Below are 71,573 nucleotides of genomic sequence, written 5' to 3'. Positions count from 1 at the left end.
CATGACATAATAACTAACATACATCGGGCTTGCCCCGGCATCGGGCTTACCCCGGAACACATAACACATAACATGTAAACTAACATACATCGGGCTTGCCCCGGCATCAGACCGAAGTCCGAAACACATAGCACATATCATATAACTTGCATGAATCACAAAGACATCACACATACTTAACTACTTCTCGGGACCGCCCCGACATTGGACCGAAGTCCGGAAACATATAAACTGTGTAACGCCCGGGTTTCGGGGCTAAGCATTTTTAGACGATGTTATAGTCTAGGTCAACTATTGTAACTCTTTTGATGTAATAAAAATGAAATATTTGAGTATTTTGTTAATTATGTGAATTTATGTGCTTATTATTTAATTATAAATGTATAATTAATAAAGAATAAAAATAAGCGTCAAAATGAAATGTTAGATAAACCAGATAACTATGAAGGATGTGGTAGTGGTCGTGACGAGGTTTCCGAATATATAAAGAATGCCCAAATCTAACTTCATATGAGGAAGTTATGATTTTTCTAAGTTTCAGCTTAGCGGTATACAGCCCAAATACTCGATTTGAGATCGAGCGGTTTTTAGCCGACACAACCTAAACGAGAATTGAAGATCTCGTTAATAGTAATGCAACGGTAAAAAGACAGACGAAAACGGACGTCGGATGAAGAAGTTATGAATTTTTAACGGACTAATCATGTCCCGGCCTGTAAAAAATATAACTGTTAAAATAAATTCAAAATTAGCCGACGGAGTCTAAACGAAAGTTGTAGATTACGTTCCCGCCTACGCGTGGATATAAAGAACGTCGAAAACGGAGTTCATATGAAGAAGATATGAATTTCCAAAGTTTTTAAAATAATTAATATTTATTTTTAATTATCTATTTATTTATTATTCGTTCTTTACAACCGACCGGAGGAATCTACTTTACACCGGAGAAAAGGAAAAGGAGCCGGCAACTATTCGAGTATTGCGCGCTTACGCCCAGCGTAATTCTCGAGTACGCCCCGCGTACGGACTACGCCCAGCGTAGTCATGGAGTACGCCCCGCGTAAACCGAGGTTCCAGCGACTATAAATAGAAACTGAAGTTCAGCCATTTTCCTTACCAATATTCATTCCTCTCTCTAAATTTTGCCTTGGTTTGCGTGCCAATAATATCCCGAAGCCCCGATATTATTCCCGAGCCCCGAAGCAAGTTTTGAAGCCCCGAAGATCCCGAGAAGTGCACCTCTCGAGCCGAAGCTCTGCTCGCGAGAAGCTCGTTTTTTTGTGAAGATCTTCCAGGACTACCGAGGAATACTACTTCTACAAGTCGTAGTGCTGTCCGGTTATCTTCTGAACAAGTGAGTGTGTAGTTACTTTCTTCTAACGCATATTATGAAGTATTTATTATAAAATATGTGTGATGTGTATATTTGGTTGTTATATGTGTGAATGTATATTCACTTTCTTCTATCTCATATATATGATATATTATCTATGAAATATGTGTTATATGTGTGTGCCTTATCTGTTATGTGGAATATATATTAAATGAACATGCTTTACAGGTTTTAAAACTATGCATAAAAATATATATTTTTATCTACTAATATGTTGGGTAGAACATGGGTAGATAGTTGATGTGTGATAAACAGATGAGAGGCCTCGATGTTGTTGTTGATCTAGTTATCTAGCGGAGTATGGATGACGACCACGGACTCTTCTAGGCAGTCCAGTGGAACACTAGCAGGCTCATAACCTGTAGGTGTTGTGAACGACGTGTTCACCGGTGTACTCTACTCCCCCACATGGTTGCCTTTAGGACATCTATTGTTGAGGAAACCCCTTAGCAGTAATGTCCGTCCCGATGAACTTTCCTAGATTAGGTCCCTTTAGATAGATGTTATTTTAGGGACGTAAAGTGAGGATAACGGGAATGGGTAATCGGGTTATTGTTGGTCGGTAAAAATTAAATATAATTATTTATTGCGGGTTGAAAACCCTATATGCTCACCAGGCTCCCAAGCCTGACCCACTCAGTTTATTTGTATTACAGGAAGTGGCGCAAGGGCATAAGATGGATGAATCATCAAGTTGTTTTGTTTATGAGCCTTTATATGAATTCAACTGTTGTATTGCTTGTAATATTTGTTTATGCTTTTGGTCTGTTTATCGGAACATGACATCCCGAATATTGTTATAAAATGATTATGCATCTTTGATAAAATGTTTTGATAAACTTTATTTTATCATATTTTGTTTTGGGACAAATTCTGCAACTCTTTTGAATAAAAGAAAAAGATTTACTCTGAAAATATTTTTAAAAGCATAAATAAAACCGGTCTTTTCTGGCCGAGATTTTGGGGATGTCACAGTTGGTATCAAAGCATTAGTTTAAGCGAACTAGGAATTTGTAGGATTTCTAGACTTAAACGTAGAATGCTAAGCGATGATTGTGAGGTGTGAGCACTAGCTTATTTTAGGAATTGTGCCTAAAATGCTTTTATGTGCTAAATGATTTATGCCTTATATGCTGTTATTTGTTCGGATCTATGGTCTGTTGCCGACCGGATCTGGAAACCTTATGTGTTTAGGATTCTAAACGTACGACTACGATATTAGAACTAACATGTAAACGTTTCGGAGAGATAAGGATGATTTAAACGTCTATCCTGAATAAAGATCTAAATTCACCTTATTCGGGGTATAGATCAAAATGGCAAGAACCCGCAGTGGAGCTGGAAACGCAAACGAAAACAGGAATCGACCACCTGTAATTGAGCAAATACGTGTTGTAGCTGCAGCACCTGAGCCAGTAACGATGGCTGGTGTACAATTGGTGATTCAGGCGATGTTGGATAATCAGATGGAAGAAACTAGACGTCTGCTTCGACAAAATCGTGAAGAACTTTCAATCCAAGTTGAAGAGCCCGAAGTGAATGGAGGGCCATCGGAAGGTGGAAACTTTAGTGGTATCGTTGGTCAAGACAACCCACAAATTGTTAGACAAGGCAATCGTAATGGAGGAAATGATGGAAGAGGATGTAAATACAAGGATTTTATGGCGTCTAAGCCACCGTGTCTATCCGGAAGCCCGACGCCGGTGCAAATTATGGATTGGATCTCCGAAATGGAGACAATGTTTGAAAGTTGCGAATGCAGCAACAGGCAGAAGACCGCTCTTGCTATCCCGTTGTTGAAATCTGGCGTGTTGAGTTGGTGTAAGCTGTTAGCTGACTCTATGCCCAAGGGAGAAGCGAGTAAAATGTCTTGGGAAGATTTTGTGGAACAACTGAAACTGCAATACTGCTCAGAGCAGGACCTACTGGAAATCAATAACGAGTTTCAGAATTTGAAGAAGGGAAAGATGAGCGTTGCTGAATACGCTGCAAGTTTCACGGAGAAAATGAAGCTTATCCCATACCTAGTTCCAACAGAACTCTCAAAGGTCAATAAGTTTGCCTTTGGACTACCAGCGGACTATGGTCCAATGGTTAAGCAAGCAACCACGTTGAAAGCCGCCATCTGGGCTGCCAGAAATGTTGAGACCCAGATCAGGGAGAAAGGTCTGGAAAGGTCAGAGGTTGGTGAGAAGAGGAAGTTTGACGGACCCTCGGGGTCCAGCAAAAAGGGTAAATTCTCAAAGTCTAGTTCGAAAGGAGGTGGAGGAGGCGAAGTGAAGTGGTGTGACAAGTGTAAGAAGAAGCACTCTGGGAAGTGCGACGGAGGGGTCACTTGTTTCAAATGTGGGAAGCCTGGGCACTATGCCAATGAATGCACATTCACTAAGAAGGTCTGTTATGAGTGCAACGAGGAGGGACACATTTTGAGGGACTGCCCAAAGAAGAAGGAAGCAGGAAGACCCAACATTCCACCAAAGCCGAAGGCTAGAGCCTTCCAGATGACACTGGAAGCTGCTAAGGAAGAAGCTGATGTCGCTTCAGGTACCTTTATCGTAAACAAATTGCCTGCCCAAATTTTATTTGATTCTGGAGCCAACTACTCCTTTATTTCGCATGAATTTGGTAGAAAGCTAGCTTTGCCTGTCGATAGACTAGATAATGCCTTATTAGTCAAAGTTGCTAGTGGCAAGTTTGTACCTGTTAACCATCATATGAAAAACATCTTAATTGATTTGAACGGGAATAAGTTTCACGAGGAATTATTGCCTATCGAACTTAACGGTTTCGACATCGTGTTGGGAATGGATTGGCTTAGCACCAATGATGCGGAAATACTGTGCAAAAAAAAGATTGTAAAAGTAAACCCGCCTGGGAAAGAGTCGTTTATGGTGTATGGGGACAAACGCAAGGTAAATTCTGGAATCATTTCTCTAATGAAAGCCAGAAAATGTTTGACCAAGGGATGTACATCATATTTAGCATTCGTGATCGATGCTAAGAAGGAAAAGAAGGTGATACAGAGCATTCCTGTCGTGTGTGATTATCCGGAAGTATTTCCCGAAGATCTTCCCGGATTACCGCCTGATCGACAAGTAGAATTCCGTATTGACTTGTTACCAGGAACTACACCAATAGCAAAAGCACCTTACCGATTAGCACCGACGGAGATGAAGGAACTGATGATGCAACTTCAAGAGTTATTGGACAAAGGTTTCATTAGACCTAGTTCATCACCCTGGGGAGCTCCGGTGTTATTCGTGAAAAAGAAAGATGGAAGTATGAGAATGTGTATTGATTACAGAGAGCTGAACAAGGCAACAATAAAGAATAGATATCCGTTGCCAAGGATTGATGACCTGTTCGATCAACTGCAAGGTTCAAGTTATTTCTCAAAGATCGATCTTAGGTCAGGATATCATCAACTGAAGGTGAGAGATCAGGATATTGAGAAGACTGCATTCAGAACGAGATATGGACACTACGAGTTCTTGGTTATGTCGTTTGGACTAACTAATGCTCCAGCAGCATTCATGGATCTGATGAACAGGGTTTGTAAACCATTCCTCGATAAATCCGTGATAGTGTTCATAGATGACATTCTCATCTACTCGAAAAGCCAAGAAGAGCATGGTAGACACTTGCGGGAAGTGTTAGAAGTCTTGAAGAAGGAGAAGTTGTATGCTAAATTCTCCAAATGTGATTTTTGGATTCGAGAAGTCCAATTCTTGGGTCACGTGGTCAACCAAGAAGGGATAATGGTCGATCCAGCAAAGATTGAAGCGGTAATGAAGTGGGAACAACCAAAAAGTCCCACGGAGATCCGAAGCTTTTTGGGATTAGCCGTATATTACCGAAGGTTTATCCAAGGATTTTCTTCAATCGCTAGTCCATTAACAGCGTTAACCCACAAAGGAGCTACCTATGCTTGGAGTGATAAGCATAAAGAAGCATTCGAGAAGCTAAAGAAGAAACTATGCGAGGCACCGATACTTTCTCTACCCAATGGAGTTGAAGACTTCGCTGTTTATAGTGATGCGTCTGGTGTTGGGTTGGGTTGTGTTTTGACCCAAAGAGAAAAGGTGATCGCATATGCGTCTCGACAGTTGAAGGAACATGAAAAGAACTACCCGACTCATGACTTGGAGTTGGCGGCGGTAGTTTTCGCTCTAAAAATATGGAGGCATTACCTCTATGGCACGAAGTGCAAACTTTTCACCGATCATAAGAGTCTCCAATATCTCTTTAATCAGAAAGAATTGAACATGAGGCAACGACGATGGCTAGAATTACTCAAGGACTATGACTGTGAGATACTTTACCACCCCGGTAAAGCAAACGTTGTCGCTGATGCTCTCAGTCGAAAAGTCAACCTTGAAAGAAAAAGGCCAAGAGCGTTGAGAATAGAAGTTGTCTCGACCATTGTGGAAAGTATCAGGGAAGCTCAAGAAGAAGCCTCAGAGAAGAGTGACCGAAAAGAAGAACGTTTGGGAAAAACATTACTGTTTGGTACAAACAGTCAAGGACTAAAGGTATTCCAAGATCGGATTTGGGTACCTAAGACTGGAGGAATAAGAGATCTTCTGATGGAAGAAGCTCACAAGACCATGTACTCGATTCATCCTGGTAGCACTAAAATGTATAGGGACCTAAAACCCTACTACTGGTGGCCGACGATGAAGCTCGACGTTGCGAAATATGTGGCCGAGTGTGTAACTTGTGCAAGAGTTAAAGCACAACATCAGAAACCATATGGGAGTTTAGAACCCTTACCTGTACCCATGGGTAAATGGGAAGACATCACCATGGATTTTGTGACTAAACTACCCAGGAAGAAGAACGGTCACGACATGATTTGGGTGGTCGTGGATCGTTTCACAAAGAGTGCACACTTCATAGCTGCCAATGAAAGGTGGTCTATGGATAAGCTTGCAAATGCTTACGTGAAGGAAATTGTGAGACTTCACGGTGTTCCTCTAACAATTGTATCGGATCGTGATAGTCGTTTCACGTCAAGGTTTTGGAGAAGTCTACAAGAGGAATTGGGTACGAAGTTATGTCTGAGTACAGCTTACCATCCGCAGACTGATGGTCAGAGTGAAAGAACGATTCAAACGCTTGAAGATATGTTGAGAGCATGTACCCTCGAGTTCCAAGGTAACTGGGATGAGCACTTACCTTTGGTAGAATTTTCCTACAACAACAGTTTCCACTCGAGCATCAAGATGGCACCTTATCAAGCTTTGTATGGACAAAAGTGTCGTACGCCTTCTTGTTGGCTTGAGGCTGGCGAAAAGCAGTTTATGGGCCCCGAGATAGTCCATGAGACTGCTGAGAAGCTGAAGGTGATCAGGGAAAGGATGTTAGCAGCTCAGGATCGTCAGAAGAGCTATGCTGACAAGAAAAGACGACCGATGACCTTCGAAGTTGGGGATTCCGTTTTGCTTAAAGTCTCACCGTGGAAAGGACTTATACGATTCGGGAAACGAGGAAAGCTGAGTCCAAGGTTTATTGGACCGTTCAAAGTTCTTCAGAAGATTGGGAACCAAGCTTACAAGCTGGAATTGCCCGAAGAACTCGATGGTATTCATAACACCTTCCATGTATGTTATCTGAGGAAATTCACAGGAGAAGTTCCCGACATAATTCCGATCTCGGAGTTAAGAATGGATGAGAATAAGAGGCTAATCGAAGAGCCCGAGGCAATTGTTGACCGTAAGATTAAGAAGTTACGACGCAAGATGGTCGACTTAGTGCTAGTCCGATGGAAACATTCGAATGGGTCGAATCTCACTTGGGAAACAGAGGATGACATGATGAGTCGCTATCCGCATCTGTTTGCTGACGCATGATTCCGGGACGGAATCATCCTAAGGGGGAGAGAATTGTAACGCCCGGGTTTCGGGGCTAAGCATTTTTAGACGATGTAATAGTCTAGGTCAACTATTGTAACTCTTTTGATGTAATAAAAATGAAATATTTGAGTATTTTGTGAATTATGTGAATTTATGTGCTTATTATTTAATTATAAATGTATAATTAATAAATAATAAAAATAAGCGTCAAAATGAAATGTTAGATAAACCCGATATCTATGAAGGATGTGGTAGTGGTCGTGACGAGGTTTCCGAATATATAAAGAATGCCCAAATCTGACTTCATATGAGGAAGTTATGATTTTTCTAAGTTTCAGCTTAGCGGTATACAGCCCAAATACTCGATTTGAGATCGAGCGGTTTTTAGCCGACACAACCTAAACGAGAATTGAAGATCTCGTTAATAGTAATGCAACGGTAAAAAGACAGACGAAAACGGACGTCGGATGAAGAAGTTATGAATTTTTAACGGACTAATCCTGTCCCGGCCTGTAAAAAATATAACTGTTAAAATAAATTCAAAATTAGCCGATGGAGTCTAAACGAAAGTTGTAGATTACGTTCCCGCCTACGCGTGGATATAAAGAACGTCGAAAACGGAGTTCATATGAAGAAGATATGAATTTCCAAAGTTTTTAAAATAATTAATATTTATTTTTAATTATCTATTTATTTATTATTCGTTCTTTACAACCGACCGCAGGAATCTACTTTACACCGGAGAAAAGGAAAAGGAGCCGGCAACTATTCGAGTACTGCGCGCTTACGCCCAGCGTAATTCTCGAGTACGCCCCGCGTACGGACTACGCCCAGCGTAGTCATGGAGTACGCCCCGCGTAAACCGAGGTTCCAGCGACTATAAATAGAAACCGAAGTTCAGCCATTTTCCTTACCAATATTCATTCCTCTCTCTAAATTTTGCCTTGGTTTGCGTGCCAATAATATCCCGAAGCCCCGATATTATTCCCAAGCCCCGAAGCAAGTTTTGAAGCCCCGAAGATCCCGAGAAGTGCAACTCTCGAGCCGAAGCTCTGCTCGCGAGAAGCTCGTTTTTTTGTGAAGATCTTCCAGGACTACCGAGGAATACTACTTCTACAAGTCGTAGTGCTGTCCGGTTATCTTCTGAACAAGTGAGTGTGTAGTTACTTTCTTCTAACGCATATTATGAAGTATTTATTATAAAATATGTGTGATGTGTATATTTGGTTGTTATATGTGTGAATGTATATTCACTTTCTTCTATCTCATATATATGATATATTATCTATGAAATATGTGTTATATGTGTGTGCCTTATCTGTTATGTGGAATATATATTAAATGAACATGCTTTACAGGTTTTAAAACTATGCATAAAAATATATATTTTTATCTACTAATATGTTGGGTAGAACATGGGTAGATAGTTGATGTGTGATAAACAGATGAGAGGCCTCGATGTTGTTGTTGATCTAGTCATCTAGCGGAGTATGGATGACGACCACGGACTCTTCTACGCAGTCCAGTGGAACACTAGCAGGCTCATAACCTGTAGGTGTTGTGAACGACGTGTTCACCGGTGTACTCTACTCCCCCACATGGTTGCCTTTAGGACATCTATTGTTGAGGAAACCCCTTAGCAGTAATGTCCGTCCCGATGAACTTTCCTAGATTAGGTCCCTTTAGATAGATGTTATTTTAGGGACGTAAAGTGAGGATAACGGGAATGGGTAATCGGGTTATTGTTGGTCGGTAAAAATTAAATATAATTATTTATTGCGGGTTGAAAACCCTATATGCTCACCAGGCTCCCAAGCCTGACCCACTCAGTTTATTTGTATTACAGGAAGTGGCGCAAGGGCATAAGATGGATGAATCATCAAGTTGTTTTGTTTATGAGCCTTTATATGAATTCAACTGTTGTATTGCTTGTAATATTTGTTTATGCTTTTGGTTTGTTTATCAGAACATGACATCCCGAATATTGTTATAAAATGATTATGCATCTTTGATAAAATGCTTTGATAAACTTTATTTTATCATATTTTGTTTTGGGACAAATTCCGCAACTCTTTTGAATAAAAGAAAAAGATTTACTCTGAAAATATTTTTAAAAGCATAAATAAAACCGGTCTTTTCTGGCCGAGATTTTAGGGATGTCACAAACTGCATCGGTCTTACCCCGGCATACTAATACTACTTAAACGGACCGACATTGTGGCCTTATACCCGTTCCTACTGGAAAGCGACTCACCTCACACTACTGAAGTTCCGCTGATAAAACCCTAGCTGCTGGATGACAGATTCTCGAATCTGTCAACATCAAAATAACACCCAATTAATAATTGGGTTCTAACACATAACCGTAAGTCCATGCTTGGGGTAAAAGACTGCTTTACCCCTATCTTAGTTTGACTCAAGCCCAGGGCCCAAACCAAGGCCGAAAAGTCTAATAACGAACCAAGGCCCAATTATGGCCTTTCTATGGCCCAATTTTCCAAATTGGGCCCAAAATCCTTACGTGGGCCTTACCCTAAGTCCATTAGATTATTCTAGTTCATTTGCTTGCTCTTGGATGGTCCATTATAATCCCAATCACCAAGGCCCAATAGGAAGGCCCAACTCAAAGTCCAAGTGAAATTAGGGTTTCATATAAAATGACAATTAGGGTTTTCTCACTTAACCCATTAAGGACTTAATCCCTTAAGTCCATCACTCTTCTAAATAAATCATATGGCGTGATTGGGCTTAATACACAATTCCAATCCCAATGGCCCAAAAGTGGGCCCGAAAGAGTCTAAGGCCCAAATACTCACAATTAGGGTTTTCACCCAAACATGGCCCAATAGGCCCAAAATTAATCTTTAATCCCATTAGGGTTTTGCTAGTGGGGCACCACCTACTACCACCTCGGGTAGTGGTGGTCAATGGCGGCACACAGCGATGGCCACCACCTTACGGTGGTGGTTTGAGTTTCTTTTCATTAATCTTTTCGCTAATTACAATTACAAGGCTTTTAATCCAAAGATAAACACACACAAACTAACTACTCTAACACACACACACAGCCACCCTAGTGGTGGCCGGTGGTGGCACGTGGCGGCAACCACCACCTCACGGTGGTGGTGGCGGCGGATCTCTGATTTTCTGACCATACGCAGTGCAAACAACTTCACAAACACACCCAATCGGAAGATTTATTCGCATAGCCACCACCTCACGGTGGCTTGTGGTGGCAGGAACTGTTTCAGGGCAATAACCACCATGGTCAGCTGCCATGGTGGGTTTTTCTCTCGATCTCCGGCTAAACTATCCCTCACACGTCACAAACATAATCACAACCCACCTGGTGGCGTGCAATGGTGAAGGCAGCAAGGTTTTTGGCGATGACAGCCACGACGGTCGGGAGATATGGCGGCGGCGCGATATGACGGTGGTTGCAGTGGCTGGAGCAACGACCTGAGTAGTCGAACCGAGCCAAACATCGGTGATGGTCGTGACTGAGAAGAAACCACCGCGAAACGAGGCAGCGCCGACATCAAGAAAGAGAGAGGAAGGTGGCGATCATAACTGTCCGGCGGACGGCAGCGGCGGTCCAAGGCATCAATTTACAACGTAGAAGGGTTGGACTCCGGCGACTTGGCTTCAGTGGTGGCAAGGAGGAAAGGCAGGCGACAAAAGCTCACACGGCGGCCACAACTGACCGGAAAAACACGCATGGTGGTCAACTTCGGCGGTTTCTGGATTCACAGTGGCTAGGAGGTTGCGACGACTGGAAGGGAGGTGAGGTGAAGGTGGCTGCTGGAGGGCTTTCGATGATGGCAGCTGCCTCCATGAGCTAGGGTTAGGTTACCGGGTGACGAGTCTTATATACCCCGATTCCATAAGAAAGTTTCCCATATTGACAGATTCTACCCCTCAATCCCCATTTTCTTTCAACTTAAGCCCAACACTTACACTTTAGCCCCTGGCCCCATTAAATCTTTCCAACTTCAATCCAAAATTTACCGTTCAGTCCCTGACTTTGAAAATCCCTTTCATAGTATGTCCTAATAATTACCAAACAAACCTCAACCTTCAAACTTCTATACAATTTAATCCGAAAATCACATTTTAACCCCAACTTCTATAATTATGACTTTTAACTCCTCGAAACTAACGCATTGCTCAAATATTATTGATTTTAGGGCTTCTATACATTATTTAATTATTTTATAAACGGGGTGGTACACAACAATTTATGTTTTATATAATCATATAGTACAACCATCTAATGCATAGATTGTTATGTATGGCTAAAAAAATATTATGTACAAATCATTACCCTATTTCAATCTAGAACACGAGGTAATTAATTATAAGTATGATAATTCCAATTATGCATGCAAACTTTTAATGATTTAGGCGGGGCTTTGCTTTTTCATTAAAAATCAATTTTTATTTTTGTTTAATTTCGAAAAAAAGCAATTGATATGAAGCAAACGAAATAGTCATTTTGCACACAATATAACCATATAGGGCGTGTTCGACAAAACTAGCTGGTAGCGGGTAACTTATAGCGGGTAGCTTGTAGCTTGTAGCGTTTTGTTAAACGTTACATGAAGTAGCATTTGAATTTCCAGTATTTTGTTTAAACTAAACGTTAAAAGTTTTGTAGTGCCGAACAGAGTGTTTTTTCAAACGCTAAAAACTCTCAAACGCTCCATGTCAAATACGCTCTAGGCCGATCATGACACATGATCAAAATTTATGCTTTGATAGAAAAAAAAAGATGGGGTATATTTTTGTCATTTTAGTATTTTTCACGGAAGTAAATATGAAAGTATATGTATAATTATACAAAACCAATGTTTTAAAACCCGGGTCGACCCGGCCGGTTCAACCGGTTGGACCGTGACCCGGGGTAGAAGGCGGATCAATTGAGAACGGTTTTTTGTAAAAATACGAACCGGATCGAACCGACCGGGTTTCTCCTAAACCGTGGTCGAACCGTTATATCGAACCGGTTAAAACCGGATTGACCCGTTTTAATAGGGTTTGGATAGTTGGATACACGTAGCGAACGCCAAAACAACGAGCCATTTGTGGCTTCTTCAATGTTTAAACTTTGTGGACATCAAATTATTGGTTTTATATGTTTATACGTTATGAGGGAAAGTAAAAATATATGAAAATAGAAAAAGACCATAAATCGGGTTGACCCGACGGTTGAACCGGTTGACCCGTGAACCGGTCATCACACCGGGTCCACTAAAAACCCGGGTTTTAAAACATTTTACAAAACTAGAATTAGAGCTATACTTACGATTATACAACCAAACTAACAAGAAAGAATAACTAACATTAAACTACACTACCAGAGATTTGCATTAAAAAAAGGACATTATCTCTCATCTTCTACCTCAGCTTATCTAGTTCACCGGCCGTTCAGATTTGCATATTGTTCAAACATGGCAGTCCCGGAATGATCCTCAATCACCTGAACTTCCGCCGGATTCTGACTCGCCTGAGCAGGTGTCATAACCGGCCTATTATCAACCGCCGGAGCAAGCGGTGCAGCATTCGCTAACGCCGATCCACCACCACTACTTCCGCCGCCTTCCTCCGCTTTCCCCTGGTCCTGTAATTGCAACGCGTACTCCAAGTTCCACAAAACATCTCCCATGGTCGGCCGGTCAACACCGTATTCCGCCAAACACTTTTCCGCTGCCTCTGCAAACTTGTTCATCGACTCTGGGTTGATTTTTCCGACCAAATTAGGGTCGATTATTTTGTCCAGTAAACCCTTTCGTTTCCATTGCATCGCCCATTCTGCTAAGTTGACTTGTTCTCTGGGTAAAGACGGGTCGATGGCGGATCGGGCACATAAAACTTCCAGCAACACCACCCCAAACGAATACACATCGGATTTATCTGTTAATTGTTGTTTACGAAAGTATTCCGGATCTAAATACCCGAAGCTTCCTTTCACAGCAGTGCTCACATGGGCTTCGCCCATTCCGACGTCTTTCGAAAGCCCAAAATCCGCCATTTTTGCAGTGAAGTTTTCGTCTAGAAGAATGTTGGTGGTTTTCACATCACGGTGGATGATGGCGGTGGCCGACCCTGTGTGGAGGTAGTGCAACCCACGTGCCGCCCCGATGCAAATCTCCAATCTTTGCTTCCATGAAACCACCGGCAACCCTTTCCCGTATAAATGGTCTCTGAGAGGGCCGTGTTCCATGAACTCGTAGACTAGAATCATCTCGGCGTTCTCGTCACAGTACCCGATCAACGATACCAGGTGGCGGTGGCGGAGTTTGGATAGCATCTGGAGCTCAGTTTGGAACTCGTTGATGCCTTGTTCTGATTGTGGGTTTCCACGTTTCACGGCGACTTTTGTTCCATCTTCGAGTATTCCAAGGTAGACGTTTCCAAAACCTCCGATTCCGATCACTGATTTGGAATCCCAATTCTTTGTAGCGTCTTGTAATTCTGCAAACGAAAGGTATCGGCCTAGCCCCTGTGTTGATGAATAGAACGCGCTTTTCTTCGAGCCCAATGAGTTTTTGCTCGACGACAGAAAACTGGCGTCGCCGGCGTGAACGGGAAGCAACCACGACGAGAAACTATTCTTCTTCTGCCAATCTTGAGGTCTCTTTTGCCATTTCACAGCCATAGCACCTAACCCGGCGAACGCTCCAAACATCATCGCGAAACCAACCGCCGCCACCGTACCCCGCCCTGGTCCGGTAGCCGACCTCCCGTCAGCGCCAAACTCCCCGTCTAAACTGTTCACCGAATTGTTGATTCGCAAGATTTCGAGACCGTTTAGGATCGCGTTTTTGGTACCCATTGGTTCGTTCAACGGACCAACTTGAATGAAGAACGGATTTGAAATCATAGGCGGCTCCACAAACACGTCATGGTAGTAAGCTACCGCTAAGCCGTTGGTTATCGACGACAGATCGAGGGCTGAGACTGCGATTTTCCCGCCAACATACACATTGAAGTACAATTCGTTTAGCGTTTTGCTGACAATATCAGCAAAATGCAGACGAATGAGATACGGATAGGATTTATCGAGATCAAATTGCCAAGTGACATTGAAATTAGGGGCGATTGTGTTCGAAGTCCCCATTTCCATGGCGGATGCGTACACTGTAGGCGGTGCAATCAACGGCGAACCGCCTTCAAGATAGGTAATAACGTTCGGTGCTAACGATATGTTTTTCGCCGCTGACGGAGGTTTAAGGAACTTTTCATCGGAATTCCAAGTTCGCCCTAGGGTATCATTTCCCGGAGTGATGGTAGGCCCACCGACATTGAGCCGATAGATTTTCCGATATGAGTATCTCGTCATTCCGTGGATTTTTTTCCCGACAGGGAAGAGAGCGTCACTGGTGTCGGTAATCACCATATCCGGGGTGGAAACCACCTCTATCGCGTTAACAAACGCCGGAGATTCCTTTTTCCCACAGAATCTAAGATCGAGGCGCTCTGATGTCACATTCATGAGGTATTCATGCATTTCCAATTCTTTCGGAGTATATCTATGGAGGAGAACCAAAGCGTCCGCCGCGACCACCGTAAACTTCGTTTCCTGCAATTTAAATTCGTTATTCGTCCCGATTATCGGGAAGAAATGCAGTCTCACCCAATGCCAACCGGTTTTCGTGACACGAAATGAATACGTGGCTTCGGCATCGAAAACCTTGGCGGATTTGTAAATCGGGAGAGGCACATTGGCGGATTGATCGGCCACGGAGATTTCACGGCCTTTGTATTGCAAATATTGCGATGAAGTTGAATCGGAGGAGAATATGCGTCTGTCGGGGAGGGTGGTTTGGGAGGAGGAACCGCAGTCTATGAGGTAGTTATCGGGAGGTGTAAATGAATCGGATTTAGCCGGAGCAGTTGCAATGAAGGCGGAGACGGTGGTGATTGTGCCAGAGAAGAGAAGAAAGAGAAGGATCGACATGAATGTTCATCTTTCCATTTGTGGGGAAGATGGTGGAAAGAGAAAAATATTATGTTCCGCAAATTCTGTACGAAGCAAAAGGATTGAAAACGTGTGGGTTGTTTTTAAATTTACCAACTGCTTTCCAAATATACAAATGAATTACATTTTACGTTGATGACTTGATTTAAATTTACAGAAATAGTCACTGTAGTTTGTTAAATTTATATTTTTGGTCCCTGATTAAAAACAGTTTATAGTTTATACCCCTTTTGCTTTTGAAAATTACAACAATGGTCCATGGTAAAAGACCTTGGTCTATATAAAAATTTATAGTTTTGGTTCTTGGTTGAAAGCAATTGACAATAAAAATTTATAGTTTTGGTTCTTGGTTGAAAGCAATTGACAATTTATATGAGGCTTTTGAAAATTACACCAATGGTCCCATGGTAAAGACCTTGGTTCATATAATGTGGTGTTTGGCTAAGCTTTTTAAAACAACTTGTTATGGTTCCATATTACTATAAGTTAAAAAAGTGTTTGGATGATCAAAGTAACTTATCCGGTGGGAAACCTCTAATAAGTCATTTTTTTATAAGTAACCATTCACTAGCTTATTAACTTATAAGCTAATAAGTTATAAGTTATAAGCTAATAAGTAATCCCAAACACCCCTTAAATTACACTTTTTATTATTTTCATTTTCTTTTACCAATTTATAACTTTTAAGAATATAAAATAAATTACGGGCCACCTCCCGTAACCCCCATTAGGATGTTTAAAACCGGATATCCGAATTTTGGATAGTGAATTTTCAATAACTAAATTCGAATCCAAAATTTCGGATATTGGAAATGGATATCCGAAAATTTCACTTCATATAATTTTAAAATAATAACTAGTAATCTACAACAAATTAAAATCAAACTTAATTTACAATTTAACATAAAAATAAAACTAGTAATACAATATCCAAAGCCATTTAACATAATCAATTATAACATCCAAACGAAGGATTGTTGATTTTGAATTCATTCCATTTTGAATTCATTTCATCCGTGCATAAACATTTTTGAAATGAAAAGGTTTTAAAAGTTGTGTAGAAGGTAGGTTGTGTGTCAAAAATGAAATAAAAGGATTGTACTTATAGTGTTTTTTGAAAAAAATAAAATAAAATTTAAAAATACCAAATTCTAACCGTTGGCAACGGCTAGAAACAACTCCTTCCCCATTTTCACGTGTGGTAAACCTATACCCGAACAAAGCTATACCACATTTTTTTGGCACCTCGTTACGGTGTTTACCGTATACCGTATTTTACCACGGTATGCGATACACGGTGCACCGTATAGCCTCATATATGCAGTTTAATTTGTATCATATCTGCAATGTATGTCTTTTCACGATGTTACACGAATGTCCTATGGTGATTATTAAATGAAACGTAGGATATAAGACAAATGTTTGAGAAAGTTACAAATAAAAAATCTCCTTACAAATAAAAAATCTCATTATCATGCAACATGTCAACTTATTAATTCTCCATTTTAAAATTTAAATTTTACATTTTCAACTCTAATTACATTAAATTAATAATTGATTTATTCTCATATTGACAAGTGTCATAATATTAGAAAATTTCATTAATATTATGTCACTTATCATGCAACATGTCAACTTATTAATTCTCCATTTTAAAATTTAAATTTTACATTTTCAACTTTAACTACATTAAATTAATAATTGATTTATTCATTTTAAATTTCAAATTTTAAATTTCACATTTACATTCTAGTTACACTAAATTAATAACATTATAATATTTTTTTAATTAATATATATTATAAGGCGATATAATTTCATGTATTTATTTAGATTAACGATTATAATTTTATATAACTAAAAAATATCTTTTAATTAATAATATATTTAAAAAATTTATTTGAAATAATTGATTAATAGTTTTAAGTTTTTACTATGAAATTTTAATTAATTTTATAACCGTAATTCTCACGAGTTATAAACTAGTGTAAAAATAAATGGTCGAGATTGATTTTTTATTTTTATTTTGTTTTTGAACGGCAAATACAATATAATCCTAAACTACTCCTAAATCCACTTATTTCTCCGATGAGACTTGAACCCTCAACCTCAAGGAGGGAGGACAACATCTGATACCGCTGGGCTAGAAGCCCTTTGGTCGAGATTGATGACTACTAATTATGCACTCTATTATATCTTTCAAGCAATTGCATTTAAATGCCATGTTTTTATAAATTTTTAGTTTTGTTTTGCTCGACCGCCATTCAGTTATTGGACAATTGCGAATCTTTAAAAACCTTCATATGTGTCAATAATAGAATAACAAACGTTGTGAAATGAAATCATCGATTGCTGCTTAGTCCGGAATATACATCACTGTTGTCCGAAATGTGATGTTATTTTACTAATTCTAAAAAAAAAAAAAAGTTGGTTGTGCCCCATGATCATTTTTGTCTATATTCTTTAATTGAATTCAAACATGAAAATATATAGTCTAAGTTAGTAGTTTCCCAAACTTGAAGGGGTCTAAGTATAACAATAGCCAAATCTTCATCTTTGCCCAAGAGATACGGCGGCGCATAAAATCATGAACAACAGTTATTTATCCTAATAATAATCATTTCAAGTATCAATTGTTCAATTCACATTAGTATTACAGTACACACTGTGCTTATGCTTTTTAGAACTATAGGGGCAATTTGGTAATTTTCATGCGACGGTTTGTCTTTCTGCTTCATTTAACTTGGGTTCATACGTGCTGCAGGCATGTACCTTTCCGCCTCCAGCTTTCTCTATCCATCACAGTCTCACTTATTGTAGCTATTAACAATGGCGGAAATTGCAGGCATCTATAAACAGCAAATGAAGAGGAAACGAAGCAATGAAGTCGTGAAAGAGAAGTGGGCGAAGCATTACTCGTCGAATCACCATATATTGTTGGTTGGTGAAGGAGATTTCTCGTTTTCTGTGAGTCTGGCTATTATGGCTTTTGGCTCCGCTTCCAATATTGTAGCTTCTTCCATCGATTCTTATGGTAAATCATCCTTGCTACATTAAATCGCCATTTCTGACCTGTTATCATGTCTATGGTTTCCATGATCAAGTGTTTTTCTGGTAGAATTAACACGAAAAAAGAGTTTAATTGCTCAGAATATTTTAAGTTGTTTCTTAAGAATACTTGAATAATAGTATCATTTTTTAAATGCAAAAAGATGGAGATCTTATTTGGTCTTGTGATTTGGGATAATTTCATTTTTACTAGATTATCTTATCGAGAATTACAAGCATGCAAAAGCAAACTTGGATATCTTGCGTAAATTTGGAGCTCAACTGTTGCATGTAGTTAATGCAGTCAAAATGAAGAATCATACTGACCTTCGAATGCAGAAGTTTGATCGCATTGTATATAATTTCCCACATTCTGGTGATCGAGGGAAAGAAAGTGACGAAGAAATCATTGTGTAAGATTCTTTTCTTGTTTAATTAACCATATAAAAGAGACATCTAACTTATTTATCCTTTGTACTCCTTTCTTTTGTTTTCATTTCCCATTTGGTGTTTCCCATTTGGTGTTGCTTGTAGGAACCACCAAAATTTGGTTCAAAGTTTCTTGTGGAATGCGAGGGCCTTGTTGCGTCCAAAAGGTGAAATACATGTAAACTCAAACCTTAATTGGAATATTGAAGAATATGCAAGTGAATGTGGTCAGTGGCGGAGCCAGACTCAAAGCAAAGGGGTATCCTAATTTTTTTTCCGGGTATCAACGCAACGGTTGAGCATGGGGCAGGTCGGGTCAGTTTTACCTAAAATCGAACCCAAAACCGATAGCCTCGGTTTTGAAACTTTTAAAACCAAACCAAACCCAAACCCAAACTCATCGGTTCAGTGTTTTGGTTTTCAGTTTGTACATTGGTTTTCAGTTTGTACATGAGTTTTCCGGTTTGGTTTTGGTTTTAAACTCAAACCTTAATTGAATCATTAGCTAACTTTAAGACTTGTTATATAAACATGAAGATGAAGTATCTTTTGATACTTGAATCAATGTGAGACTCAAAGTTGATATAAAATGAATCATGATGTGGAAAAGTTGTCTCCAAAATTAGCAAGTGGCAAATAGTTCAGGGGTTATTTCCGTAACTTATCATTTACTATTCATAGTTTGACTATGAATAATAATATATATGTGAATTGAATGAAGAATTGGACGGTGTATATATGTGGTCAAAGTAAGGCGCCTAAAACAATTGTCCGCCTACAATTTGGACGGCTTTTCTTCTTTCCTTTCATATGATATTGCTTTTGGCTATAAATAGCCTGAGCCATGAGCCAGAAAGATAAGAAAATAATTATCCAAGTATATATAGAAAAGCATTACATATATATATACTGATACACCACCGTGTATTTTATCTCTCCCACTCTATTTGTAATCTCTTTCATAATCACTGTAAACACTGCAAATTATAGTGAATTGTTTCTCGGCTTCCTCCGCCCATGGTTTTTTTCCCGATTTGGGTTTCCACGTAAATTCCTGTGTCTCTATACTATTTATTTTATTCGTATTACGTTGTGATTAATACGCTTTGATAATTTTTGATCCCATTCCGCATTAAGCTAATATTATTTAAGTCAATTTGGATCCGTCGTATTTTACAACAATTGGTATCAGAGCATCCGGGTTGTGATATTAGCTCGTTGGGATCATTTTATCAAGTAATTAATCATGACTTCGGTAAAATACGATATTCCACTACTGGATCGTAACACCCGATTTCCGTTGTGGCAAGTAAAGATGAGAGACATTCTCATTCAGATGGATTTACACAAGGCGCTATTGGGTTTCAATAAGATGCCCGATACATGGACCGAAGAAGAAAAGGAGATGAAAGATCTGAAGGCTTTATCCCAGATTCGTTTGCACTTGTCAAACGATGTTTTGCAAGATGTTCTAAAAGAAACGTCAGCGGCTTCTTTATGGCTAAAGTTGGAGCAACTGTTGATGACCAAGAGCTTACCAAACAAGTTGCATTTGAAGCAACGATTGTTCAATCTCAAGATGATTGAAGGAGGCTCTTTAACTGAACATATATCCACATTTAAAGAGTTAGTAAATAACTTAGAGAATATGGATGTTCAGTATGAAGATGAAGACTTGGCTCTATTCTTACTATCGTCGTTGCCAGAATCCTATAGCCATTTTCGTGATACTATTATCTATAGCCGTGACACTCTAGTTTTAGATGAAGTCTATACAGCTTTGGATTCCAAAGAGAAGATGAAGCATATTACTGGTGGTGGTTCAAGTGATGCTAAAGCCGAAGGTTTGAATGCCAGAGGAAGAACAACAGAGAGAAGTAGAACTTCTCAATCTTCCAACAGAACCAGATCCAAGTCAAAGGGCAAACGAAAGTTTTGCAACTATTGTCACAAGAAGGGACATGTGCTTGAAGAATGCTTCAAGTTGAAGAACAAAGAAAAAGAGAAGACGGCAGCAAATGGTAAACAAGCTAGCACTTCGGGTGAAGCCGATCTAGCTGAGGTCGAAGGTATTGGAGAACTTTTGACAGTTTATTCAGATAAACTGGATTCCACTGGTGATTGGATACTCGACTCTGGTTGTACTTTTCATATGTGTCACAACAAAAGTTGGTTTTACACATTTGAAAAGGTTAACCAGGGCTATGTGTTGATGGGTAACAATACTACATGTCCAGTTCTTGGACATGGTTCAGTCAGGATCCGTATGTTTGACGGAGTTATTCGAACCATGGGGGATGTTAGATATGTTCCTGACCTCAGAAGAAACTTGTTATCTCTCAGTTCCTTTGACAAAAAGGGATACGAGTTTGCTGGTAAAGGTGGAGTTCTCAGGGTATTCAAAGACGGTTCCGACAAACTGAGAGCCGAACGAAAAACCTCAGCTCTTTACTTTCTTGACGGGCAAACAATTTCGAGTGATGCTGCTGTTGTGTCAAAGTCTTTTTCTGATCCAGATCAGTCCCGTCTTTGGCACCTTCGACTCGGCCATATGAGTTTTCAAGGCATTTCAGAATTGAGTCGAAGAGGTTTACTTGGTCAACAAAAGATTGTTGATTTAACTGAGAGCCGAACGAAAAACCTCAGATCTTTACTTTCTTGACGGGCAAACAATTTCGAGTGATGCTGCTGTTGTGTCAAAGTCTTTTTCTGATCCAGATCAGTCCCGTCTTTGGCACCTTCGACTCGGCCATATGAGTTTTCAAGGCATTTCAGAATTGAGTCGAAGAGGTTTACTTGGTCAACAAAAGATTGTTGATTTGGATTTCTGTGAAGACTGTGTATATGGCAAGGCAAAACGAGTGAGGTTTGCAAGTGGTATCCATACAACGAAAGGACCACTTGATTATGTTCACTCGGATTTGTGGGGACCGGCTCGAGTTGCTTCAAAAGGTGGAGCTATTTATATGCTCACTATTATTGATGATTTCTCCAGGAAGGTGTGGTCTTTCTTCTTAAAAAATAAAGGAGACGTTTTCTCTACCTTCAGAAATTGGAAAGTTCAGGTTGAAAAGCAATCAGGTCTGGTGGTAAAGTATCTTTGTACGGATAATGGACTTGAGTTTTGCTCAGAAGAGTTTAATGTCTATTGTCAAAAGGAAGGCATTACTCGACATCGCACAGTAGTCCATTCACCTCAACAAAATGGTGTAGCTGAAAGGATGAATCGCACCATTATGGAGAAGGTCCGGTGTATGCTTTCTAATTCCAAATTGCCAAAGTCTTTTTGGGCGGAGGCTGCTTCGACTGCTTGCTATGTTATCAACCGATCACCGTCACGAGCAATCGAGAAGAAAACTCCGTTTGAATTATGGTCCGGTAAACCTGCAAATTATTCAGATTTAAAACCATTCGGATGTCCAGCGTATGCACGAGTTGACAATGGGAAGCTAGAACCAAGAGCAATCAAATGCGTTTTTCTTGGGTACAATCAAGGTGTAAAGGGTTACAAGTTATGGAGCTTTGATTTGAAGAAAATTATCATCTCAAGAGATGTTACTTTTGATGAGTCTGCTATATTTCAACCAATTGCTGACTCTTCTAAAAGAACAGACTCTTCTAAAAGAACAGATGCATCAGATGTATCATCCGAAGCAAATAAAGAGAATGCTCAAATGGAGGTGGAGCTTCCTACTTCACCTACCACTAATCAGAGTACAAATCAGCATCAAGATTCTTCTTCGTCGGATGAGCATGTTGTTGGTGAAGATTCAACACCTTCACAACCACAAGCTACTACTCCAAGCATTGCAAGAGATAGACCGAGAAGACAGATTATTCCTCCGAAGAGGTATGATGAATCTGATTTGGTTGCCTATGCTTTTATTGTTGCTGATAATATTGAGTCTGCAACGGAGCCTGCAAATTATGACGAGGCTATCAAATCTGAAGACTCAAATGATTGGATGCTCGCTATGCAAAATGAGATGGAATCCTTGCAGCGAAACAGTACTTGGAATTTAGTTCCTATTCCGAAAGGGAAGAGACCAGTTAAAATGCAAGTGGGTCTACAAGCTCAAGGAACCTGTCAACCCAAATGATAAACCAAGATACAAAGCTCGGTTAGTAGCTAAAGGCTACAGTCAGATTCCTGGTATTGATTACACTGACATTTATTCCCCAGTTGTCAAACATACTTCCATTCGTGTATTGTTGGGGTTGGTTGCTTCTAACGATTTTGAGTTAGAACAACTTGATGTCACTACAACTTTCCTAAATGGTGAGCTTGAGGAAGAGATTTTTATGCAACAACCTGAAGGTTTTGTAGTTCCTGGAAAGGAGAACTACGTATGCAAGTTGAACAAATCTCTTTATGGCCTCAAGCAGTCTCCTAGACAATGGTACAAGAGGTTCGATTCTTTCATGACCAGTCATAAATTCAGCAGGTGCACCTATGATAGCTGCGTTTATTTTAAGAAAGGTGACAATGGTTCAAAGATCTACTTACTCTTGTACGTGGATGACATGTTGATTGCAGCAAAAGATATGAAGGAGATTCAAAAGTTAAAAGACCAGTTGAAAGCTGAATTTGAAATGAAGGACTTAGGAGCTGCCAAAAAGATTTTAGGTATGAAAATTATTCGTGACAGGAAGTCTAGGATCTTGCATCTTTCTCAGAAAAGTTATATTGAGAAAGTCCTAAGACGCTTCAGTATGCACGAAGCAAAGTCCGTCAACACACCTTTTGCAGCTCATTTCAAGCTATCATCCGCTTTGAGTCCTACTAATGAGACTGATATGGCTTACATGACACGTGTTCCATACTCTAGTGCTGTTGGATCTTTGATGTATGCTATGATCTGCACGCGCCCTGATTTGGCTTATGCTGTTAGCATGGTTAGTAGATACATGGCGAACCCGGGGAAAGAACACTGGAAAGCAGTACAGTGGATTTTTCATTATTTACGCGGTACGTCTTCTATGTGTTTACGTTTTGGTAAATCTAACACTGGGGTGTTCGGATATGTTGATTCAGATTATAGCAAAGATTTGGATAAACGAAGATCAATTACAGGGTATGTGTTTACTCTAAATGGTTGTGCTGTTAGTTGGAAAGCCCAGTTACAGTCTACAGTTGCCCTGTCTTCTACCGAGGCAGAGTACATGGCGATTACAGAAGCAGTTAAGGAAGATATCTGGTTGAAGGGGTTATTTGGAGAACTCGATGATAGAATAAAGGTGACCACAGTTTTCTGTGACAACCAGAGTGCTATCTTCTTGAGTAAAGATCAAATGTTTCATGACCGAACAAAGCATATTGATATTCGTTATCATTTTGTGCGGGATATCATTGAAAAAGGCGATTGTGTTGTGGACAAGATTCATACAGATTATAATCCCGCTGATATGTTCACTAAAAGTCTTCCTATAGCCAAGTTCAAATTATGTTTGGACATGGTGGGTGTTTCTGATCGCAGTTGAGCCTGAAGGCTCGTAGATGGAGGAAGTATTATTTATTTTTTCGGAAACAATTTTTTCTCTATATAAAATTGCAGGTTCTTATGGAAGTTTTAGAGTTTGATGAGCTATAGGTTTTGACTAATCGTAAAGCATGACTTGCTTAATTTTGATGTCAAGGTGGAGATTGTGGAAAAGTTGCCTCCAAAATTAGCAAGTGGCAAATAGTTCAGGGGTTATTTCCGTAACATATCATTTACTATTCATAGTTTGACTATGAATAATAATATATATGTGAATTGAATGAAGAATTGGACGGTGTATATATGTGGTCAAAGTAAGGCGCCTAAAACAATTGTCCGCCTACAATTTGGACGGCTTTTCTTCTTTCCTTTCATATGATATTGCTTTTGGCTATAAATAGCCTGAGCCATGAGCCAGAAAGATAAGAAAATAATTATCCAAGTATATATAGAAAAGCATTACATATATATATACTGATACACCACCGTGTATTTTATCTCTCCCACTCTATTTGTAATCTCTTTCATAATCACTGTAAACACTGCAAATTATAGTGAATTGTTTCTCGGCTTCCTCCGCCCATGGTTTTTTTCCCGATTTGGGTTTCCACGTAAATTCACGTGTCTCTATACTATTTATTTTATTCGTATTACGTTGTGATTAATACGCTTTGATAATTTTTGATCCCATTCCGCATTGAGCTAATATTATTTAAGTCAATTTGGATCCGTCGTATTTTACAACACATGAGGATAACAAGATTATATAATATATGAAAGTAACTGAGTATACATGTGTTTGGCGATGTGGGATATAATAGCTTGGAAATTAAAAGAGAATAGAATAGCTGGAAAAATAAATAAAAGAAATGTAAACAAAGGATTTGTAATGAGCAAGAATTGATCCTGAGACATTTGTTTCAATAAGTCAGCACCTTAACCAGTTGACTAGCCATTTGTTTGTGCTTATAAGTGAAGGTGTGCTTAACCAGTTGACTAGCCATTTGTTTGTGCTTATAAGTGAAGGGATGCTTATATATACATTAAAAAAAACGGAAATTTTCTAAAAAAACTACACTACCGAAATTTTTTTGAGGGGTATCCCGGGATACCCCTTGGATCCGCCTATGAATGTGGTTTAACATTGGTTGAATGTGTCAAGTTCAAGATTGAAGATTATCCTGGTTACAACAACAAAAGATGAGATAGGAGGAATCCTGACCGGTCCTTTCCTCTAGGGAAATGCAGTACTTTCAAGTTCATGGTTTCTTCAAATGCCAAGAAATCACCTCCAGAATTTCCATATCAAAAACGACTGAAAAAAACACTTGCAGAAATGAATCCTATTGCGGAGTATTTGATTGATGCCGGTGGGTTAACTTATTTGACTAAATGTTTAATTCCTGATCTGTTTGATTTGCAAGATGATTTGGAGACATCTTCATCGGATGTGGGTACGAGTCAGCCTCCTCATATTTAAAGGGGGATCTTGTAAAACTGGTTTTTGTCTTTTTGCTGAAACTTTTGTGGTTTTCTTAATCAGGCCAGGTGTGTCTGTGTCCCTTTTTTTAATTGTTGAATGTTACAAACTGTTGCATATGATATGAATGAGAATTGTTTTCTTATTTTTATTTTTATTTTTATAATGATACATATTTTTAGAAAGGTACATATTTTTAGAACGACTAATACATATTCATTAAATTCTATTCTTAAACTATATATTTTGTCATTAGCAACATTTGAACCCTCAAACCCTTTAGGAAGGGGAGAGACATTTTTTCAAACACTTTGGTTATGCTAGGCTAATGACCATCTAATCAACAATACATGAAATTAGAGTTTTAAATGGTCCTTGTGATTTCTTAGATTTGCATGTTTGATTCCATGCTTTTTTTCATTACTAGAATGTTTCCGTGTTGTATGGTTGGTCCCTCACCCATGCAAAATTACATCCATATCCTTTTAATTTTATTTATCTTTTTCCTTTATCTAGTTCTGAAACGATGACTTCTAAATAAAACAAACGTGATGTGGATCGACATAGATCAATATTCTTGAGGTGAGTGAAGCGTGCAACCATCTTATGCCTTCACGAGCACAAAGTTTCTTACTCTCTGCTCCAGAGATAAAGCCAATATTTCTTGCATACAAGACCATAAACTTATTTGTCTTTGTCGGTTTCAAGTTTACCCAAAAATGCTCGGAGCTCGTGACACCTTAATAGCTCGTTAATGCATGTCTTGTCCCCTTTTGTTACTTCTCCCGCTATGCCTTTTTCGATGAGCTCATCCATTTGGTATGATCGATCGATGAATCGTGTGATTTTCAATTGGTCCAAAAGAAGTGTGATTGATCGATGAATCATTTGTAAATTGAGTTATCATGTCGCCTTCTTCTAAACCAATAATTCACTACGATGACAAAATGGTTGATATTTAGATCGTTGGATTATAAGTAGGAGCATTTGAGGGTTTAGGGGTGGGTAGGTGATGGGAATGAAGGGATGGGCCGAATCAACTGTTAAGAGGCATACATGGAAGTGAGATGGAGTGAGTGTAGGGCTTAACAAGTCTTTATGATAGTTTATTAACTAGATTTGATTTTGGAGATTAAAAACTAATAATAAATTAAATGAAGGGTGAAATAGTAATTTCAGGTTAAATTTGTAACAAAATGAAAACATAAGACTAATCATGCAAAAAGTTGAAACAAAATGGTACCATTCTTGTAATGAAAAAAAAAAGTTAAGAAAGTCATGTGCACCCTTCTACGTAGGACATGGTGGAAAGATCGGTCAAATGATTATGGTCATGGCAATAGAGATGCAAACAAAAATCGGTTTCACTATTCAAAACCGGATGCAATACGAAACCGGACCGGGTCAAAACCGGTTTTGACCAAACCGGATCGGATCGGTTTTAAAACCAGATTTCCAGTCAGATCGTAATCCTATATTCCTAATCGGATTTGATAGCGGATCGTAAACCGGATTTGCTAAAAACCGGATCCAAATCCGCCCCAAAATCCGCTTAAAACCCACTAAAATCGGTTTAAACCGGTTTCAAATCGGATTAGAATCAAATTCGGATTTCGGTTGGAACCGGATCGGATTTTTGATGACGTAAGCGAAACCGGGTTGGATTCAGATACGGATCGGATCGGATTCGGGTTTTGTGCATCTCTACATGCCAATGTCGATCTCTTCATGAGAGTAACAGTCGGTGGATCAACAGGAGAAGGGAAGGCGGCGACAGAGGATAAAGAAATAACCTCCCAAAAAAACATCGTTATCCATTGCTTCTTCGGAAGCATTCTCTTAGTCAGTGGTGCAACGAGACGAGGATATGGTTTTGTTATCAATATGTGACATATATTCAACATCGCATATGAGAGAAGAAAGTCATCTTATATGGGGTTTCTCGGGTGAAAGAAGGGTGTCAGATGACAAGTAGATGATTGATGACATGGCAATGACAAAGGTGTCAATGAGATTAAACAAGGCGACATATATCTTCTTTGAAAAATGAGTAGATTCTAGAAAAAAATAAATAGAAAAATGACTATCTTTGTTTTAATTTTACTAAATACAATTATCTTGTAAATAAATTTGAAAAGACATGTATTTAGTAAATATTTATTCAAAAGACAATATATTTGTAGAAAAAACTCCATTAATTTGTCATCTCACAAAGGTCGGTTTGGTAATTTGTTTTACATTTCTCACAAATTGAGTGATTATTTATACAAGGAGGACATCAATTCCACAAATAATATGTCAATCTCTAAATCTTTCAATTATCTTCACGTGTCTCTAAATCATTTAGAGGTTGTCAAATAGCCTCTTATTGTATTTGCCCTTGTTAGAATTGTTAGAACTGCAAGTGCTTCATGTCTCTTTGAATTTACCCCTTGCAATACCCACAAAATTTAATTTCTTAATCTTATCGCTGATGTAATTAGTAAAGATGGAGTTGATACAATGTTTAAAGTCACAAGGTTACTAAAAAAACGATGAAAGTTTGTTGTAATACCAACCAATGACCACCCTATTTCTAAACATGTTTCTTAATTATAAAAATGAGATTACTATATAAGTAATAATGATCTGATAATTTTGTTAATGTGTTATCTATTAAAAACATCTTATAACGAAAAACAAAAAATCATTTTCTTTAGTAATCTAGAAATAGTGGTTGTCCATAACATACACAATACACTCAAAATATACTAACTGGACCCAATTTGAAGTGGCCCAAATTTTGAACTAACAAACCCAAAATTGGGCTTAGAATCGGACCACAGTTAAAACTTTTAAAGGAAGACATTTTCAATTTCAGCTAATGCTAGAGTTCCCTTGAACGACAAGCGAATAGATCGATCAATTCATAGTTCCACCGGCCTAGCATTTCCGATGACGAGCGAGGGCGAAGATGCGGTGGTTCGTCGCCGTGGTGCGGTAACTGAGTACCGGAAAAAGATGCTTCAACATAAAGAGCTCGATTCTAGAGTTCGAGGAGGTTAGAGTCTCCCACATTAATCTAATTTCATCTGTTGATTTAGGTTTACGTGATTTATTTGTTTCAATTTGCTTTGGAATACTTAATCCGAGAATATGTTATGGTCCGATGAATTGTTTGTGTGTTTATCTTATCCAGGGTTTGAACTTTTTGTATTATGCTAATTTACATCTATCATGCTGTTACTTTCTGAGGTTTTATGTTACTTTTATGTAAAATTGGACATTTCGATAAATTCTTCCTTTCGTGGAAGTTGAGTTAGCGTAAACGTTGCTATTTCTTCTTTTCGTTCTTGTTTACTATTGAACCTTTTGTGTGCTGTGGCAAGCTGGGGAAATGTGATGAAGAAAATCAGCGAAATTATGAAATTTTGATGCATAGAAGTTACGATCTTTTCATGAGTGTATTTAATTTTTTGTGCATTTGTATCTAGGACATAGCTAATTCAGCTTCTCCATTGGCATAGTGGATTACACATCCGAGAAAAGAATATTAACTTCAAGTTATTAATTCTTTTGCTGCTGTGTTTCTGATTCTGTTAACCATATAATATTTGTAATTTAACCTTGCTTTTGTTCGGAAAGGATTGCTTGTTTATGAGATCCCTCATCTTTGCATAACATTCTACTTTTCACTTAAAAGATGATTTGTCTTCAAGCTACTACTTTATGCCCTCTCAAAATTGTAGACTTCAAAGGAAATCATGTTCTTGACTATGTGCCATAACCACTTCCATAGTGTTTCTACTAACGAGTAAATTATGTGTTTCGTTTGTAAAAGTTTTCTTTCTTTTGCTTATGATAACAATAATATGAATTCATATGCAGTGAGAGAGAGTTTGCGAAGTACAAAGAAGGATTATGCAAAAACAGAAGATGATTTGAAATCCCTTCAAAGTGTTGGACAGATAATAGGCGAAGTCTTAAGACCTCTTGACAACGAACGATGTAACTAACTTCTTTCTTTATTATTCCAACATTAAAAAAATCTCTCCTTTCTCCTTTTTTCTTTTTTTAATATATCTTTTTATAAATTTATCACAGTGATTGTTAAAGCAAGTAGTGGCCCAAGGTATGTGGTTGGGTGCAGGAGTAAAGTAGACAAAGAAAAACTCACTGCTGGAACTCGTGTGGTTCTTGACATGACTACTTTGACCATTATGCGGGCCCTCCCTCGTGAAGTTAGTAGATTTTTAGAAAAAAAAAACTCTTTCTTTTTTGTATATCTTAATTAATTGATGGTTTAACTTTGACTTTGACCAATGTTTTTAAGGTTGACCCGGTTGTTTACAACATGCTTCATGAAGACCCTGGGAACATCAGCTACTCTGCAGTTGGTGGGCTTTCAGATCAAATTCGTGAACTTAGGGAATCCATAGAGTTGCCTTTAATGAACCCTGAACTCTTCATAAGGGTTGGAATCAAGCCCCCCAAGGTACATTTTTTTTTTTTTTATAATTTTATTGTCATGATCATGTAAAATTACTAATATACCCTTTAATCTGTTTAGGGTGTTCTTCTGTATGGACCTCCTGGTACTGGCAAGACATTACTAGCAAGAGCAATTGCCAGCAATATAGATGCTAATTTCTTGAAGGTATTTCTTTTTTTCTTTTTGTGTAATTTACAAAAATGGTACCTGTCTTTTCTGGTTTTTATCTTGTTAGTCCGGTATTGAAATCTTTTTCAGGTTTGGTCCTTATTTCAAGGCCCAAGTATCAAAATTGATATAGAGTCTTCAAATAAGGACCAAAATTGAAGAAAAAAAAAGTTTCAGTTTTGGTCTAAACATGGTACAAATCAGAAAGTACAGGGACCTTTTTTGTAGTTTATTCCTTTTTCTAATATGTGTGTTGAAAAATGTTTACAGGTTGTTTCAAGTGCGATTATTGATAAGTATATTGGTGAGAGTGCAAGGTTGATTAGGGAAATGTTTAATTATGCTCGTGATCACCAAGTAATACTGCTTAAACCCTTAATTCTTAAATATTATTTGGGTATTTATAATCAGGCTAATCACAAAAATAAACAAAAATGGGAAGGTAATATTAATAGCACAAATCACCCTTTAACTTTTTTTTTTTCCCACGAAAATGCTTTATCAGTGGTCTCCACTAGAAAAATCTTTGAAAAAAAGTTCACAAATCTATATTTATTTCGTGTAAATAACATCATTTTTTGCTAAATAAATATATTTTTCTTAAAAAATGTAGTAGGAAATGGGAACCACTGAAAAATAAATTTATGAAATTACTTTATAAGTGGTTCCCACTAAAAAAATCTTTAAAAAGAAGTCACTATTTTTTCTTTATTTTGTTAAAATGATGTCATTTTCGTGAAATAACTGTTCTTTTTCTTGAAAAATGTCACTGAGAAATCAATTTCTCGAAATAACTGTTCTTTTTCTTGAAATATTTTATAAAAAAATTTCACCTTTTTTTTCACGAAAAATGAAATAAAATTTCTTTTTCTTGAAAATGTTGTGGGGACACAAATAAAAGATATTTTGTGAAATAGGTGGTTTTATTTTGTGATATCACCTTCCCATTTCTGATTATTTTCGTGATTATCCCCATTTATAATTCTACAATATTTCCTTAATTACATTATTAACGATTTAAAAAAAATATATTATTGAAGCCTTGCATCATATTCATGGATGAAATTGATGCGATTGGTGGACGTAGATTCAGCGAGGGAACAAGTGCGGATCGTGAAATCCAAAGAACACTCATGGAGTTGTTAAATCAACTCGATGGATTTGATCAACTTGGAAAGGTTTAAATCAATTTTTTTTTGTTCGTAATTTCTTAAAAAAATAAAAATTTCTTATTCTCTTGATTTATAAATGGATGTTTTTTTTTTGTTTTTGTAGGTTAAAATGATAATGGCGACAAACAGACCAGATGTGTTGGACCCGGCTCTTCTCCGACCCGGTCGACTCGATAGAAAAATAGAGATTCCATTGCCCAATGAGCAGTCAAGAATGGAAATTCTTAAAATCCACGCTGCTGGGATTGCTAAACATGGTGAAATTGATTATGAGGCAGTTGTCAAGCTTGCTGAGGTAAAAATAAATATAGTTTGATTGTCAGATTTTATTTATGCTTCTTTTTTTTTTTTTTTTTTTTTTAATTTTAATCGAGTTTTATTTATTTATGGGTTTTAGGGGTTTAATGGAGCGGATTTGAGGAATGTGTGTACGGAGGCTGGTATGAGTGCGATTCGTGCAGAACGTGATTATGTCATCCATGAAGATTTCATGAAGGTAATTATACTTCTTTTTTTTAAAATTTTTTATGATTAAGGATGTTTTTGGTTGAATGGAATGGAATGTAGAAGATTAGTTGTTTTTGTATTAAATTAAAAAGAAATAATGCTACATCCAGCAAATTTGGAGGTTTGTACTTTGTAAGATTTTGAGTGTTGTTTTGTTTGGAAAATGTGTTTTCAGGCTGTGAGGAAACTGAATGAGGCCAAGAAGCTGGAATCAAGTGCTCATTACAATGCTGATTTTGGAAAAGACTAGAAAGATTAGTTTCCAAACGCTAACTTATTTTGGAGTTTGTTTCTACCTGGTTGACTACTTCATCTGATCTTGGTTGTAACAAGACTTGGAATTATCTCCTCCTTCCTTGTTTATCATTTGCTAATGTTCATTGTTTCAAATTTCAAATTATATCATTCTACTATATAATTGTGCAATCACATAAACCAACAAAACAAATTAATTATAAAACACAAACAAAATATATTAGTTATTAAATTTTTTTAATTACGACTGTTTGATAGTTGTTGATTGAGTCCAAGAGTCCGGAGAGAGTCAACGGTTTCCAAGTGTTGTATCAAACAATTTGAGACTCAGTCTTTTACTAGACCTGATAAGAGGCATGTCAAACAACCCTTAGGATAACAAACTTTAGTTTTGTGCACATACTTTACGGACAAACATTTTTTTTAACATAACTTACCTTATTATCTTTATATTTTGTTCAAAAAAGTCTTACCGTTAAACTTTTTGTGAATACATTTTTTTGGAAAGAGAAGAATATACACCTCCCTTTGAGGTTTCTAGAAAATAAAAGGGATAATAACTTTCAAGTAAAATATGTAGAAAATAAAAGGGATAATAACTTAAAGTATTTTATCTTTTAGTCACATTTGGTCATTAATTTTTTTTTTGTGACTTATTAACCCTTCAACTTGTTGAAACCGACAAATGTTTACCCTTATGACCGTTTTTAGCCAGTTTCATATCTTTTTAACTTAAATACGTATGTATAAATGAAGTATTGGGTGGCGGTTTTATCTGATGTGGCAAATAATGTGGTATGTCGGTCAGTTGTTATTAAAAGAGGGATGAAGGTGGTTCTTTTTGTGCTCTAATCGTCGATGACTTCCTCCTCCAGTATTTCCTCATCCTTCCATCGATCAAGCATGAAATCAAATGTGAATAACCAAAAAGCTTGTGATTGTGGGTTCCCTGCACGTATTCTAACCTCAACAACACCAAAGAACCCAGGAAGACATTTCATGGTGTGCAATGAGGTAAGTCCATGTTTGTTTCAGGCTTTCCCGTTTTGATACATTGTTTCATTTGATTCCTCCCTCTTTTTTGATTCGTCATTCCTGATTTGATTCCTCATTTGTTTTGAAGAATAAATGCAAATTTTGGAAGTGGATGAATGTAGAACCCGTATAGGTGACTCTAAGGGATGTGGTGGACGAAATGAAAGTTGAATTTGTAGCATTGAAGAGGAAAATGGAGGAGATGAACGAAAACCTGGAAGAAATGAAGATAAATGTTGTTAATTTGTTGGCACTGAAGACAAAATTAGAGAAGGTGAAGGAAGACATGGAACAAATGAAGAATGAAAAGTAGGTTGATGCTACGACAGTAAAGGAAAAATTGTATAAGTTTAGTGTAAGATTTCTTATTTTGATCATGATGAAATGATGTATCTTAACTTGTTGGAATGGAATGAAATGTAATATAGAGTGAAAGAATGGAATGGAATCAGTGAATCTTGTTTGAATGACATGGAAACAACAATACATTACAAGTAACAAAGATTGGAACTAATTTAAAGTGGTGGTTGGGTTCATTTAATATTCCAAATCAACAAGTACTTGTCTAGGTAATACAAAAGATTCGTCCATACTCAAAAGAAAGGACACCATGTGCCCACACACCCACTTGACAGACCAATACAAAAGCATAAAACTACTAGTATGTCTTTACATAACAACTAAAGCATAAAAGATTCCCACCCACATACTACTTACCCACCAACTTAATCAATCATTAAAGGGTCTGCACTGCTCCCAACCCCATGCATCTTCCTCCTCAATACAAGTTTGGTGATCCTTTCAGACTGTTACCTTCATCCACTTCTACCAACCGGAGGCCTTCTTAGCATAAGAATTACAACTTGTGGTGAGGTGGTGGTGGTGGAGGTGGCTGGGCTGCAGGTGCTGCTTGTGGAGGTGGTCTCCCGTCGATAGATGAACTTGGGCCTGCACCACTCCCCCTTGTTGATGTTGGTACTGCAAAAATAATAATAATAATAATAATAATAATAATAATAATAATAATAATAATAATAAGTGTCAATTCCTTGTGAAAATGATGTATCATCTTATAAAAATTTACCTGATGCATTGGTTTGCTGCTTAGATGGACACTTTTTCTTGTTGTAGCCTGGTTCCATGCAAATACCACATCTTATCAGGGTTCCCCTTCTTGTAACAAAATGTCTAATTGGGTTACTCATTTCTCTTTCCACTGCATCTATCTTCCTTTTCACTGATGGCCTACCAGGTAATCTTCTTCTTTTGGGAGGCAAAGGCTTACGATAAGGAACATCTGGCCTCATATTACTACCAGAGGGTTAATGCTATAATTGTAGCATTTGAGGTAAGCCTCTTTATTATATGATTTGGATACATATGTTTCAACATCTTGATTTAGGTAAGAGATTGCAGCCACTCGATGTAAGCATGGTATCTCTGTAAGTTGTCATATTCTGCAAGCATACTTCTTTGCAATAAGATCCACCCCATATGCAGAATCATTGAATCTAACTTCATACTTTTGATAACCACAAGGAGTAACTCCCCAGAATCTGTATAATGCAAGAAAAACTACAAATTACTAACATATTCCAATCATTAAGTAGGACAAATACCATATGCATATTAAACATGAAAAATTACCTCTGTGACACCTTTAAGTCTTCTATTATCTTCCTAATAGTTGGACATATATTCAAATCCCATGTCATTTCATCAACTCTTTGACTGTATAGCATTTCCATCACAAATATCCTAATCTCTTCTAGCATAGTGATGATGAGAGGTTTCCTTCTAGCATGCCTAATAGTAGAGTTGAAAGTTTCACTAGCCCCATTCTCAACTGCATCACAATCTCTTCCCTCTTGAAAGAATGCCTTAGACCATGTAGTATGGTGCCTTGTTCTTTTTGCAGCACTTAACTAACAGTCTTTGTGAGTCATTTTTTTCAAACCAAAGATCATACCCATTAGCAACTGCATAGTTGCTTAACATATCTTTAAGCTCTGTAGGGTTAGAAAATCGTATACCTACCATTGGGTTTATGTGATCTCATGGTTGTCTCTCATCATGCATAGGGTATTGGGGTAGCACATATTCATCATCTTCATCTCCATTCACTGTATCTTGACAAAGATTGTTTAAAAACCTGTCATTTACAGTTTTGTTGGCTGGAAATGGATAAAAAGCATCATCTTCTTCATGGTCAACATAATATGCATCTGACAAGACTGAATCTTCATCTTCTTGGCAGTTGTCATCTTCATCTTCACTTACCTCATCCTCAATCCACTAGAAGATAGGTTCATTCTGGTGGTCCACATACACATTCATTCTCTTGTCATTAGCATACGCCATATCCAAAAGTTCTTTGTAGTCGCCATCATTGACCAATGTATGAATGCCCTCACTTTACGATTCTTTTGGAAGGTAAAAGTATACATCTTTGTTTTTGATCTTGTGAGCTTCTAAAGGAAATCCATGAACTCTTCAAATTGATACCCACTAAAGTCAACGTCTCGAATGGATGCTCTGTCGGGATCAAAATAGACTAATGGATTTGGTGCAAACGTCCCATTGTAGTGGAAATCCACTACAATGAAGTTCCGATCACTGGGAGGCGATGATGCCATTCTTCAAAGCGATTGAAGGACAAGAAGAATTCATGCCCTAATTGAGTTTAGTGACAAATGCGACTTAGACTTCAGTTTTAATGAGGGGGCATACCATGTCATTTCCACCTAATACTTCATTTATACATATTTAAGTTAAAAAGATATGAAACCTGCTAAAAACAGTCATAAGGGTAACATTTACTGGTTTCATTAGTCACGAAAAAAAGTTTAGTGACCAAATGTGACTAAAAGGTAAATTATCCCCAAAAAAAAAAAGTTAAGTGGCATTTTTTGAACAAAATTATAAGATCATTGGAAAAACGTGTAAGATGGTATAAGGTCATTATCCCTAGATTTTATTTATATAGCCTAAGAGGAAATATAAGTCGATATTGTTTCATTTAGATGAAAAAAAAGTATAAAAAAAACTAGGTAACTACTAACTACATTAAATAAAAGTTTGTTTAAGAAGGAAACAATTCCAATTCTTGCAGTTATTATTATGGAAAAAGGAGCAATACAAATTTCATACCAAAACACAAACTGTTAAATACAAACATCAAAACAGTCATCTACTGCCACTCTAAACAATCCACAGCTTGTTTGTGCAATTGTTTGTTCCCAGCAGCCACTACATTAAAACCTGCCAACACATACACCACAACTATGAAACCAAACAACCCAAAAACATCCATATTTGATAAGTTTAAGGTTACAATAAAAAAAAAAAAAAAAAAAAAAAAACATATTACTTGTTGGTTGTGAAGTGGAAGAAGCCTCCCAGCTAAGCTCATTCCCTTTCCAATCAGTTATAACCCCACCAGCCCCTTCTATCACCGGTATCAGGGAAAGGAAATCATATGGCTGCAATTTAAACATACAAAAACAATGACATCACTGTGCTTGACATATACTGGATTAAATTGCCCTTGTTTATTTGTAAACATTATTTATCCAAATGATGGAATAATATATAAAGAAGCAAAAACTCACCTTGAGACCAGACTCTACTACAAGATCCACGTGTCCAGAAGCCAAAAGAGCATATGCATAACAATCACATCCATATAAGGGAACTTTCACCTATAAATATTAAATCTCAAGTGTCATTACAACTAGCTATCAAACACTGCAGGGGTATTCAGGTCTTTTAGTAAAAAAAAGGTTCAATGAAAACCTTATCTCTCACTCTAGCAAAAGCCACTGCTGCATCTCCGCTAAACAGATGTGGACTAGTTGTGTACCTAAGTAGTTTATTACAAATAATCGAACAGGATGTTAAATTTTATGCATATAATGAAACAATTTCATTGTTCAAAACTTTAAATAAAAAGAAACAGGGAATCATGATTCATACAAATAAGCTTGTGAAAGCTTTGGACAATTGCGAGTGGATATTTCTTCTCCATTCAGTCTAGTAGTTCTTCCAGTTATACCAACCCATCTTTCTCTTAAAATAGGCTGATCAATTACTCCAAGAATCTAATATCAAACAAGAAAATATCAATAAAAAAACACCAGTAAATTCTGAACATGCAATCTGAGGGATGATACTGATTCATACCGGTTTACCTCTGTGAAGTAAAGCAATGAGGGTGCCAAACAATGGTTTACCTGAGCACATCAAAAGTAGAAGCTTTAAATTTGTCCTAATAATAAGAGTTTCATATACAATCTAGCAGAAAGGTATACCTGTAATGAAGCTCTTTGTCCCATCTATCGGATCCAAAACCCACACATAATCTGCAGATTTCTCTGTACATTGCCAACCATTCTCCTCGCCGTAACTGCAATTGTGTGAGTAGTTCCTTTAAATATATGAACAGACATCTCAATGATATGGAAATCACTGATAAACTGTAAGAATGCTTTTTTCAATGTTCATCTATTAGTGAGGAAAAAAGCACAATAGCGATCTCAAATCAGGTAACTTACATTGCATGAGAAGGCAAACTCTCTCGTATTATCGAGATCATTGCTTCTTCTGCAGCTCTATCAACTATTGTCACCGGACCTTAGAAGAATCAAAACAAACAGTAGAAGACATAATAAGAAATTACGTAAAAGCAATACGTTCATCGATCTAGAGTTAACTTTTAAGGTCCAAATCACTAATTTTCGGCTCTAAAATTGATCCATATTCTTCGATTTTTTTTTCCGTAATATTGGTAGTGAATTGAAGAATGCAGGTAAATAAAAAGAAGCTAAAAAAAGCATAATGTAAAATAATTTTGAAATATAATGTAGAAGCAGAAATTTACTCAAATCTTCTTTGTCGACGATATCAAATTTCTTGCGAAAATACTTGCGAATGACATCGCCGGCGGCGTCGGCTAACTTGTTTGCGACGTTGGCAAAACGATCAAGTTCAGAACCGATATGTTCGACGCTCGTAACCGCACCAACTCCGTCCGAGAGTGTCGACCGCGTTGTAGTCATCGAGAGGATTCGGCGAGATTTTGTCAAGGCTAGGGTTGACGATGGCGATGAAGACAATGATGATGAGCAGCAGGTCCTATAATTCGTATGGAGGAAAGCACGAGAGCGAGGATCTAGAGAGAGAAAGTGAGATTGAGAGAGCATTTTTGTGGCGGGAAAGTGAAGCTTGGAGAGCTCTCTCACATGGAAGAAGGCGGAGTAGCAGAGGAGAGTGAAGATGGAAATCGGTCGACAGAAGTGTTGTGGACCGTTGGATTATATGCCATGTGAGGAGATCAGGAGACCTTGATTTACTATTTAAAATTATATTTTCATAACTTTAATTTGACATTTTTGCCTGAATACACATAAAGGTATTAGTTATTTAGAATATTATTATAATTAAATATAAAATATATTAATTATATGAAATATTTTTTCATTGAAAAATGTAAATACATGGAACTCTATCGCTATTTGGTGGGGATGTTCGTCTATTTGACCAGATTTTCATGCAGTTTTTAGAAGGAAAGCCAACAGAAGACTTTTAATGCGGTGGTTTTGACTACTTTTTGGTGTTAATGAAGTTTTCGTAATTCTTTTCTTTTTGGAATGGTCCTCCTTAGGAAATCTTTTCGTTTTGATGATGTGATAAATATGATGTTTTTTGGATTTCCAATAGGTTATAGTAAAACTAAATTTGGTTGGAGATATTGGCTTCAGAGCCTTGCCTTAACTTCTATTTTATTGTAATGAAGCAAGGTTCGGGCTTCAACCACGGCGGTAGTGTGTGGCGGTGAAGCGGGTCGTGTTGGGTCTCTCTCTCTCTCTCTCTCTCTCTCTCTCTCTCTCTCTCTCTCTCTCTCTCTGCATTCCTTCTCTTTTTTTTTTCTACAATTGAAAGTCACAATCGATTTAGGGCTTGAATATGGAACAAATAGAGAAGACAGAGAGAAATAGTGAAATCGATCTACATGGGTGGTGGGAAGCGATGGAACATGCGAGAGAGAAGCGATAAGGGGTATGAGTTCGATGTAGAAGAAACGAAGTGCCTAAAAGTGAAGTCGGAAAGAAATGTATCTGGATGAATGTCATTGGAGAATAAAACGGTGATAAAAAAGAAACAAACACGTATAAACGGTGAATAAAAAGAAGCCGACACGTATACAAAAAGGTGTTCACAAAGATTAGATACAATGACATAAATTGCCCAAAACAAAAATATCAGTAAAAAATCCAGAAAATAACAAACCAACATAAACAAAGGACCAAAAGTGCCAAAAAAACACCAAGTTCACTATTCGTAAGAAACGTCCCTCTTTAATATACAAAGTATAATTGGAGTTATCTCTAGCTCTTTGTTAACAACTCCAAAAAAAAAAGTAACTATTCATATGAAAAATTTGACATCATACTTTTCTCTTAGATAAATTATATCATACATACAAAATTGTGTTGAACTTTTTATGTTTCAAAATAGATCTTATAAAAATGATAAATACTTTTTTTTAAACGGCATTTATTATAAAGGAAGAACAAACAAAAGGTTAGCAAGGAGCTAGCAAAAACCAATTACAAGTTCATAGGGAATTGAAGCCAAACATTCCAATCCCTAGACATTTTACGGTTTCTAACACAATACCAATTAAATGAAAACAATTTAACGGTATCAATAAGAGTATCTTTTCGATATTTTTTAGTGCGAAAGACCATCGCATTTCTATAACCCCATAAGACCCATAACGTAATCATAACAATTGCAAAAATCTTCTTTTTCTGCATCTCTTGCATCGATAAAGCATCCAACCAATCATAAACCTCTTGTAGCGAACCAAACAAAGGCATATGTAAATCCACCCATCCTGCAATTCGACTCCATATTTCTTTCGCTAACTCACATTTAAAAAACACATGATTTGAGTACTCCAAGTCCTTATCACACATAGGACATCTAGTAGAGGGAGTATCAACCCCTCTAATCTCCAAATTAACACGAGTAGATAACCTATCCAAAGCAATCCTCCAAACTAAAACATTCACTTTAATTGGCACAAACCTATTCCATCTATACAACACATGACCCATAGGAAGTAAAACATCATCTAAATGATTACGAAGCGATCCAACAGTAAAATAATCCAAGTTACCTAACTCCCATCTCCAAACATGCTTGTTATTCGAACATTTTACATCCTGTAACTATTCCATCAACATTTGTAGTTGTTCCGCCTCAATTCCTCCCCTCACGTCCCTGCGCCATTGCAAGACCCAATCTTCACCATTCCAGTAGTCACTCACCACCCCTTCTTTAGCCAACGAGAGCGCATAACAAAAAGAATTAATGTTAGATTTCTAAATACAAATAACAAAAAGAATACAACATTTCCTAGATCTCATATGCGATATTGCAAATGTCATATGTGGAATCGTACATGTCATATTTGAAATCGTAGATGAGATTCGAAAAATCCCTTTGTAGATGACATTTTTTGAGAAAACAATTTTTACATACCATTTTTGAGATAAGGATGTCATTAAGGCTATAAGATTGCACGGTATGGTCAAGAAAACAAATATTGTTGAAAGGCCACATAAGCATAAACCCTCTTCATCTTTCCACCACATTTTTCAGGGGTAATGTTTCAAGCTCACAACGTCGTTGAGGCAAATTAAAGAAGAAAAACAGAAGAAGGGTTATAGGAATTGGAGAGAAAATGCATTAAAGAAGAAAAACAGAAGAAGGGTTATAGGAATTGGAGAGAAAATGCCTACTGCATCTCATTACCACCACCATGAAGCGTCACATCACGACAAGGAGTGCCCCGTATTCACGGGGTTAAAGTGAAGACACGTGGCAATAACGAGCATCTCATTACCACCACCATGAGCATCACATAACGAGCATCTCATTACCACCACCATAGAGCATCACATAACGACAAGGAGTGCCTCCGTGTTCATGGGGTTAAAGTGAAGACACGTGGCAATAACGACCCAAAACGTGCCCACACCAATGGTCTAACCAAGTCCTTCCCTACAACTATAAATATCTTTGATTTTTCAATTCAACTACAAAATACTTTTTCACATGTTTTTTAGAAAGCAATTTTCCCCCTTAAGTGTCATTTTGAGTTGATTTCATTTTTTTATAAAATTGAGAAAGGTAAAAGAGAGATGGACACATTATGAATGTCTGTCATTTACAAATCTTGTCACACTCTAATCAATGACCAAATTTTGGCACCTATTACAACAGCAATCTCACAATTTTAATGAGAAAACCTAAAAAGCTACACATTTCATTTCAACATCGTTTGGATGACCTCTATAATAACAAGTTCATCTAATTCTATGATTCTATCCATCCATTTCGCGAATAGACTTAAAACTACAACAAGTAAATTTCAAAATTACTCGAAATCTGTTACCACTTGGTCCAAACTCCAAACTACAACCCTTGGTATTTATATAAATTCATTTCCATGAAGGCACCCTTATGTTATTCATAAAGCAATAATATACAAAAAGAAAAAACTAAAAAGCTAAAAAGCTGAACACATCATCTCAACAAAACCCACACCCCAACTACAGCGGCGACAAGGTCGATCGGAATCTAGTGAGAGTGGTGGCCGGGGAGTTTATCCTTAATCTTATCCATCAAACCCTTCTTCTCGTGCTCCTCCTCATGGTGCTCCACCCTTACGAACTCCGTTTTTGGCTCATTCAGCGGCCCTGCCGGCGTCGTCACACTTATTTTCGTAGTAGCTGTGTACACCTTCTCCGGAGCTTTCTCCTCCTTGTTCTTATGTCCTGGAAGCTTTTCCTTTATCTTCTGCATCAGCCCCTTCTTCTTCTTCCTCCTCCCTCCTTGCCCGTCGTCCTCCGACTGCAACCATTAAACACACACCCACAAACCATCAATTCCCCGGGTGATTCTACTAAAATTTTAACAAAAATCATATATTGAACTTACCGAGCTGGAGCTTGAGCTTCCTGAGCGTCCAATCTCCCGCCTTTCACCTTCACCACCACAAGGAACTGCCGTTCCAGCTCCGACACCACCAGGCACTGCCTCGGGGATCGTTGGAGCAACGTGGGTACCATCATGCGTCTTAAGATCAGAACCGATTGTTGTGCCGGCATGAAGGCCTGAATCTTCGGTGGTAGCGACACCAGTGAGGTGCATGGGGCGGCCGAACTCGTCGGTGAGTTGAACTGGGCGGCCGAGCTCGTCTGTTAGTTGAATCGGGTTGCCGTCTTGATCACGTATATTTGCCATTTTTTTCGATTTAGAAAAGAGAGTGGTTTGTTGAGTGTAAGTAATTTTTTTGCGAAGGGAAGGTGGTTTTATCGCGGCGTGGGTCGAAATCCATACACAAGAGGTCGGAGAGGTCGGAGAAGATGACGGTTTTTGCATGTCACTTTTGAAGTCACACGTGTCACTAAAATTGTCTTAATCTTGGCGGAATTTTGCCACCTAATCATATGTTGCTACGTGTCATTTCATTTTATGATTTATCTAGTTTCATTTTGGTTCTATTAAAATCAAATTCGATAAAGATCGTTTTAACAAAGCTCGCTAGAATTGAGATCTATGAGACAAAGATTGTATGATAAGATCAAATTTTGAAAAAGCCTATCAAAATCTATTGGTTATAAATTTAAGACAAAATTTTGACAAAATTGTAAAATAGCCACTTAGCTACTAATTATTACTTTCTACAGCTAATAATCCAAAATAAAATTTACATTATAGTTTTGGTCCTGACATATGTAAATTGAGTAGAAAACACTAATTTGTTTTTATTATTATTATTTTTTTCAATTTTATTTATTTTAGTAATTTTTTAATAAAAAATAAAAAAATATCCACCCACAATATACCCTCCCGTCCCCGTGTTTTCTCACATCACAACCAAGGTACGGCGTCCATAACATGCCAATCTAACGACAACGAAACAGTCTCCTCTCCTAAGCTTCAGAACCCCCGCTATGTTTTCGACTTTCACTTACCTTTAGAGCTTCCCGGGCTCTATCGGCCGGAAAAGCAGCTCCTAATTTCTATCTCAGTAGCTTCATCTTCTTCGGGAGCTAGTGATCCCCCATCCAAGATTGGAAGAAGTGCTATATGAGGACTTCGAGATCACTTCATGACCAGGAAATATAGGTCGGCATTTCTTTCATTCCATCAAGAAAGGTACCTCTGGACGTCTGCTTCAACTTCAAGTCGGGGGACCATGGATCAAGATTTCTGGTTCCCCTTCGATTTTCGTATTCCCGGATCACGACCAATATTAGCCCCTACGTCGTGCACGTTCCAAAATTATGCATCCCCAAGGAAATCAATCATTGTTCCAGCTCTTTGTGCAATATTTATATATAAGGGTACCATGGGGACTCAATCGCATCGGTGCCCGACATGGGATGTAGGCAACCAAGGCTCTCGAGGTTGGGTCGAGCAACAAAGCAAGCCAAGCTAAGCCCCATGACCCATCAAAGATGCCAACACCCCAACACATTGTCTTGATTTCTTGAAAGACAACCTGAAAACTAGCCCTGTTGCCTTGTTTCGTCGAACATGTTTCCTTGATTTCTTCGAACAACGACCTGAAAACTAGCTTCGTCAGCTTGATTCCTCGAGCATGTTGCATTGTTTTCTCGAACGACGACCTAAAAACTAGCCACATTTCGTTGATTCCTCGAACATGTTGCCTTGATTTGTCGAACCATGATCTGAAAACTAGTCTTGTTACCTTGATTCCTTGAAAATGTTGTCTTGCTTTCTCGAACAATGACCTGAAAACTAGTCTCGTTGTCTTGATTCTTTTTGTTTTTTTCTTAATTATTGAAATACAAAAAATAGAAAAAGAAAATACTAATGGCAAATGAGTGCTTTTAACTTGTTTCAAATCTTTTAGGAACCAAAACCACAATAAAAAAACACATTTTAGACCATTATTGTCGATCAAAAACTTTTTGGACAAAAATGATAATTGTTTACTAACCACCCGGACAATTTGGAAATACATTTTTATCTAGTTCATTCATGAACCGTACAAAATTTAAATGATTAGTGATAAGTTTAAAGAAGTGTTTGAAATTATTTATTTAAATGTTTATTAGTTTATTGATTTGACACTTTTAATAAATATTTGAAGTGTTTGATTGAGAAAAGATAATTTTGTTTATTCTATTTTTTTAATGAAAGGGTTAACGTATATTTGGGATCGAACCTGTTATCTTTTTGTTAGACACATTGTTAATCAAGTGAGTTAACTTCAACTTGTTCTGTTTATTCTAATATGGTAATGATAATAATAGTTTTTGGTAACTTGTTTTATTTTTAACTTTATTAGATACTTGTAACATCCATAAAAATCATGCCAAATTTAAACTTTTTCAAAACATTTCAAAACCATTAATCATTACAAAACTTGTTTTCAAAATAGTATAATATCAGAGTATCCCAGAAACAAGTCATAAACATGAGGAGCTATACAATCACGTATTTGCCTTCCCACGATCATCTGATGTACCTGAAACAAAAACTGAAACTGTAAGCCCAAAGCTTAGTGAGTTCCCCAAAATACTGATACATTGCAAATAACACATATACAAATAACAACATGTACTAGGTCCACAACTTTCCAGACTGGATTACCCCTGGGCCCACAGTGTGAGTCTGGATTGCCTTCCGGGCCCACAGCTGTAACGCCCCGATTCTCAAGTATTGTTTAAATAAGAATTTAATTGGTTTCAAGGCCTACTCGACGAGTTGGTTGCCCTACTCGTCGAGTAGCAGCGGGTTGGTTCGCGTATTTAGTGGCCTACTCGCCGAGTCCAAGAAGGGACTCGACGAGTAGGAGCTGGCAGATGAAACCCTAAATCCCGGGGTTTTGCACCCTATTTAAAGAAGCATAAGCCTCCTTTGGCCTCTTTACAGTCCATTGAGAGTCCAGAAGAACCCTAACTCGAGTGTGTGTGTATTCTTTGGAAATTTAAGCTTGGAGGAAGATTCTTGGTGAAGGAATCTCTTGGGAAGCAAGCTAGTTGAAGCAAGAGCTTGTGGGTTTCAAGTTATGCATCAGAAAGGGCTCTCTTGAAGGTATTAAATCGTTTTTCCCTTGGCTCATTTTCTCCTAAACCCCCTTTGAGCACAAGTTTAGGAAAGGATTCTTGTGTCTAAGCTAAGATCTGAAGTTGTAACTTCAGATCTGGACTCCCCTCGACTTCTAGATTTATAAAGCCATCAGGCTTGTCTAGTATGAGCCTTATCTCAAGGATGTGACTTCATTGCAAGCTTAGTTGTGCCATTTTAGGGTCTTAAAGCCTTGCATGCACGTAAAGTTTGCAACTTTACGTGATAAGCATGCCTAAGGAAGTTGGATCTGCAATTTGGGGCCTGGACATGGCTTAGAAAGTGTCTGCATGGTTAAAGGGCTTAAGAGACTCGGCGAGTCGCATAGTCGACTTGGCGAATCATATGAAGATAGGCATTGAACTCGACGAGTTGGATGAACAACTCGGCGAGTCCGATGAAGATTGTCGTAGACTCGACGAGTGGATGAACAACTCGGCGAGTCGGTTGAGGTTTCCCCAATTTATGTATGCGTGTGCAACCGTCGAGTCGCAAGAAGGAAAACTCGACGAGTGGCCTTAGAGTTCCAATCGCGAGCCTTAGAACTCGACGATTCACTCCGGTGACTCAGCGAGTGGTCAGGTATTTCATGGAACTCGGTGAGTAGCTGAGGGTACTCGGCGAGTTAGGGTCAACATGGACTGTTGACCTTGACTGATGACTTTGACTTTGACCAAAGGTTGACTAGTTGACTGATGGGGTACCTTGAGAGGTTGAGAACTTACAGTATGGTTATACTATGGTAATAGGTGGTGGAGTTTGTGGCAGTGATCCGAGGGTTGAAGTTTGTCCACCGAGTCGACATCTACAAGGTGAGTTATCCTCACTATATCAATAGGGTCTAAGGCACCAAGGCCGACCCTTTAGTTGTTATTGTTATGGTATGCTACATATGGTTATGACCCGTTAGATCGGAATCATGATAGATAGTATGTTATGCTCTTATGATCCGTAGGGATTGATATGTTAGTGACCTGCTAGGTCGGTCTAGTTACGAGAGATTGCTATGATTGGTGATTAGTGAGATAGATATGTTGATGCTTGTATATGCCAGCATATGTTAGTTATGCGCACATGGTTATTTGCTTGTTGCTTGGGTTGAGGCGGTCCTGCTTTGTGCTGAAGGCCAATATACCCTATGAGCGGTCCGGGAGACTATAGGCCCACGTGGCGGTCCAGTTATGCCGAAGGCTCGGGACAGATTCAGATAGACTGTAGGCCCTGCAGGGCGGTCCAGTCAGGCCGATGACCCAGTATGCATGTTGTTGATTGTCTGTTACTGATATGGTATTATTGGTGTGGTATTGGTATTTTGGGGGTAGCTCACTAAGCCCTCGGGCTTACAATTTTCAGTTTATTGTTTCAGGTACTTCAGGAGATCATGGCAAGGCGAAGGCGTGACCGTACCGCTCCTCATCCTTATGATCTGGTTATTGGGACACTCTGATGAATAATGATTGAAAACATTTTGTAAACAAATACTATCTGGTTTATTTATGATTGAAAAGTTTAAATTTGGCGTAAAATTTTTGGATGTTACAAGTTGGTATTAGAGCCTTGGTTTGAGTGAATTGGGGGAAACACTCGTGTGAACCCAGTCTCAAATCAAGGGAATTTTCGGAATAAATTCTAAAATGGTTTTCAAAATAAAGGATGGAGGATGCAGAGGGTACGATCAGCCGGAGCCTGTAAGTAAACCCCAAAATACCATACAGTTATTTGATATTATGATATGATAGAACAGCATGCTAGTGTTAGGCTAGGAATCTTCAGGAATTGCATGATAGACTTGCCTGATTATATGATGCCTACTAGCCTAGGGTTTCTTGTATATAGAATTGACATCATAACTGTAGGTGTTTAGTGTATACATCACGGCTGTGTATAACCAAGATCTTATAGCCTGAGAATGTCTGATTCGACCTCAGTGTAGGATTGGATATTCGAAAGTCTATCGGGTCCAGCGTTATGTGTGGCTAGCATACACTAGTGCTGCAGGGTTGGTGAAAGTTTCATGGATGTGTGAGTTGTGGAAGCTGTGAGACCAGTGGCGAGATAGTCGATATTCCCCTAGGAGTGAGGGTTGAGCGCATATTATGTTGATGATAGTATTAGGGCATTGTGGTGATACTTGAGACAAATATGGGTAGGTGCGGAAGGTAGTATGGGCCCGTACTACTGAAAGCACAGGACCCATACGCGTAGCAAGGAAGTCACAACCCCTAGCGTGGTGGGAATTGGTCCCCCGATATATGTTGCTTATCTGACATCTTGGTTATATTTTCAGTATGGTGGTGACGAGACGTTTTACTACTGGATCCGGATCAGGATCAGGATCAGGATCGGGAGACGGAGGGTCGGAGGTGCCGGTAGCACCTGAGCCCGTGGTACAGATAGGGACAGAGGAGTTGGATGCCAGGATCCGGGAGATTCTGCACGACGAGATTGTTGCAGCATTCCGAGCACAGCTGCCAGAGATGTTTGGGTCGATTAAGACCGCGATGGTTGAGTACTTTGATGAGCGATATGCAGCTCTAGCAGAGACAGCTGCCGCTGCAGCCACATCGGCTGTAACCGCGACAGGGGTTGGAGGAGGAGTCGGCAGGGATTTCCAGTACCGGGACTTCGATAACACGAAGCCCCCGACGTTTGATGGTACACAGGATGCGATCAGGGCTATGAGGTGGTTATCTGACGTGGAGGGCTGTTTCTTCACGTGTTCATGTCCTGCTGACCAGAAGGTCAGGTGTGCCCTGAACCTGCTGAGACTTGGGGAAAAGGACTGGTGGAGATAGACGACAGGGTTGTACACTGATGATCAGCGGGCTGCTGTTACTTGGGAGCAGTTCCGGGATATGTTCCGCACCCGCTACGTTCCACGCGTTGAGCGGGAGCGGCTTGCTCAGGAGTTTTTGACATTGAGGCAAGATGGGGAGTCAGTGATGGAGATCACTCGTATGTTCACGGAGAGGGCTATGTTTTGCCCGAAGTTTGCTTCAGAGCAGTCTCAGATGACTCGTTATCTGAGTATGCTCAAGACTGATATTCGACAGTTTGTTTCTACGCAACGTGTGAGACTCTTTTGGATCTTCAGGAAGCCGCGAGGCGGCGCGAGTTGGAGTTAGAGCTGCAGTTGAAGGAGCAGCATCAGGTTCTGGCACAGTCTCAGCCGACACCTAAGCGGTCCAAGACCGCTGATACTCGGACCGGGGGTCAGCAGAGCCGCACTTGTGGAAAGTGTGGCAGGGGTCATTCTAGGGTTTGTCGAGCAGGAGGTGGTTGCCACAAATGTGGCTAGGAGGGGAACTATGTCAGGGACTGTCGCCAGTCCGCCCCTCCAGCAGATATGAGGATTTGTTACCATTGTCATCAGGTTGGTCGCGTGAAGACCAACTGCCCGCAGCTCGCCGCCAAGCCGGCGCAGGGATCCGCACCGGCTACTTTGAGGATGGGAGATGGGAGGCCAGTCAAGGTGGAGCCTCCGAAGACTCAGGGGCGCGCCTTCCAGCTCATGGCCGAGGAGGCCAAGGCAGCACTGGATGTGGTTGCTGGTATGTTTCTATTTTTCTGTTTCAGTTATTGTATCTGTGTTATGCTTATCGGTGGTACCTGTGTTTAGGTACGTTTCTAGTAAACTCCTTGTCTGCTTTGGTTTTATTCGACTCGGGGGCGAGTCGGTCGTTTGTATCTCAGACTTTCAGTAGAGAGTTCAGTGTGTCGGTAGATGAGCTTGAGTGTCCGCTGCGAGTTTCGATCGCCAACGAGCACGGGGTTTCTGCTTCTTCGGTCTACCGGGGATGCGAGCTGGAGATTTTCAGGGTATCATTCCCGATAGATTTGATTCCTATTCCCATGGGTGAAGTTTGTGTGATCGTAGGGATGGATTGGCTCAGCCGGTTTGGCGTCGTACCGTCTGGCACCGCCAGAGATACAGGAGTTGGCATCTCAGTTGCAAGAGCTGCTGGGTAAGTAGTTTATTCGCCCAAGTAGTTCACCCTGGGGAGCACCGATCCTCTTCGTCACGAAGAAGGACGGTTCGCACAGGATGTACATTGACTATAGGTAGTTGAACAAGTTAACGGTGAAGAACCGTTATCCACTCCCAAGGATAGATGATCTTTTCGATCAGCTGCAGGGTGCATCTTGGTTTTCCAAGATCGATTTGAGATCCGGGTATCACCAGGTCAGGGTGAGGGAGGAAGACGTGGAGAAGACCGCGTTTCGGACTCGTTATGGTCATTACGAGTTCGTGGTGATGCCGTTTGGGCTCACCAACGCGCCGACAGTGTTCATGGATTTGATGAATCGGGTCTGCAGACCGATGCTCGATCGCTCGGTCATTGTGTTCATAGATGATATCTTGGTGTATTCCAAGACCCGTGAGCAGCACGAGGAGCACCTCAGGAAGCTGCTGGAGGTTCTGCGACGAGAACGGTTGTATGCCAAGTTCTCGAAGTGTGAGTTTTGGTTACGAGAGGTCCAGTTCCTCGGACATCTCGTTAACCAGGAGGGGATTTTGGTCGACCCGGCCAAAGTTGAGGCGGTTATGCAGTGGGAGATTCTGAAATCTCCCTCAGATATCAGGAGTTTCTTGGGATTAGCAGGGTACTACCGGAGATTCATTCGAGATTTCTCCAAGATTGCAGTACCCCCCACTCGTCTAACGAGGAAGGGGGTGGATTTTCGGTGGGGCCCTGAGCAGCAGTGGGCGTTTGAGACCCTCCGGCGGTGTTTATGTGAGGCGCCAGTGTTAACGCTCCCCGAGGGAGTCGAGGATTTTGTAGTATTTTATGATGCATCCATCACAGGACTGGGGGCAGTCCTCATGCAGAGGGGACGAGTGATAGCCTATGCATCATGACAGCTGAAGCCGCATGAGACGAGATACCCTACGCACGATCTTGAGTTGGGAGCGGTGGTATTCGCTCTCAAGATTTGGAGGCATTATCTGTATGGGGTCCGTTGTACTATATACACGGATCACAAGAGTTTGAGGCACATCATGGATCAGCCGAACCTGAATATGAGGCAGCGCAGGTGGCTGGATGTAGTCAATAACTATGATTGTGAGATCCTTTACCATCCTGGTAAAGCGAATGTGGTTGCGGATGCCTTGAGCCGCAAGTCATCTGGGTCTTCTATCCCAATAAGGTGTATGAGGATAGCGGTGGATTCCCCGCTTGTGAGCTTGATTAGGGATGCTCAGGTTGAGGGCATGAGACCAGAGAACTGGAAGTTGGAGCGGATTAAGGGCAAGGGCGCCCGGTTTGTTCAGGATAGCCGCAGATTATTGACTCGACATGGTCGGGTTTGGGTTCCGATGTCCGGAGGGGTCCGGCAGACAGTGATAGAGGAGGCTCATAAGTCTCACTTTTCTATATACCCGGAGCCACCAAGATGTACCGCGATCTGAGTTTGAGTTACTGGTGGCCCGGTATGAAGCAAGAAATCGCTTGGTATGTTGACAGGTGCCTGACCTGTAGGATGGTCAAGGCCGAGCATCAGAGGCCGCATGGTAAGCTGCAGCCTCTGGAGATTCCCATGTGGAAATGGGAACAAATCACGATGGACTTCATTACAAAGTTGCCGAGGACGGCGAAGGGGTTCGATGCTATATGGGTCATCGTGGATCGGTTGACCAAGAGTGCCCATTTCTTGGCCATACGAGAGAGTTTGTCGGCCGAGAAATTGGCCGACATGTACGTCAGCGAGATTGTCTCTCGCCATGGGGTTCCAATCTCCATCGTTTCCGATCGGGATGTCAGGTTTACTTCCCGTTTTTGGCAGAAGTTCCATGAGGAACTGGGTACGCGGCTGCACTTTAGTACAACGTTCCATCCGCAGACCGATGGACATAGTGAGCGAACCATTCAGACCCTCGAAGATATGTTGAGGGCGTGCGTCATTGACTTCGGTGGGAGTTGGGATTCCCACCTACCGCTTGCAGAGTTTGCCTACAACAACAACTATCATTCCAGTATTGGCGCCCCGCCTTTTGAGCTGTTGTATGGTCGGAGATGTAGAACCCCGGTCTGTTGGGGTGAGGTTGGACACAGAGTGATGGGTCGGACGGAGGTAGTCTTGCAGACTACCGAAAAGATCCAGCAGATCAGACAGCGGCTGTAGACTGCTCAGAGTCGGCAAAAGAGTTACGCTGATAGACGCCGATCGGATTTAGAGTTTTAGGTTGGTGACATGGTACTTCTGAAGGTCTCGCCCTGGAAGGGTGTGATCCGCTTCAGGAAGAGGGGAAAATTGGGTCCCCGTTATATTGGGCCATTCAGGATCATTGCCAGGGTTGGCAAAGTGGCTTATAGGCTAGAGCTACCGGAGGAGCTTAGCCGAATTCATAGCACGTTCCATGTTTCGCAATCGCGAAAGTGTATTATGGATCAGGAGGCAGTACTATTGCTTGATGATATTCAGGTCGATGAGCGCCTGAATTACGTAGAGAGGCCTGTGGCCATCTTGGATAGGAAGAAGAAGATTTTGCGGAACAAAGAAATACCTTTGGTGAAATTGCAGTGGGAGCATCGGAGGGGATCCGAGTGGACATGGGAGCCGGAGGCGGAAATGCGAGAGCATTACCCGGCGTTGTTTATTCCAGCAGACTTCGAGGGCGAAGTCTAGTTCAGTGGGGGAGAATTGTAACGCCCCGATTCTCAGGTATTGTTTAAATAAGAATTTAATTCGTTGCAAGGCCTACTCATCGAGTAACAGCGGGTTGGTTCGCGTATTTAGTGGCCTACTCGTTGAGTCCAAGAAGGGACTCGACGAGTAGGAGCTGGCAGATGAAACCCTAAATCCCGGGGTTTTGCATCCTATTTAAAGAAGCATAAGACTCCTTTGGCCTCTTTGCAGTCCATTGAGAGTCCAGAAGAACCCTAACTCGAGTGTGTGTGTATTCTTTGGAAATTTAAGCTTGGAGGAAGATTCTTGGTGAAGGAATCTCTTGGGAAGCAAGCTAGTTGAAGCAAGAGCTTGTGGGTTTCAAGTTATGCATCAGAAAGGGCTCTCTTGAAGGTGTTAAATCGTTTTCCCCTTGGCTCATTTTCTCCTAAACCCCTTGTGTGCACAAGTTTAGGAAAGGATTCTTGTGTCTAAGCCAAGATCTGAAGTTGTAACTTCAAATCTGGACTCCCCTCGGCTTCTAGATTCATAAAGCCATCAGCCTTGTCTAGTATGAGCCTTCTCTCAAGGATGTGACTTCATTGCAAGCTTAGTTGTGCCATTTTAGGGTCTTAAAGCCTTGCATGCACGTAAAGTTTGCAACTTTACGTGATAAGCATGCCTAAGGAAGTTGGATCTGCAATTTGGGGCCTGGACATGGCTTAGAAAGTGTCTGCATGGTTAAAGGGATGAAGAGACTCGGCGAGTCGCATAGTCGACTCGGCGAGTCATATGAAGATAGGCATTGAACTCGACGAGTTGGATGAACAACTCGGCGAGTCCGATGAAGATTGTCGTAGACTCGACGAGTGGATGAACAACTCGGCGAGTCGGTTGAGGTTTCCCCAATTTATGTATGCGTGTGCAACCGTCGAGTCGCAAGAAGGAAAACTCGACGAGTGGCCTTAGAGTTCCAATCGCGAGCCTTAGAACTCGACAATTCTCTCCGGTGACTCGGCGAGTGGTCAGGTATTTCATGGAACTCGGCGAGTAGCTGAGGGTACTCGGCGAGTTAGGGTCAACATGGCCTGTTGAACTTGACTGATGACTTTGACTTTGACCAAATGTTGGCTAGTTGACTGATGGGGTACCTTGAGAGGTTGAGAACTTACAGTATGGTTATACTATGGTAATAGGTGGTTGAGTTTGTGGCAGTGATCCGAGGGTTGAAGTTTATCCACCGAGTCGACATCTGCAAGGTGAGTTATCCTCACTATATCAATAGGGTCTAAGGCACCAAGGCCGACCCTTTAGTTGTTATTGTTATGGTATGCTACATGTGGTTATGACCTGTTAGATCGGAATCAGGATAGATAGTATGTTATGCTCTTATGATCCGTAGGGATTGATATGTTAGTGACCTGCTAGGTTGGTGCTCTAGTTACGAGAGATTGGTATGATTGGTGATCAGTGAGATAGATATGTTGATGCTTGTATATGCCAGTATATGTTAGTTATGCGCACATGGTTATTTGCTTGTTGCTTGGGTTGAGGCGGTCCTGCTTTGTGCTGAAGGCCAACATACCCTATGAGCGGTCTGGGAGACTGTAGGCCCACGTGGCGGTCCAGTTATGCCGAAGGCTCGGGACAGATTCAGATAGACTGTAGTCCCTGCAGGGCGGTCCAGTCAGGCCGATGGCCCAGTATGCATGTTGTTGATTGTCTATTACTGATATGGTATTATTGGTGTGGTATTGGTATGTTGGGGGTAGCTCACTAAGCCCTCGGGCTTACAGTTTTCAGTTTATTGTTTCAGGTACTTCAGGAGATCATGGCAAGGCGAAGGCATGACCGTACCGCTCCTCATCCTTATGATCTGGTTATTGGGACACTCTGATGAATAATGATTGAAAACATTTTGTAAACAAATACTATCTGGTTTATTTATGATTGAAAACTTTAAATTTGGCGTAAAATTTTTGGATGTTACAACAGCTCACCTCTGGATTGCCTCCGAGCCCACAGTACGAGTATGACATGCCTCACCCGGCCCTCAGCTCGTATCTGGAATGCTCCCGAGTCGTCGTATGAGTCTGGCATGCCCTGCCCGGCCCTCAGCTCATATCTGGAATACTCTAGGGTTTGTTGGCTACCGCACAGAGCAGTATAACCTCAACCCAACCCACATAATATGTCGACATATATCATAACTAATGCACATACATATAAACAGGTAATAACACAGGTAACCCTACTGGTCTACCAAACTGGCATAGCAACTAGCATGCATAACTAACTCATACTCAACATAATACCAACTGCTAGGATATCATATCCAATGGGGCGGCATTGGTGCCTTCGACCCCTTAGTATAGTGAGGATAAATCACCTCTCAACTGTCGAATCAAAGTGATAAAATCAAACTCTCGAACCACGGCCACGAACTCCACCACCTAGATTAACCATAAGAAAATTTCCATAAATTTCCAATTTACCAAAATACCCCAGAAGTCAACTAGTCAACCCTTGGTCAAAGTCCAAGGCAATGGTCAAGGTCAACAGTCCATGTTGACCCTGACTCGTCGAGTAAAGTTCACCGGCTCGTCGAGTTCTTCCAGGACTCGAGAAGTCGTGAAATCCCCAGTTGACTCGTCGAGTTTCCCTGCAACTCGCGGAGCTCATGCATGTCCAAACGTCGGGAAAACCCTAGCTGACTCGTCGAGTCATCCTTTTGACTCGCCGAGTCCATGTAGAAATCCTTGCACGACAATCTTCATCGCACTCGCCGAGTTGGCCATGCAACTCGTCGAGTCCCTTTAGTCCTTTCTCCATTCAGATGCTTTTTAAGCCACTCCAAAGCTCCATATTGCAGATCAAGCTTCCCAAGGCATGTTTATCACGTAAAGTTGCAAACTTTACGTGCATGCAAGGCTCTAAAGGCTTAGAATGTCAAATCCAAGCTTATAATGGGGTTTTACTCAAAAGGAAAGGTTCATACTTGCCAAAGTTGGAGACTTTATAGCTATAGGGACCAAGATAAGCTCAGATCTGAAGTTGCAACTTCAGATCCTATCTCACACTCGAAAATGGCTAATATACATGATAGAAAAGCCCTAATCTTAAACATAAAGAGATCTAGAAAGAGGGAAGGTCAAGGTAACGACTTGTTACCTTCAAACTGATGTCAATAAGCAGAAGAGTCAGATCCACCAGCTCCTCTTGCACTACTCCTCTTATACTTCAAGTCTTCTTCTTGCAAATCACCTTCCAAGCTTGAAATCACACGAGAATGGAGCACACACACGAATTAGGGTTTCTGGACTCACAAGGGGCTGTAAGGGGAGGCTAAGGAGGCAAAGGATCCTTTAAATAGGATGTAAAACCCCGAAAATTAGGGTTTCATCCTTCAGCTCCAACTCGTCGAGTTGTGTTCTTCGACTCGTCGAGTTGGTCGCTTAAACATGTGGCCAAAAACGTTCTTACTCGACGAGTCAGGGCATCCAACTCGTCGAGTAGACCTTTCAATATGAAAAATAAAGCTGTAAAATTAATACCTGAGATTCGGGGCGTTACAGTTCTCCCCCACTTGAACTAGACTTCGTCCTCGAAGTCCGCTGCGGTGAACATCTCCGGATAGTGCTCCCGCATCTCAGCCTCCGGCTCCCATGTCCACTCAGACCCTCTTCGGTGCTCCCATTGTACCTTTACCAAAGGTATCTCCTTGTTCCGCATAACCTTCACCCTCCTCTCCAGAATGGCCACGGGCCTCTCCACATAATTCAGGCGCTCATCGACCTGAATGTCATCCAGTGATACCACTGCCTCCTCGTCCAGGATGCATTTTCGCAATTGCGAAACGTGAAAAGTGTTGTGGATCTAACTGAGCTCCTCATGAATATCTAGTCTGTAAGCTACCTTGCCAACCCTGGCAATGATCCTGAATGGCCTAATGTAACGGGGCCCCAATTTCCCCCTCTTCTTGAAGCGGATCACACCCTTCCAAGGCGAGACCTTCAGGAGTACCATGTCACCGACCTGAAACTCTAACTCTGATCGGCGTCCGTCGGCGTAGCTCTTCTGTCTACTATGTGCAGTATGCAACCGCTGTCTAATCTGCTGAATCTTCTCAGTAGTTTGTAAAACTACCTTTGTCCTCCCCATCACTCTGTGACCAACCTCACCCCAACAGACCGGGGTGCGACTGTTGGGTTATGAGCATTCTAACACTCCTAAGTGTACATGCAACCCTAAATACCTTGGATCTATGTTTTCTCTATTATACATACAATTATGAACATCCAAGGTATTATCCTAATCTAGCATACAAAATAATAAATATAACAAGATAGAATACATACCTCTTTGATGTAGAATGTCTTCATGAAGCTTGAGTGCCTAGTGCCCCAAGTGTGACACCTCAAATGGTTCACACAACACCAAATACACTTGGAATAACTTGAGAGAAACTTGAACACTCCTTGAAATCGTCTAGCCCTCACACTCACACATTAGTACCCGATTTCTTGAGCCATGGGATTCTTTTATATGGTGGTTATTAGGGTTACACCATGTAACTCATAACTTTACCCATTCCTTATGCTCCATGGATTTTAACCTCCATGGAGTATCCATGGGTCACCCCATGGACTTAGTCCAACATAAGGAATCTTGGATCACAAGCCCACATATATAAGAATGAATGATTTACACAATCAACCCATATATTTAATTAGTCTCCTTTTGATCACTTAATTAATTCCAAATTAATTCTTGATCAATACTAATTAAATAACCTTATTAATATATTAGAACTTATAATATATTAACCAACCTTAAGTGTTATTTCTCTCATTATAGTCTATCCAAATGCATGATGTCATGCAACCCAAATGGACCATGCCGGGTCGGGTCAAGTCTTACCAATTATAGTTATGGACTTAGACATTAATCCAACAGTCTCCCACTTGGATAAGTCTAAAACTATTATTACGTATGACTTCAGGAACCGATCAGCAATCGTAGCTCTCAAAAGCTTCTGTCGAACTCTGACCTTGTCGATGAACTCTAACCTTTGTCAATGACTTGTCCATTAGATAAGGGATCATATATTCCTCCATTCTAGATATCATATGGACTGAGACATGGATTATCAATCATTCTCTCTGTCCATTTGTTGTTTCCCGATTTCTGATTCATGATGACTGACTGATTGAACAAATCAAATCAGTCCTGGCTTGGCCAAGCACTCACATGTATCATCTTTAAATCATCGAGGGGCCCACAGATATCGCTTTTATCCCGAAGGTAAAAGGAATGGATAAACTTTGACTCATATGGCTTGTTCTACTACTTGTTGAATCATACACAAAGGCACGTTTTATAACATCGAGTTACCAATGCGTTTTCGTGCAATCAATGTATAACCAACTCATAGTAACAACTCATATCTCTAGGTTTGAAGAATATAAGATATTATCGTCTCATGATCACTCGTGATAAAATCCATGAAGTGATTCAAATGAGCGCGGGTTGAATCCAATACTCAGAACTTATGAGCACTCATGAGTGTTGTAGCACCACTTTGTCCACCAACTTGGACCTCTACAAACCAACCCATGACAGTCTTGATTCATATCTACTTCCAACATATGACCGACTGTGGATGGTTTGAATAACTTAATCATTCAGGAAGAGCGACTTAGTTATTCTGGAAGTCAAAACATGCAAAGTGAAACACAAGAATAAATGAATCAAATATGGTATCAAACCCTATGAATATAAATAAACACTTTTATTTATCACCATACTGATTACTCATTATTCATTGTTTCGGTTTTATCAACTTTATACTTGAATTTAAAACAATAGTTGTCCCATGCTCCAAGCATGTACACTATGTTTTCTAAACACTAGTCATGCCATACACCAAGTATGCATACTATGTTTGTCTATGATCTTTACTTTGTAAAATAGATCAATTGAACATCACTCCAATGATCCTCTTTTCACAGTCCCAAATCCTTACTGCAAATGCAAGAATTCCAAATTCATGCCATTTACTGAAATCTGTTAGATTCTAAACTTATATGCATTGATCCTCTTAATGATTATGTATAAAGTCAGAAAGACTTGACAACAATCATTACAGAGCATTCCAAAGGAGATCAGCTCCTTGGAAACATCCTTCTTTCATTAAGTTTCCTAATCTTACACAGATTGAATAATTTCTAACTTTGAAACATTTCCATATTCCATTTTGACTATCACTTCTGAACAAGAGTTGCCTCCTTACAGATTATGTCAATATGGTCCTTCCAGAATTAACATTATACTTCCAACTGTCCTTGAGCAACCAATCTTTGGTAAACCTTAGATTGTCCTAGACAATTGCTTAATCATTTTAGTCATATCCAATTCTAGACCTTTTCCCTTCATAATGCCCCAGGCATTTGGAAAATTTTAGAAAGGATGAATATAGCACATGTAATTGATCCTATATCCGAAGCATATGGGACACGATTCATGATGTCTCACATCAAGACTAAACAAGTCTTTTGCTATAATATTTCCATTTCAATTTGCCAAGTTCTCAAAATTCAGATTATGAAAAGGGATGCCGTAATCATAATCGAATTTTAGAACGCAAATAATGGACCCATATATAGAATTTCCTTATGTTGAGCCATTCCAACATGAACTTCATATATATATCCTTGATTAAATATGATTAAAATCTCAATCTAAGCTTTTAGAATTGAAATGAAGTATAATTTCCTCTCCCTTAATTATAGCAAAACAACTTTTTCAACCCCTGCAACCTCACGAATTGAAACTTTTGTTTTCTATAATTAACATTGCTAACTTGCAACCTTTGTCATAATTATCATGCTCCCACTAACATGATGATTATTAGCATAACACTTATGCTCCCACTAGCTTTGACATGTACTCAGAAATCAGCTGACTTTCTTACCAAAGTTCAGATTTCTGATACTAGATTGTTTTGATAAAACTTTATCAAAATCATACACCTCTCTTAGATAGCTCACATGTGTGTCTAAATAATTTTAGAACTATGAAAAGGGATGCCGTAATCATAGTCTCAATTGTTTAGACCTTTGCCACTTCTCACAAGTCCATGTTAGTGTGCCGGTAAACCACACACGCTCCACTAACGACTTTGAGAATGCAAATATCACAATTGCTATCTAGCTAAAATCTACTTAGTGAAAGTGTTTCCTCACCATCATTTTCATGAATCGGAGAGAAACCTTATGACACTTAGATTTAATAGTGTATGTGTTCTTATCCAAACTCATTTTGATTAAACTTGTGCAATCTTAAATTCTTGCCATTTGGCAGCTCAGGTGCCTGCCATTGCTTCCAAGTAGTTGTGCAACCAATTGAGAACTCTCAGAACTCCTATGCAAAGCCAACTTGAATAGGCACAAAAATTTCAACACGATAGGTTATAAACCTCAAGTCGTGTGCTAGTGAAGGACTTTAGGTTTTATTCTTGATTAAGTCTTGAAACTTTCAAGAGCTTTAAGACTCCCACTGTCCTCTTGACATATAAGACTCCCTTGTCAAATATTCAAGAGATAGTGCGGATTCTTTATCAAGACTAACACTTTACACAATTGGCCTAAGTTGGTCTCTGTTTTATCCAAAACATCACAACTTACCAATTTCAAATGTACAAGAGTAGATAACCTTTTACTCTTACATTTGACTAGTGTTAACAAACCCTCTTTAAGATATGTCACTCAAGTTACAATCTTGGAGTATGACTCTAAGAATTGTTTTGGAACGAAGTATGACTCATCTTTTTGATTTAACCATTTCAACAATTCATGACTCCTCTTCTTAGTCATAAGAATGCACTAAGATGACTTTAGAGGACCAATTGTGATATGGTATCTTAATCATTAAGATGATCATAAACATGATACTAAAGTACTCTCCCATCTTTTCAGATTTGAGAAACTCTTATCTTTCTGCCATACTTTGATTCTTCTTATTCGTTCTGTCTCACATTGAAACTTCTCCAATGCTACAGACTTATACTTAAACTTATAAGTATAACCATATTTACTGAACTTAAGTAAATCATGACGAATAGTCTTCTTGATCTTTTGTGGTGGACTTGACCAGTGCACAAGAATGTGTACTCGATCCCTTAGTCCTTTCCTTATTCACATAAGGAATTAGTCTTAATTTTCCAAGCTGAAAGTTCTCATTCATCATACTATACAACTTGCATGATTCCAAGTTTCGGTCCAATTGAACCTTGGGTGATGAGAATCTTTCCTTATTTGGTAATATTAGACACTACCATAACCGAAAGAATCAAATCCATTTTTCCAATATTGCTATCAATGGAATCTTATAAGCAACAACTTTTCACAAATGCCATTGTAAGGATACTTAAAATAAATAAAATCAAAACCTTTTTCTTTTATTTTAAAACTTTGCGGAAAAACTTATCCTTACAATCCATATGAAAACCTTGTTGTTATCTATTCCTAAGCAATATAAATATCATAACTCTTAAGTAATAGCCCAAAATTCTGATCACCGAACCATGCGATTGAAATCCATCTTCGCGATCAGAATCAGCATGTACTTAATAGAGTTAGACAATGGACTTTACCTGAAGTAGAGCCAAACTTATTGACTTTAACATCCTTAGGTAAATTTGGCAGCTTCGTTACCAATGCCCCTTCCTTTGGCAATAGTTACCTATGGACCCTTGATAATGGGACTATCTCAGACTTCGCCTCTCTCTTTACCATTGGGTCAACCGAGTTGACTATGGCCGATCCCTTTCCATTGGGAAGAGAGAGCTTTACTGGATATCCAATGTCATCATTGTCAATGTCCATAGCGTTTTAGGAAGTTGATCTTAGCAAATAGATAAGATCATTAAGGGTCTTGTCTTAGTCTGTTTCATAGGATTCCCAAAAGAACTCACTATGTGACTTAGAAAGTAGTTGAGCCACCAACTTTCTCAAGACTTTGACACCCAACTCTCCCGGCTTGTCAATATGTGACTACATCTCCAAGATGTGATCACACCTAGACCTTGCCTTGCCAATAGGGCTTGAGTGACCTTAAACTTTTTAGGAACTTGTGGGTTAGGGAGAATAATTGGAGGAGGTGAAAGAAGTATGATATCCATGGGACATCATCTTCATTTAGGAAAGCTTGTTTCAAGAGATTTGGGAAGATCATAAATGTCTAGACCATACATCTTTTTGGGAGATATTCAAGATAGTTGATTTAAAGTCCTTAATATGACACCCAATATGAAATATTAAGGCTAGGACCCAACAAACTATTTTATAACTTAGAAGAGGGATGCCGTAATCCAAGCTATAAAATATTTGAAGGTAGGTGAATGACGATTCACCAATTTCCACCATGAAAAACGAAATAATTTATTAGGTTTTAATTGGATTTGAAAGTCCTAGATCTTTGAGATTCATTGAACTGTTCAAAGGCATGTTTCAATCTCAAGTGTGCCCTTCAGGTTTTGTGACTGGGATGCCGAGGATCACAAAACAAGGTGTGAATAACCATGCAAATATACTTGGTACCCTTAATATTTACCCCTTAATCAGTGTGCCGGTTAACCACACACGCTCCACCGATACTATGATAAATATTAAGTTACCCTTTGCCTACCTTGTTAAGTCCAGGTTAGTGTTCCGGTTAACCACACACGCTCCACCGATACTATGATAAATATTAAGTTACCCTTTGCCTACCTTGTTAAGTCCAGGTTAGTGTGCCGGTTAACCACACACGCTCCACTAACGACTTAAGCAAAGTGCAAAGTGTAATTTCATGGGTTAGCACCAAATTCACATTTTCCTAAGTAACTAAGATTGGGTATTAATAAGAGTTTAGTTACTTAGTATTTATCATTAATACTTTTAATGAAAGGAGAATTATAGTCCTTGTCCTACCCGTTCGGCTAACGACCCTCCACCTGTCAAGGAAGCGGTGGGTGAGAGTGGACACCCATTAAACTGCCATTTTATAGGCAGTAACTTTATACCCCCCTTATAGACCGGCTTCGTGAATGAGGCCTACTAACGGTAAGACTGACTTTACTCTTATACATATATATAAATATTATTAACTTATAATATTATAAAGTATAAGGGTTGAATTTTAACTTTTAAAATTCTAAGGGCTAACTTGGAATTAAAGTATTCATAAGTGAAAACTTTTCAAATTCCAAAACTTGAGGGCATGTTTTGAAACTATTCAAAACTAATTAATTCCATAACTTATGAGTTTAAAGTAGTTTTAATTAAAAAAAAAAAAACTCTTCAAGTTCCATAACTTGAGGACAAGTTATGGAAGACTTTAAACTAATTAATAAAAAAATAACTTTTTTTTATTGTAACTTATGGAACTAATTAAGGTTACACTTTTTTTTTAATTTAATGAAGAGACTCTTGAACCTCCATAACTTGAGGACAAGTTATGGAGTCATAAAACCATTTAATTAGAACTAGACTCTTCATTTTGTAACCTTTGCCAACTTTTATGAGTTTTATGATTCTTAAATGTGACTTTTCATATAACTTGAGGACAAGTTACAAAAACACACTTTGGAATCAACTCTTAGATTAAAATGGATTGAAAACAACTATTTCACACAACTTTTCTATTAATCTAAGAACCTCATAAGAACAAGATAATTCAAATCATCAATCTTCAAGAAATTAGCATGAACATACAAACTAATACAAATCTTGAAATTATGACAATTATCTTAGAAATTGGATTAGCATGAACATTACCACATCAAAAACAAGTTTATAAGTCCAAAAACATCTTAGGGTAATGTTCCTAGTCCAATTCCAGCCAAAACAATCGAATATATGCATCCAACTCGATTTTTCAGCTACTTTTGCAAGTATAACAAGAAAACAAGCCTAGGCTCTGATACTACTGTTGGGTTATGAGCATTCTAACACTCCTAAGTGTACATGCAACCCTAAATACCTTGGATCTATGTTTTCTCTATTATACATACAATTATGAACATCCAAGGTATTATCCTAATCTAGCATACAAAATAATAAATATAACAAGATAGAATACATACCTCTTTGATGTAGAATGTCTTCATGAAGCTTGAGTGCCTAGTGCCCCAAGTGTGACACCTCAAATGGTTCACACAACACCAAATACACTTGGAATAACTTGAGAGAAACTTGAACACTCCTTGAAATCGTCTAGCCCTCACACTCACACATTAGTACCCGATTTCTTGAGCCATGAGATTCTTTTATATGGTGGTTATTAGGGTTACACCATGTAACTCATAACTTTACCCATTCCTTATGCTCCATGGATTTTAACCTCCATGGAGTATCCATGGGTCACCCCATGGACTTAGTCCAACATAAGGAATCTTGGATCACAAGCCCACATATATAAGAATGAATGATTTACACAATCAACCCATATATTTAATTAGTCTCCTTTTGATCACTTAATTAATTCCAAATTAATTCTTGATCAATACTAATTAAATAACCTTATTAATATATTAGAACTTATAATATATTAACCAACCTCAAGTGTTATTTCTCTCATTATAGTCTATCCAAATGCATGATGCCATGCAACCCAAATGGACCATGCCGGGTCGGGTCAAGTCTTACCAATTATAGTTATGGACTTAGACATTAATCCAACAACGACATCTCCGCCCGTACAACAGCTCAAAAGGTGGGGCGCCAATATTGGAATGATAGTTGTTGTTGTAGGCGAACTCTGCAAGGGGGAGGTGGGAATCCCAGCTCCCACCGAAATCGATGACACAAGCCCTCAACATGTCCTCGAGGGTCTGTATAGTCCGCTCGCTCTGGCCGTCGGTTTGCGGATGATATGTTCTGCTAAAATGCAGCTGCGTGCCCAGCTCCTCGTGGAACTTCTGCCAGAAGCGGGAGGTGAATCTAACATCTCGGTTGGAAACAATAGAGACCGGAACTCCATGGCGAGCAACGATCTCGCAAACATACACCTCGGCCAGCTTCTCGGCCGACGAACTCTCCCGTATGGCCAGTAAATGAGCACTCTTGGTCAATCGATCCACGATGACCCATATAGCATCAAATCCCTTCGCCTTCCTCGACAACTTGGTAATGAAGTCCATCGTGATATATTCCCATTTCCACATGGTAATCTCCAGAGGCTGCAGCTTGCCATGCGGCCTCTGATGCTCGGCCTTGACCATCCTGCAGGTCAAGCACCTCTCGACGTACCAAGCGATTTATTGCTTCATGCACGGCCACCAGTAGCTCAAACTCAAATCTCGGTACATATTGGTGGCTCCCGGGTGAATAGAGAAGTGAGACTTATGAGCCTCCTCCATAACCATCTTCCTGACCCCACCAAACATCGGAACCCACACCCGACCGCATCGGGTCAACAATCCCCGACTATCCTGCACAAGTCGGGTGTTCTCACCCCTGATCCTCTCAAGTTTCCAGTTCTCTGGTCGCATTCCCTCAGCCTGAGCTTCTCTAATCAAACTCACGAGCGGAGAATCCACCGATATCCTCATACATGTCGCTGGTATGGAAGACCCATCTAACTTGCAGCTCAGAGTGTCCGCCACCACGTTCGCTTTACGTGGGTGGTAAAGGATCTCACAGTCGTAGTCCTTGACTACATCTAGCTACCTGTGTTGTCTCATATTCAGGTTCGGTTGATCCATGATGTGTCTCAGGCTCTTGTGATCTGTGTATATGGTACAGCGGACCCCATAGAGGTAATGTCTCCAAATCTTGAGAGCGAATACCACCGCTCCCAACTCCAGATCATGAGTAGGGTATCTCGTCTCATGCGGCTTCAGCTGCCGCAATGCGTAGACTATCATCCGTCTTCTCTGCATGAGGACCGCCCCCAATCCTGTGATAGATGCATCACAGAACACCACAAAATCCTCAACTCCCTCCGGGAGAGTCAAGACTGGAGGCTCGCATAGTCGCTGTCGGAGGGTCTCAAACGCCCTCTGCTGCTCGGGGCCCCACCGGAAATCCACCCCTTCCTCGTCAGATGAGTGAGGGGTACTGCAATCTTGGAGAAATCCTGTATGAATCTCCGGTAGTACCTTGCCAATCCCAGAAAACTCCTGATATCCGAAGGAGATTTCAGAACCTCCCACTGCATAACCGCCTCGATTTTGGCCGGATCGACCAAAATCCCCTCCTGGTTAATGAGGTGTCCGAGGAACTGAACCTCTCGTAACCAAAACTCACACTTCGAGAACTTGGCATAAAGTCGTTCCCACCTCAGAACTCCCAATAACTCCCGTAGATGCTCCTCATGCTGCTCTCGGGTCTTGCAATACACCAAGATATCGTCTATGAACACGATGACCGAGCGATCGAGCATCGGTCTGCAGACCTGATTTATCAGGTACATGAATATTGTCGGGGCGTTGGTGAGCCCAAACGGCATCACCACGAACTTGTAGTGCCCGTAACGAGTCCGAAACACAGTCTTCTCCTCGTCCTCCTCTCTAACCCTGACCTGATGATACCCGGACCTCAGGTCTATCTTGGAGAACCAAGATGCTCCCTGCAACTGATCAAAGAGATCGTCTATCCTCGAGAGTGGATAATGGTTTTTCACCGTCAGCTTGTTCAACTCTTGGTAATCAATGCACATCCGGTGTGAACCATCCTTCTTTCTGAAGAAAAGGATCGGTGCTCCCCATGGAGAACTGCTCGGACGAATGAACTGCTTGCCCAACAGTTCCTGCAGCTGTGATGACAGCTCCTGCATCTCTGGTGGCGCCAATCGGCATGGCACCTTAGCGATAGGGGCCGCACCTGGCACCAGGTCGATCCGAAACTCGACCTGCCTCTACGGAGGTATCTCTGGTAACTCCTCTGAGAGCACGTCCGCAAACTCCCTGACCACTGGAACCTCTGAAACTGAAATCTGATCTCTAAATCGCGTATCCACCACATACGCTAGATAACCTGCACACCCGTGCTGAATATATTGTCTAGCCCTGGCGGCTGAACAAAACCCTAATCCCACTTTGGTACCCTCGCCATAGACAATCAACTCTCCCCCACTTAGGTTTCGAACCACTACCCGCTGACCCTCGCAGTCGATCATGGCACCGAATCAACTAAGCCAGTCCATCCCCACAATCACATACACATCCCCCATGGGAATCGGAATCAAGTCGATCGGAAAAGATACACCGAAGATCTCTAACTCACATCCCCGGTAGACCGAAGAAGAGGAAACTCTGTGTTCGTTAGCGATAGAGACTCACAATGGACACTCTAGCTCTCCTACTGACACACTGAACTCCCTACTAAACGTCTGAGATACAAATGACCGACTCGCCCCTGATTCAAATAAAACCAATGCAGGCAAGGAGTTCACTAAAAATGTTCCTAATAACAGGTATAAACAAATAAGCATAAAACATATATAAAACAGTAAGATAAGGGATAGAAACATACCAGCAACCACATCTGGTGCTGCCCTGGCCTCCTCTGCCGTAAGTTGGAAGGCGCATCCCTGAGCCTTCGGGGGCTCTGCTCTATTGGCCTCCCGTCCGTAATCCTCAGTGTAGCTAGCGTGGGAGCCTGCGCCGGCTTGGCGGCAAGTAACGGACAGTTGGCCTTCAAGTGGCCAACCTGATCACAGTGATAACATAACCTCATACTCGGAACCAAGTCGGGCTGGTGACAATCCTTCGCATAATGCCCCTCCTTGCCACACCTGTGGCACCCGCTACCAGCTCGACAAACCCCAGAATGACCCTTGTCGCACTTTCCACAAGTGTGGCTCTGCTGACCCCCGATCCTAGAATCAGCGATCTTAGACCGCTCCGGCGCCGGCTGTGACTGTGCCAGGGCCTGCCGCTGCTCCCTCAACTGCAGCTCAATCTCCAACTCATGCCGCCTAGCGGCCTCCTGCAACTCTAGTAGAGTATCACATCGCTGGATAGACACAAACTGACGGATGTCAGTCTTGAGCATGCTCAGATAACATGTCATCTGAGCCTGCTCGGAAGCAAACTCTAGGCAGAACATCGCCCTCTCTGTAAACATGCGGGTGATCTCCGTCACCGACTCCCATCCTGTCTCAATCCCAAAAACTCCTGAGCCAATCGTTCCCGCTCGACCCGTGGAATGTAACGAGCGCGGAACATATCCCTGAACTGCTCCCAAGTAACAACAGCTCTTTGATCATCAGTGTATGACCCAGTCATCAATCTCCACCAGTCCTTCGCCCCGAACCTCAGCAGATTAAGAGCACACCTGACCTTCTGGTCAGTAGGACACGAGCATGTAAAGAAACACCCCTCCACATCAGAAACCCACCTGATGGATTTGATGGGGTCCTGAGTCCCATCAAAAGTAGGGGGCTTCGTGTTATCAAATTCCTTGTATTGAAAAGCCCGACTTCCTCCTCCCCCTGCCGCCATTACAACTGATGCAGCTGCGGCGGCAACTGTCTCTGTAAGGGCTGCGTAATGCTTGTCGAAATACTCGACCATGGTGGTCTTAATAGACCCAAACATCTCTGGCAGTTATGCCCGGAACAAAGTGGCAACCTCATCGTGCTGTATCTCTCGAATCCTGGCGTCTAGCTCATCTGCCCCCATCTGTATCACAACCTCGGGTGCTGTCGGCCCCTCCTGGCCGCCATCTCCTGATCCTGATCCTAATCCAGATCCAGCCACAAAGCGTCTCATAACCACCATGCATGTCCAAATGTTGGGAAGTCGTGAAATCCCTAGTTGACTCGTCGAGTTTCCCTACAACTCGCGGAGCTCATGCATGTCCAAACGTCGGGAAAACCCTAGCTGACTCGCCGAGTCATCCTTCTGACTCGTCAAGTCCATGTAGAAATCCTTGCACGACAATCTTCATCAGACTCGCCGAGTTGGCCATGCAACTCGTCGAGTCCCTTCAGTCCTTTCTCCATTCAGATGCTTTTTAAGCCACTCCAAAGATCCATATTGCAGATTAAGCTTCCTAAGGCATGTTTATCACGTAAAGTTGCAAACTTTACGTGCATGCAAGGCTCTAAAGGCTTATAATGTCAAATCCAAGCTTATAATGGGGTTTTACTCAAAAGGAAAGGTTCATACTTGCCAAAGCTGGAGACTTTACAGCTATAGGGACCAAGATAAGTTCAGATCTGAAGTTGCAACTTCAGATCCTAGCTCACACTCGAAAATGGCTAATATACATGCTAGAAAAGCCCTAATCTTAAACATAAAGAGATCTAGAAAGAGGGAAGGTCAAGGTAACGACTTGTTACCTTCAAACTGATGCCAATAAGCAGAAGAGTCAGATCCACCAGCTCCTCTTGCACTACTCCTCTTATACTTCAACTCTTCTTCTTGCAAATCACCTTCCAAGCTTGAAAATGACATAAGAATGGAGCACACACACGAATTGGGGTTTCTGGACTCACAAGGGGATGTAAGGGGAGGCTAAGGAGGCAAAGGATCCTTTAAATAGGATGTAAAACCCCGAAAATTAGGGTTTTATCCTTCAGCTCCAACTCGTCGAGTCGTGTCCTCCGACCCGTTGAGTTGGTCACTTAAACACGTGGCCAAAAACATTCCTACTCGACGAGTTAGGGCATCCAACGCGTCGAGTAGACCTTTCAATATGAAAAATAAAGCTGTAAAATTAATACCTGAGATTCGGGGCGTTACAATACTTCTAACTAAATATTAAAAAACCGAATTACATTTTTACCCTTACTTTTAAATAATAAAAAAAATCACAGAAGGAGCTGTTAATAAATACGTTTTTGGTAACCTGATTTGTTTTAACTTTATTAAAACCTCCATTTTTACACTTGATAAGTGTAACATCCCGATGATAAGGTACTTCAAATTTCAACCATTTAATTCATTTATATTGCATTTTGTCCAAGAGTTCAAGAAATGTATGCAAAAAGAGCCTTAATGGCATTTTGGTAAATTAAGGCTTCGGAGTATGCCATGCCTAGTACGATGGGCATACTTGCTAAATGAGGAAACTCTATATTTCAGGGTTTTGCTAGTATTTAAGCATCTTTATGGCCTCAAATCCATTCACCTTATTAGCCTCCACCCTCTCATTCGTGTTTGAAGCCCTAGTTCTCATTGAGAAGCCATTTCTAGCCTAAAAGTGTGTGTTTATGTACTTAGAATAAGAAGGAAGGAAGCCAAGATCATCTTTGGAGAGCGAAGCACTTTGGATCTAGGATTTACTCTTCATTTGCAACCCTTCATAGGTATAAAGCTTGCAACTTGATCTTTCAATCATGTAGATATAGAAATGGGTGTATTAGTGTTACTTTTAGGTCCCAAATGTCTTATCTTGAGCATGACATGTTCTTGACGATTTGAGTTGTCCTTTCAGACCCTAGGAGGGGTCCTAAGTCATAAAGATGAAGTCCCAATGGTTAGTTTTGCCCCCATGCATCTTGTAGAAGGTCTTAATGGATTAAGACCTTAATTTAAGCACTTAATGGGCTTGTAAAGTCATAAAGTTGGAAACTTTATGACTTTAGAGTGTATTTGAGACTTGGATCTGAAATATGGACATAAGTGCTTAAGCCATTAAGCACTTATTGAGTTTTCAAGAATGCGAGAGTACGCCCCGCATACTCGGTGTACGCCCTGCGTACGAGGTCAACCACCCAATGGTGGTCAACTGCAAGGGTTTGGAGTACGCTCAGCATACCTCCGGAGTACGCCCCGCATACTCGTACTGGGTCAGCCCGAATGAGTTGACTCGGTTGGGTTGACCCACTTGACTTAGTGGGTTTGACCAGTTGACTTTGACTTTGACTTTGACCAAGTTTGACCTTGAGGGTATTTTGGGATTTTGATGGAATTGGTCATTTGTGGGATTAGGTGTCGGTTAGTTGTAACATCCCAAAAATAAGACCCGAAAATTTCATTTTTAAATTATTAAAACCAGTATTCTGGTAAACATCATCGTAAAATTCAAATGGAACAATTGTATCAATCATCACATCATATCAGAGTAAGTTAAGAAAATGCAGAACGAGGTGGTATGCTCTGCAATCATCCCGAGCTCTTCCATTTGAAAGCCGAAGTACATGAAACATAAACTGGAAACCATAAGCACAAAGTTTAGTGAGTTCCCCAAAATACCACATAACACATAACCACAGAATACCATGTGACATACATATAGTTTCCATGGGCGGCCCCCATAGTATTTACCTGGAATTCCATGGGCTTCCCCCATAGTCTGATATACAGGTGCTATGGGCTCCCCCCATGGTATTTACCTGGAATGTCATGGCTCCCTCCATGGTGTGAGATCCAAGTGTCATGGACTACCCCCATGGTCTTTACCTGGAATGTCATGGGCTCCCCCATGGTCTGATATCCATGTGCCATGGGCTACCCCCATGGTTTTTCATGCAAGTATCATAGAGACAACTAGCATTCCACATAAAAAGTAATGGGCCAACGGATACCATGGTCTGATATCCATGTGCCTTCGACCTATGGATATAGCGAGAAGACTCACCTCAAATAGATGAAACCCACAAATACTCTTTGATTGCAGATACACTAACAATCTCGCGCTATCAATTACCCAAAATAACCTTAATTTAATAATTGGGTCACAGCTCACCCTAAGAGTCCAAGCTAGGGTAAAAGACCTTTTTACCCTTCCTTATTATTTACCTAAGGCCCAAACCCAAACCAATAATCTAAAGGCCCAACTTCCATATAAACACCCAAGGCCCAAATATGGCCCAATTTTCCAAATTGGGCCCCCAAAACCCCTTTATAGGCCTAACATGCAAAGGAGCCCAAAAGATACCAACCAGAAGCCCAAAAAGAATCTAATGGTCCAACAAGGCCCAAATTATGAAAACCCAACAATGCCCAAAACCTTAAAAGCCCAAAACGCCCTTCTGGTGAATACGCCCAACATACTAAATATGTACGCCCTACGTACTCGACCTCAAAGCACAACGTACAACAACCTGATGCACAATCCTCACATTACGTTGAGCGTACTTCCTTGTACGCCCAACGTACTAGTCAGGAGTCCAAAAACCCATACTTTGCTCTTAATAGGTTAAGTCAAGATTTCCAACATATAGATCTGGTTCCTAATCAAGGTCTTAACCAGTAAAGTTTCCAACTTTACTCACAAACATGACTTAATGGGACTCAACACTTGAAGAAGGAACTAAATAAGGCCTTAATACATGCATGGACCAAAACCTTTCATAAAGTTTCCATTTTATGAACAAGGGACCTTGGTGGAGCTTAGATATAACATCCACCACTTCTGGAGTAGATTAAAAGCTTACATTTTCATCAAAGGACTTAACAATGCCAAAGAACACCATAAAATAGATCCAAACACAAAATAGGGTTTGCATGAATATGGAGTACGCTTAGTGTAGTCCTCTCAAGATCTCGATCCTTCGCCTTCGTACAACCAACGTATACCGA

At 40.1% G+C, this 71,573-nt stretch overlaps 6 protein-coding genes across 6 annotated transcripts; 2 read left to right on the top strand and 4 right to left on the bottom strand.

The window, feature by feature from the left end:
• Positions 1-12,480: 12,480 nt before the first annotated feature.
• LOC145137666 (Malectin/receptor-like protein kinase family protein) lies at positions 12,481-15,287 on the bottom strand. The gene has a single exon (XM_079071793.1). It carries the CDS (start codon positions 15,206-15,208, stop codon positions 12,665-12,667), a length of 2,544 nt encoding a protein of 847 aa, XP_078927919.1. The 5' UTR covers positions 15,209-15,287; the 3' UTR covers positions 12,481-12,664.
• Positions 15,288-18,058: 2,771 nt separating this feature from the next.
• Positions 18,059-18,694, top strand: LOC145140000 (heavy metal-associated isoprenylated plant protein 41-like). The gene is made up of 2 exons (XM_079073628.1): positions 18,059-18,263; positions 18,492-18,694. The coding sequence occupies exons 1-2, from the start codon at positions 18,059-18,061 to the stop codon at positions 18,692-18,694; spliced, it is 408 nt and encodes a 135-aa protein (XP_078929754.1).
• Positions 18,695-28,531: 9,837 nt separating this feature from the next.
• LOC145139249 (26S proteasome regulatory subunit S10B homolog B) lies at positions 28,532-32,384 on the top strand. The gene is made up of 10 exons (XM_079073144.1): positions 28,532-28,706; positions 29,534-29,653; positions 29,750-29,886; positions 29,979-30,140; positions 30,216-30,302; positions 30,576-30,662; positions 31,346-31,483; positions 31,581-31,772; positions 31,875-31,973; positions 32,160-32,384. The coding sequence occupies exons 1-10, from the start codon at positions 28,601-28,603 to the stop codon at positions 32,232-32,234; spliced, it is 1,203 nt and encodes a 400-aa protein (XP_078929270.1). The 5' UTR covers positions 28,532-28,600; the 3' UTR covers positions 32,235-32,384.
• A 1,614-nt stretch (positions 32,385-33,998) lies between these two features.
• On the bottom strand, positions 33,999-35,688 carry LOC145140770 (uncharacterized). Its single transcript, XM_079074160.1, has 2 exons — positions 34,359-35,688; positions 33,999-34,252 (listed from the first exon to the last, which is right to left on the bottom strand). Exons 1-2 carry the CDS (start codon positions 34,579-34,581, stop codon positions 34,131-34,133), a joined length of 345 nt encoding a protein of 114 aa, XP_078930286.1. The 5' UTR covers positions 34,582-35,688; the 3' UTR covers positions 33,999-34,130.
• Positions 35,689-36,311: 623 nt separating this feature from the next.
• IMPL2 (inositol monophosphatase family protein) lies at positions 36,312-38,578 on the bottom strand. Its single transcript, XM_079069861.1, has 9 exons — positions 38,154-38,578; positions 37,828-37,906; positions 37,585-37,679; positions 37,457-37,506; positions 37,250-37,374; positions 37,070-37,136; positions 36,886-36,975; positions 36,645-36,756; positions 36,312-36,535 (listed from the first exon to the last, which is right to left on the bottom strand). Exons 1-9 carry the CDS (start codon positions 38,473-38,475, stop codon positions 36,465-36,467), a joined length of 1,011 nt encoding a protein of 336 aa, XP_078925987.1. The 5' UTR covers positions 38,476-38,578; the 3' UTR covers positions 36,312-36,464.
• Positions 38,579-41,859: 3,281 nt separating this feature from the next.
• On the bottom strand, positions 41,860-42,607 carry LOC145138871 (putative dehydrin LEA). The gene is made up of 2 exons (XM_079072885.1): positions 42,284-42,607; positions 41,860-42,196 (listed from the first exon to the last, which is right to left on the bottom strand). The coding sequence occupies exons 1-2, from the start codon at positions 42,587-42,589 to the stop codon at positions 41,924-41,926; spliced, it is 579 nt and encodes a 192-aa protein (XP_078929011.1). The 5' UTR covers positions 42,590-42,607; the 3' UTR covers positions 41,860-41,923.
• Positions 42,608-71,573: the final 28,966 nt, after the last annotated feature.

The sequence above is a fragment of the Lactuca virosa genome, chromosome 9 (genome assembly GCF_052849685.1).
Source record: "Lactuca virosa cultivar CGN04683 chromosome 9, Lactuca_virosa_CGN04683_v6, whole genome shotgun sequence".
NCBI classification, from domain to species: Eukaryota; Viridiplantae; Streptophyta; class Magnoliopsida; order Asterales; family Asteraceae; genus Lactuca; species Lactuca virosa.
The sequence above is the reverse complement of the archived record's forward strand: the minus strand, read 5'-3'. Positions and strand labels throughout refer to the sequence as shown.

Bases quoted from the DNA above. Each gene is read 5' to 3' on its own strand.
- LOC145138871 (XM_079072885.1), bottom strand. From the start codon at position 42,589: ATGGCAAATATACGTGATCAAGACGGCAACCCGATTCAACTAACAGAC. The intron at 42,197-42,283 runs GTAAGTTCAATA...TAATGGTTGCAG, and splicing joins GAAGCTCAAGCTCCAGCTCG to TCGGAGGACGACGGGCAAGG.
- IMPL2 (XM_079069861.1), bottom strand. From the start codon at position 38,475: ATGCTCTCTCAATCTCACTTTCTCTCTCTAGATCCTCGCTCTCGTGCT. The intron at 37,907-38,153 runs GTAAATTTCTGC...GATTCTTCTAAG, and splicing joins CGTCGACAAAGAAGATTTGA to GTCCGGTGACAATAGTTGAT. The intron at 37,375-37,456 runs GTATGAATCAGT...GTTTGATATTAG, and splicing joins TACTTCACAGAGGTAAACCG to ATTCTTGGAGTAATTGATCA.
- LOC145140770 (XM_079074160.1), bottom strand. From the start codon at position 34,581: ATGAGGCCAGATGTTCCTTATCGTAAGCCTTTGCCTCCCAAAAGAAGA. The intron at 34,253-34,358 runs GTAAATTTTTAT...TTATTTTTGCAG, and splicing joins GCAGCAAACCAATGCATCAG to TACCAACATCAACAAGGGGG.
- LOC145140000 (XM_079073628.1), top strand. From the start codon at position 18,059: ATGGCGGAAATTGCAGGCATCTATAAACAGCAAATGAAGAGGAAACGA. The intron at 18,264-18,491 runs GTAAATCATCCT...CATTTTTACTAG, and splicing joins TTCTTCCATCGATTCTTATG to ATTATCTTATCGAGAATTAC.
- LOC145137666 (XM_079071793.1), bottom strand. From the start codon at position 15,208: ATGTCGATCCTTCTCTTTCTTCTCTTCTCTGGCACAATCACCACCGTC.
- LOC145139249 (XM_079073144.1), top strand. From the start codon at position 28,601: ATGACGAGCGAGGGCGAAGATGCGGTGGTTCGTCGCCGTGGTGCGGTA. The intron at 29,887-29,978 runs GTTAGTAGATTT...AATGTTTTTAAG, and splicing joins TGCGGGCCCTCCCTCGTGAA to GTTGACCCGGTTGTTTACAA. The intron at 30,663-31,345 runs GTAATACTGCTT...ATATTATTGAAG, and splicing joins ATTATGCTCGTGATCACCAA to CCTTGCATCATATTCATGGA.